We start from the raw sequence: 72,089 nt of genomic DNA on the forward strand, positions 1-72,089 counted from the left end.
CACATAGGGCACAGGCTTCCGTCTGATTTGGTGGAAGGAAACTCATTGGGAAAGGGGACATAGGATGCTATCGTATGGACATCAGATAGTCCAATTTCTTGGACAACATATTAACCTTAGCATTCATCTCTACAGTTGGATTGGTCTCATAGAGACCACCCTTCTTTGGTTGCCCTGTGTGTGGAATCTCAGTCCGAGAGGCCGAAGCGTGATGCTGGGAATTCTCACTAAGAGTTTCAAAAAGATCCCATGCTTTGGTCTCATTCTTGTGCATAAATGTTCCTCCACAAGAGGAGTCCACCATCTGCCTATATCGGTCATGGAGAGCATCATAAGAACACTGGGCTAATTGCCATTTCGAGATAGCGTGGTGGGGGCACTTCCAAAGTAATTCCTTAAGTCTTTCCCACACTTCATGAAATTGTTCGCCCTCTAATTGGGAGAAACTAGTAATGGCTCTCCTAAGCCTCTTAGTCTGGCCAATGGGGAAGAATTTTTTCAGAAATTCCTACTGCATTTCCGCCCATGTAGAAATCCTAACCGAATCTAGGGAATGAAGCCAGTGTTTGGCTTTGTCCTTTAAGGAAAATGGGAACAGAAGCAACTTTAAGGCATCTTCAGAGAAGTTTTGGATTTTGATGTAGAGCATACCTCTAAGAACTCATCAAGATGCTTGTAAGGCTCCTCATTAGCAAGTCCATAATAGGATGGTAGCATCTATATGATGCTGGACTTGATCTCATATTGAGCGGCTTGAATGGCAGGCAACTGAATACAAGACGCAGGGGTATAGGCAGTTGGAGTGAAGTGCTCACTCAGCGGCCTTCTTGGCTGGTTTTCGTCACCCATTTTATTATTATTATCCTCATCCTTAGGTCTAGCCACAGATCGCTCCATTTCTAGGTCAAGGGAAGTCATGTTGGGTTGCAAAGAACGCCGACCATGCATAAAACACAACACAGGTTGAACATGCTAATTAAAAAAAAATTAAAACTAGTAAATTAAAATGTGATAACTAATAAAAACACTTAATAAAAATAAAAATTAGAAGTAAAAAAAGTAAAAAAATTAAAAAAAAATAATAATTTAAAACTAACGAAAATACTTACCTGGTGTTGGTGGTTGTGCAATTCCATGTGCTGCCCTCGATGAACGGTTACACATATGATCTTATGGGGCTGGGGGAATTAAAATTAAACCTAAACACCCAATCTAATGCTGGAATTAAAAATAGTACATAAAATCACCCTAATTACATAAAGTCTAGGAATTAAAAGTAAACCAAACGGACAGCTTGTCCTTACTCGATCTACTTAACTTCCTGCACGAACAAAGAGAACGTTAGGTATACTAAAATTAACCTAATAAAGAGATTAAAAATAAAAATAAAAATTTTGAAATTATAAAATTAAAACTAAAACAAAGTACAAAACAACTCAATCAATCTTAGCAACCGTGCTTCAGTTCCCCGGCAACAGCGCCAAAATTTGATCGTGTCATAAACCTGTCAAAAATAAAACCCTAAATTAATCTAGCAAGTAGCAAGTAAGAGGTCGATCTACAAGGACTGGAAGGCTAAACTATTAAGATGATTAGATGAAAGTGATGAAAACTAAAATGCAATAAATATGATTTTAAACTACAAACGAAAGAAACGAATCTAAGCTAACAACGATATGCAAATACAGGAGAAGACTATCTTTAGGGTTCGAATCCCCAATGGGTTATTGTTCAATTCGGTTGCATGCTTCGGTTTATTATAATAGGACTAATAACACCACAGAATGTAGGGTTTTTCCAAGGTATGGACTATCTTGACGAGTACTATCGTCCTTTGCTATAGGGCTTGGTACGCTTAGTTCGTTCAGCTATAATCCATCATCGGTACAACCACATAAGAACAAAATACTATTGCTTGAATGACAAAAAAATATTGAATCACAGAAACAAAATTCCTCAACTAAATACATCAATTAAAATCATCTAAATAGGGATGGGGGGGTCTCAACATCAAGCAATTAAGAATGCAAACCAGAATTTTAAATAATAACTACCATTGGTTCATCTACACCTAAAGTTAGAGAATACTTAGCCGTTCATGGCGCTATGAGACAACGAGCTGCATAAATTCCTCATAGCATGGACAACGCAGGTGATGATGACGATTGAAGAGGAATGGTGATGGAGATCGAACTGCAACCAGCAGCCACTTCGAATTTGTTCAACAACCCAAAAGAAAAACAGCCAAGAACTAGAAGCCAAAAGAGAGAGAGAGAGAGAGAGAGAGAGAGAGAGACAACCAGTACCCCTTCTCACGTTTCTACCAACATATATAGAGGAGGAGTACCAATTCGGTGGAGAGGAGAGGGCGTATGTGGGTTTTGGAGATATTGGATAGAGATAATGTGGAAGAGTTTAAAAGGAATGAGAGAGAGGTATTAGGGGGGCAGATAGGAAAGAGAATTTTAATAGTTGGGGAAGCCGTGGGAGAGAGATATGGTGGGATTTTAGGGGATAATAGGATGTAGAGCCGTGGGGAGATGGGAGAGAGATGTGAGCAGCATGTGAGAGAAGAGGGATTTTAGGAAAGTGGGAAGAAATAGGAGAGAGAAAATAGAATTGAGAGAAGTAGGAGAGATGGGAATCGTAGAAGGGTGATAGGGAAGAGATTTGGGACAAACAAAATAAAATAAAAAAAGGCCAAATGTTCTCTGTGCAGCAGCGCAGTCTGCACCCAGACACATGAGGGTGGACGAAATGACCAACCTACCCCTTGATTGGGCAGCCCATGTGTCTGGGCGTAGCCTGCACTGCTGCATAGAGAACTTCCACCCATAAAATAAATAGAAAAATGAATTGAAAAGTGGATGGGAGAGTCATAAATCTCTTTTTGAAATATCTTTCCATAATGGATCCGGATGGACCCAATCCAAGAATTAAAGTTGCTCCAATTAATATTCCGGACAATATGAGCCCAATATCAAATATCTTCTGAAAATTTCCCAATTTTTTGAAATTATGGTTATGCCCTTGGGACCAACTTCAGTGGAGCTAGGTGGGGACCACCCCCGAACTCGAAAATACAAGAGGTTTTCATTGGGCCGGGCTTGTGTAGCATTGAACTCCTCCAACTTGATTTTCTCAATTTAGGCTCTGAAAGTGCACTTGTCGTCCAATATTTCTAATATGTCGAAAATACCTCTGTGCTTTGAAAATATAGAAAAGTACCCGAATAGCTCTATTCTAAGTAGATAAAAATGCAGAATTAAGTCAGATAATTTCACACATAAACTTACTCATCAGCCACCATGACATTAGAGATCAAGAAGTTGAGAATCTATGGGAATTAGTCGATCGTGATTTGTCAAACTCAAGGTAAGTGGAAGACAAATGATGAAAAGCTGAAACCTCACCAAGAACATTTGATTGAAGGACAGGAACCCCAGATCAGGCAACCAAGAACACTGTGGTGTATCACTCCAGTGATTTGGATTAATGAAGAAACCCTGTGTGGATCAGCCTACATGCCTGTCAGTAGGTGGATCACTGACCCTTGCGGCTGCACAGCTCATAGCATTATGTATGGCCTGGACTCCAGGTAATCTCTCTCCTCCCCATAACAATGGGACCCACTTCTGGAAAAAAGTGTAAAAACCTCTAAATGGCATGTGGGGACAATGCCCTGACCAAGGGTCAAACCCCTGTGCAAGCCCCACTGAGATTCAGTCTTGCTGGAATCTCTGGACGATGTAGACAAGGCCCAGAGACATCGCCCAATTTGCAAAACAATTGATTAAATTGATTTTAAATTATGGGGACCACCCATAATGGACATGGGCACCCTCCATAGATAGAGGGGAGTCTGAGGGACCACCTCATACCTTTGGTTCACTGTGGACCCCACCTGTGTGCCCAAAATCACTGAGAAACAGTCCAAAAACACATTTTAAAAAAGGGCCTTAACAACCAAATAGACCCTAATGGGGGTTGGGCCTATAAATAGATGAGCCTTAGGCTCATTTTGAGCTTTAGGCACTGCTCATTTGTGGGAGAGAAAAGAAGAGAAAGAAGAGAGAAAGAAGAGAGGAAGAAGAAGGAAGAATGGAAGGAAGGAAGGGGGGGAGCTGCTCTCACACCTGGGCCCTGATTTTCGTGGCACCCAAGCTCTGCTTAGGTATACATCTCCATGCCTATACCTATTGCCTCCTTTTATTCTTGTATTTTGTATGGATTCCTGCTCTTTGGCAGCCTAGAATAGCTGGGAAATGTTATGGATGGCTCCAGATCTGCCATGCAAGCATAGAGCATAGGAGATCTGAGATTTTTATTAAATTTCATGAGTCTGATATGCTGTTCTTGGAGCCGAAATCTGGCTGTGCATAGCTGCACTGCCAGATGCTCAGTTGCCTAGCTGTTTGGAACCCTGGATGCAAGCTGATGAGCACATTTATGTGTGAAATCTTAGGGCATAAAGCATACATTTTACCACATTGGACAGAGTTACTTTGGTGTTTTCTTGTGCTTTTCAGGTTTTAGATGAATTCTTGTGAAAATGAAGCAAAAGATGCTAAGAATAGTCGGAAGCGCCCAGGAGTCGAGAAAATCAAGTTTGGAATGAGCACTGAAAGAATCACGCCAATCAATCAAATTTGAATGTGATTACAGTGGGAACCTTAGCATAATTTTGAGGTGTTAATAGTATCAATGCGTAGCCCGTCAAGTCAGTTTCGCAACGGTTCAAACGACACTTGATTCCGAGTTGAAACGAAGAAGTTACGGCCGTTTCCATGGACAGGGGTTTATTTATAATTATTGAAAGTTGGCGGAGACAAAGTAAAGCGGAAGTTCGGATTCTAGGGGCCTTAGCAAAATTATCAAAAGTTATCTTTCTGTCAGCCGAAAGATTCCATTTGGAAGGCTCTGGAGCAGTCCAACTTCAACTTGAGATATCTTGTGCTCCCGAACTCCAAATTGGACGAAATTTGGGTCTATTTTGGGTGATTTTTCGTAAGGAATACAACAGTGAGACCCATATAAGCATCCAATGCTCCACGTTTTTTGAAGGACAGATTTGATATTTCATTAATTGTGAGTGGAATCCTAGTCATCACCCTTGCTCTCTCTCTCCAACTTTTCAAGGGCACTTTAGAATTCTACTTGGGATAGATTTCTTTTGAAAGATATTCTCTCATCTATGGAAGGTTGAAAAGTTAAAGATGCCTTGATCTCATTGCTTGGAGAAGATATCTACAAAGAAAAGGAAGCACAAGAATAGAATAAGAAAGTTACTTTTTAAAAAATAGAAGGTTTATGTAGCTAGGATTTTTATCTCTCTTAGTTTCTATTTTTCTCTTTTTTCTTGGGATTCAAGTAATGTAAAGGAGGAAGGAGAAGTGAATATTCTCTTTTCTTAGGGAATATTTCTCCTACCACTTCCCTCTTCTCTCTTCTCCCTTCCCCCTATAAATACCCCTTGCCCTTTGGGTTGTAACAAGTGAGTTCTAGTTCAGTTTTAGTTTAGTTTTAATTCAGTTTTTAGGTCAATTTTTTAGTGAAATTTCTTCTCTTCTTTTTGTTCTAAATTATGATTTTTGTCTTTCTCGTTTTTAGTTTTGATTTCATAAGATTAGTTCTTTCAAGTTTTTTGTTTTGATTTCATAAGATTAGTTCTTTCAAGTTCTTAGTTTTGATTTCATAAGTCTAGTTCTTTCAAGTTCTTAGTTTTGATTTCATAAGTCTAGTTTAATGGTTGTAATAGGTTTTGCTTAAATGTCTTCAATATGGTTGTAATAGTTTTAGTTTAAAGCTTCCTAGTCTAAGTTCCTATGTTGATGACAAGACTTGGAGATTTAGAAGAGGAAGCCATGGTAAGTTTATTCAAGTATTCATGCAAGCAAGTTCAATCCGGTTCAAGCACATCAAGGTATCTCATTCTCTAAACCCTTAATCTCATTCTCCCTCTCCGCTATCTCTTTCTATCTTCTTCTTCTCCCTCTATTTCTTTTATTTTTTTTATATGGTTGTGGTTTGTGGATGCACTTTTATTCCCTTATTCCTTTTTAAGTGGTTATTATGTATGGCTGCATTTTTATTCCTTTCAATTTGCGTTAGTTTGATAGGTTAGATGCTCATGTGTTAGGACGCCAATTTAATCCCTTAATTTTGTTAGATGCTTATGAGTTAGGATGCATTAATTTTCATTAGTTTAATTAGCTTAATTTAGCACTTTAATTTGGTTCATTTTGCATTATTTTTAAGTTAGTTAAATAGAGTGGCGTATATCTCCTCGTGTTCGACCCGTAGCTACTATTGACCCGTACGCTTACGGTATTATTTTAACTCAAACAAGTTTTTGGTGCCGTTGCCGAGGAGATTATTGTCCACTTTATTTTTTTGATTTTTAAGTAATTTGAAGTGCTTTATTTTATTTTACCTTTTCTTCTAAAAAAAAAAAAAAATTAGTTTTTGAAAACCTCATCTTGTGTCTCTTCTGTTTCAAAGACTGTACGCTCAATCTAAAGTCCTTATGCTCAAACCCAACCTCTTTTGGTGTCCCTCATAGGATTAAGTTACCTATGACGCTGCATCTTGACTTGGTTGGGTGGAATGGCATATGACTTATCTTTGGAGGTGACCAACTTTGATAACAGGAAAGCGACATAGTGAGTGCCTTGGAAACAGAAACGTATAGTAGTCCTCCACTCTACATTAGAATCCAATTGGAGTCACCCTTAGGTGGCTCTTGAAGACTATACGGGTTCCCTTGCTGTCAACCTATATGACAACCTTACAGCTTTGGAACCATTGTTTCAATTTTTGAGGGCAATGCACCAATTGCCAATTTATTCCCTCATGTTTTTAGTGAATTTTTTCTTGTCCTTTATTTTTCTTTAATTTTTCTAAGGGAGACCTCAATTTGGGATAGGTGGTTAGTTAGGAATAATGAGAGATATACTTCCACCTATGACTTTGGAGGAAAAGTGGAACCATGCTAAGGCACATATGACTTTGGGGAAAAGGTTTAAGCAGGCTAGGGCAGCCAAAAGTAGTGAGTTAGAGAACAACTTTGCACCACCCCAGTATAATTTTGTTCCCCAACCCAACTATGGGCTTTCAGAAAATTTTGATTGGTCTCATCCCCAGGCTATCCATGTTATGGACGGATGCCCTAATTTTTATGGGGGTCGCTATGGTGATGAGAATGTGAGTCCTCTATTTCAGTACAATTCTTTTTGCACTTATAATCAAGGGTAGAGTGATCATCCCAATTTCTCATGGGATCAATGGAATAACCAAGCTGAACCACCCAATTTCCAATACCATGATCAGTTTGGTCCTCCAATGCCCAACCTTCCATTGAATCTCAATGAGCCACCTCTCTTTACACCGTATCAACATCCCCCTGAGTTTCAAAACATGGGTGAGGAGGCCAGAAGGAGTGAGCTTAAGAGGAACGTTGCTCTTTTCGTAGAAAGTAGTAATAGAATGGAGAAGCAACTCTCTCAACTGATCACCATGTTACAGGAGGAGAAAATGGGTACATTACCTAGTCAGCCTGAACATAATCCATGTTATAAGATTCTAGTTTACAATGAACCGCCCCATCCCCAATTTAATGATATTGAAAGTCAACCACCCCATTTTGAAGTTAATGAGAGTCAACCCCAACATGATGATTTTCAAGATGACTTATTTGTTGAGATTGAGTCTCCTGAAGATGTTAGTGAAGCGAGGTTTGATGAGCTACCTGGGGAAGTCAACCTTCTGCCTGAAATTTTTGATTTTAGTGAGCCTAATGTTTTTATTGATTTAGAATCAGATGTTCATGATAGCATAGAAACCCTAGAAATTCGATCTCCCCCTCTCCCTTTGGAAAACCCAGATAATTGTTATTTTGAGGATTCCATTGTCTCACATGTTGATTTGTCCAAACCTCCTAGGTTTGGTGATTTTATTGAGGAGGACAATGTTAGTCATGATGCTTTTCAAGCATATTATCGTGATCCTTATTTGGCAAACCAAGTTATGCAAAGGGCGGATAGTTGTATTGCTAGGATTGATTTGAGTAAACCTCCAATTTTTTATGATTATTTTGATGAGGTTATTCATAATCTTTTTTATGTTTATTGTGATCCATTCTTGGTTGGTTTTTACGATAATGACATGTGTTCTACATTGCAAACGGGAGAGAATGGGAGGATTTATGGCCTGAGTTTTAATGCTTTCATTTTTCACTATCCTATGTGGACATATTTTACTGTTGGGTATTACTCATGTGTGCTTAACTTCCATCTTATTTCTCGCTTTACTAAAATTCATGGTCAAGTCTTTTGCTGGTTCTAAAGCTCTTTCTACATTTGCCGGCCATGGATTGAGATTTCTTTTGATGCCCCAAGTACTTGTTGTAGAGCTCATGACTCTTCATGATCCTCTTTGTTGATTATATCTGGTAAGCCCCCTCATCTCCTCCCTTGTCCTTATTCTTTCTTTTATGCATGCATTGAGGACATTGCATGAATTAAGTGTGGGGGGGTGTGTGAGCTTACTTATTTGGTAAATTTTGATTGTGGCAGTAGTTTGGTGTTGTGCATATATTTCTTTGAGTGCAAAGCGAGAGAGAGGGAATTAGGTGCCTTAGCATGCAAAATAATAATAAAAATCCCTTTTCAAGGATAGTAGTTGGTTTGTATTCGGTGAGAGGGATTGAGTTGAAAAATATGAGCGTTATTTCATTTGATGGCTAGATTCCTCTATGTATTTTATGGACCTTTTGATCTTTTGGCTAGTAGTTGAGACCAATTTGTTTGTGGCAAAGCAAGGCATGAAAGTGGAAGTGAATGAAAAAAAAAAAAAAAAAAAAAAAAAAACAAGGAACAAAAAAGATAGTGGAATTCCTTGGGATTAGACAGGGCACTATGCCTCATGAAGCAGGGTGACTTGATAGAAATTCCTTGGAAGGAAACTAAAAAAAAAAAACTCTTGCATCAATGTCTCAATGTTTTTATGGATATATGCAAAAAAGCGAAGCTACCAAGTATTTGGGTGTCTGGTGTATGCTCCACCATGTCATTCAGAGAATAGTAGTGGAGCAGAAATAGAGTTTGCTGTTGTAAAAGAAAAGCTTTTGCTTTAATGCCTGAAAAGAAAGTGTGGTAAAAAATACTCAAAGCCTAAGTCTTTGGTTCCATTGATATTATGAGTGGTTTACCTGAAGGTGACTAGTGTTCAGAAAATATGAGGAGATCCCTTAATCTTGATGCATGCTTGTTACTTGAATTGATGTGGGGTGATAAAATTCAAGTGTGGGGGAACCTTTGGCTCCTTGATCTTTAGTTGAGCACTTTTTGGGATTGTGTGCACCGTCCTACTTATGCCATGATTAAAATTTGCAGCATTCATTTACAATTGAATTTTGGGTGTATATTCACTGCAAACACCCACGAGACACAACTCGTCCACTAGGGGTAACCTAGGGGTTCAAAGGCTTGTTGCACTTGCTAAGTGCAACCGTGATTCCTACGAAAGTAAGTTAGGATTTTTTGGATTCTAGATTAGTTTTTCTTTTGTTTTACTTGAGGACAAGTAACGTTCAAGCGTGGGGGAATCTGATGAGCACATTTATGTGTGAAATCTTAGGGCATAAAGCATACATTTTACCACATTGAACAGAGTTACTTCGGTGCTTTCTTGTGCTTTTCAGGTTTTAGGTGAATTCTTGTGAAAATGGAGCAAAAGATGCTAAGAATAGTCGGAAGCGCCCAGGAGTCGAGAAAATCAAGTTTGGATTGAGCACTGAAAGAATCACGCCAATCAATCAAATTTGAATATGATTACAGTGGGCCCCTTAGCATAATTTGAGGTGTTAATAGTGTGGATATGTAGCCCATCAAGTCAGCTTCGCAACGGTTCAAATGGCACTTGATTCCGAGTTGAAACGAAGAAGTTACGGCCGTTTTCGTGGATAAGGGTTTATTTGTAATTATTGACAGTCGGCCGGAGACAAAGTAAAGCGGAAGTTCGGATTCCAGGGGCCTTAGCACCATTATCAGAAGTTATCTTTCTGTCAGCCGAAAGATTCCATTTGGAAGGCTCTGGAGCAGTCCAACTTCAACTTGAGATATCTTGGGCTCCCGAACTCCAAATTGGACGAAATTTGGGTCTATTTTGGGTGATTTTTCGTAAGGAATACAACAGTAAGGCCCATATAAGCATCCCATGCTCCAAGTTTTTTGAAAGACAGATTTGACATTTCATTAATTGTGAGTGAAATCTTAGTCATCACCTTTGCTCTCTCTCTCCTCCAACTTTTCAAGGGCACTTTTGGAATTCTACTTGGGATAGATTTCTTTTGAAAGATATTCTCTCATCTATGGAAGGTTGAAAAGTCAAAGATGCTTTGATCTCATTGCTTGGAGAAGATATCTACAAAGAAAAGGAAGCATAAGAATAGAATAGGAAAGTTACTTTTTAAAAAATAGAAGGTTTATGTAGCTAGGATTTTTATCTCTCTTAGTTTCTATTTTTCTCTTTTTTCTTGTTTTTTTAGTGAAATTTCTTCTCTTCTTTTCCTTCTAAATTGTGATTTTTGGCTTTCTAGTTTTTAGTTTTGATTTCATAAGATTAGATCTTTCAAATTTTTTGTTTTGATTTCATAAGATTAGTTCTTTCAAGTTCTTAGTTTTGATTTCATAAGTCTAGTTCTTTCAAGTTCTTAGTTTTGATTTCATAAGTCTAGTTTAATGGTTGTAATAGGTTTTGTTTAAATGTCTTCAATATGGTTGTAATAGTTTTAGTTTAAAGCTTCCTAGTTCCTATGTTGATGACAAGACTTGAAGATTTAGAAGAGGAAGTCATGGTAAGTTTATTCAAGTATTCATGCAAGCAAGTTCAATCCGGTTCAAGCACATCAAGGTATCTCATTCTCCCTCTCCTTTATCTCTCTCTATCTTCTTATTCTCCCTCTATTTCTTTTATTTTTTTTATATGGTTGTGGTTTGTGGATGCACTTTTATTCCCTTATTCCTTTTTATGTGGTTATTATGTATGGCTGGTTTTTTATTCCTTTCAATTTGCGTTAGTTTGATAGGTTAGATGCTCATGTGTTAGGACGCCAATTTAATCCCTTAATTTTATTAGATTCTTATGAGTTAGGATGCATTAATTTTTATTAGTTTAATTAGTTTAATTTAACACTTTAATTTTCATGTATATCTCCTCGTGTTCGACCCGTAGCTACGATTGACCCGTACGCGTGTGGTATTATTTTAACTCAAACACAAGCCCTGGCTACATAGGACCAAGCCCTAGGTGGTAGCAGCCTTGAAACACCATATTGCATCTGTTTACAGCCTTGCATGTGACCAAAATCCAGATCTGCAACTGGAGAAAACCCTGTGATACTATTTACTGGGCTGTCTGGGTAGCCCCTGGCAGCCAAGTGGTGGGCCCAGTGGAAAATCCACATGGACCATGATGAAGATCACCCCAGGGATCACCTTATGCCCTAACATGCATGGGGTGATGATTTGATCACTGCCCATGATCTGCAACCTAGGAATCTCAGTCCGTTGTCGATTTGAAGACTCTGGGAGATGCACCCAATGCCCAGAGACATCGCCCAGTGAATGGAAGTTGGCAGAATTGCTGATCTGGCTTAGGGAACCTCACCCAATGGCCATGATACTATGTGGGAAGGTGGAAAATGACCTAAATGCCCTTCCCCACATCTGTCCTTAAGAAGGTTTGGCTTAGGAACCCAAGTGGGCCCCGCAGGTGATGGAAACCCTGCCTGTGCTTGGTCCTACAGCACTATCAGGCTGAGGGCAGCACAGTAAGCCTATTATATCCTAGGGTCAGGTACAATCACTAAGAATGACCATTTTACCCCTAAGCCACCATCTCTGGATGATGTACCGGGACATAGGCCTAAGGCCTAGTGCAAGGCCCAGAGAATTCCAAGTGAGAACCAACTGAACACCGGGTCAACCCAGTGAGCTTAGGTTAACCCTAGGACTACTAGAGGCAGATTGGAAACTTAATATGACAATTTCTGATTTACATCTAGGATTTGATCCCGCGCTTAAGGTCTACAACCAGACTGCTGTTGGAACTGAAATTGCAACCGAGTTCCTAGAACCAGACCCAGGTGAGTGAAGTATTATCATATATGCATGTGTAACTGTATGCCGGAAAATAATTGTTAAATCTTGAATGCTGTGTTATTTAATTCTGCTCAATTACTCAAATTACTACACAATGATTGTCTGTTGTTCAACACTATGAATATAATCTGATGATTGTGAATGTTAGACTAGATGCCGTAGTCGGCTTGGAAATGAGGCTTGTGGTAGCCCGTAGAATGGGATGCCGTTGACACCACCCAACTCATATGATGCCATATAGATATGGGGTTAGAGTTTCATCACCCGTGCTACGCACCCTTGCCAACAAAGGTTAAGGTGTTGGATGTTATGAGGGTGACCATATGTGTATATGAGAAAAGAAAAGAAATGAAATGAAAAGGAAATGTGTTTGCACCAGAATGGTGATTATGGGCTATATGCTAGAAATAAAAGGAAAAGAGAAATGTGATGGATTGCCCTACAGGTTAATCACAGAGGGCTGGTCTGGTTGACCTTGGTGAACGAATGCGGGAGCTGACTGGTCCTCTCCAACAACTCAATGGGTGTATCGCGGGAAGGGGTAACCAAGCCCGCACCAGGGATACATGTATTGAGGATTGTAGTAGCACAGACCTGACTTAGCTATATTGTTAGGTGGCTAATAAATAATCTAGACTTGCATATCATGTAGGATCATGTGGATTGTGGTTGCATGTGCATGCATGATGATATGTTTTGCTCACGAGCTCAGTGGGACTCACACTCTGTTATATATGTTTTTCTTTAGATGATTTTGCAGATCGATGCCGTTGTGGCATGGAGGCTCATTACGAGGAGGAGAGCCCTGGTTGTTATGATGATATTGGTGTGGACCACGACGGAGGTCATGCCGATGATGCGTGCATTCTCGATGGTCATTGATGAAGACCGTTGAAGAGTGCACTTGATGCTTTTTATCTTGGGGACTCTTTTTTGTTTTTATTAGGAGTTTATCCCCGTTCTATTTGTGGTTCTGCTATAGTTTACCTTCTTTAGTTTTTGGGGTTGAGTTATCTCACCCTGTACATATATGTATGTATATCTTTCTTTCTTTTAGCTTTTGTCATCTTAGTTTCTCTTTGTGGGTTGTATCTGGGTGGGAATGTTTCAGAACACTATATATATATATGTATATATCACTATCATTCCCGTATTGCTACACTTTTTCTTTTATTATAATTATAGTTATCTGCAGCACTCTGATCTTACCAGTAGTAATGTGATGAATATGGAACCGTGAATGTAATAACTGCTTCTAGATCCATGGGATTTGGCGGATTATCGTTATGCAATTCGGGTCACCTACCTAATCCTCCCAGGGGTGGTTTGGGGTGTGACAATGGATCAACATATGAAGAGTTAGTAAATGCTCTGACAAATGATGGAAGGTTGTGGTCTGCATCCATCATTGACTTCATTAGAGAAAGGAAATATCCTCCTAATTCCATAGCCAGTGAGCAGAAGAGGTTGTGAAAGCACGCTACGCAGTTTGTACTTCAAGGCGACCTGCTATACAAGAGGTCCTATGATGGTATACAACTACTGTGCGTAGATGAGGAACAAGCCGAAGTCATCATGGAAGACATACATTAGGGAATCTGCGGGACACACATGAATGCCAGGATGCTCGCCAAGAAAATCCTCAGAATGGGATATTATTGGACAACCATGGAAGTTGACTGCGCGTCATTCGTGCAGAGATGTAACAAATGCCAGAAATTTACCAATATCATTCACATTCCTCCAATAGAGCTCCATTTGTTAAATGCTTCCTGGCCGTTCTCAACATGGGGCATTGATATAATTGGAAAAGTCATGCTAAAGGCATCCAATGGACATGAATTCATCCTTGTGGCTATAGATTATTTCACCAAATGGTTGGAGGCGCAGTCCTATGCTATCTTGACAGCTACAAAGGTAAGAACGTTCATCAAAGAGAACCTAATATGCAGATATGGAGTGCCACATGCCCTCATATCCGATTAAGGCGCACATTTCTGGGGAAAGGCGGATTAGTTTTGCACCAAGTTTGGTATCTAAAGGCATCGGTCTACGACTTATAGACCACAGATTAATGGGGTAGTGGTAGTAGCCAACAAGAATGTCAAAGTCATATTACAGAAAATGGCTGATACCCATAATGACTGGGCAGATAAGCTCCCGTACGTATTATGGGCCTATCAAACCTCAATTCGAACCTCTATTGGGGCAACCTCTTTTTCCTTTGTCTATGGAATGGAGGCGATATTACCCGTAGAAATCCATGTGTTGTCTCTCAAAGTATAGATGGAAAGAAAATTGTCTGAAGGAGAATGGATGCAAGCAAAACATGATGAGCTTAACCTCCTTGATGAAAAGAGGATGAAAGCTATGGATCACCTCAAGAAATACCAACTCAGGATGGCAAGGGCATTCAATAAAGGAGTTTGCCCACACAACATCAAAGAAGGAGATTAGGTACTTCAAGAACAAAGAGCACCAGTTCATGACCCAAGGGGCAAGTTCAGGCCTAATTGGAGCGAACCTTATTTTGTGAAGGAAATCTTGGCTGGGAAAGCAGTTCGTCTCACTGACTTGGATGGAGAGGATCTAAAGGGCCTTGTCAACATGGACCAACTTAAAAGATATTTCGTGTAGCCATTGGCCAATTTGGTCTACATAAACTATGGTTGACCTGATTCCTTCCCAAGGGATATGTAGGCAACGTGTCATGCTCAAGTGTGGTCATAACAGCCAGTCCCCGCTAGGGACATTCCTCTAATTCTGCCATCTGACAAAAACTGGCATTTCTATCATTCAAAAACCCTTTCTGCCAGTTTTGCCACTCGACACTTCTATCTGTTATATGGAAAAAAAATCCGCCATTTGACATCCTTCCAGGTCATTCAAATAGGAGCTGACTAATCCTTGAGTCTAAAAAAAGAAAAAAGAAAAAAAAAGACATGTTTCAGTTTATTAAGGAAGCTCTTTGATTGAGTGTAGCTAACATGCGTCATCCATAGAAGGTGGCCTCCTTCGATGAGATCTTGCGAAAGTGGACCCTTGACATGAATTTTGACCATCCAGCTCTTCTGGAAGACGTTCGATTGCCAATCTTAGGAAGGATCATGTGCCTAGAGATTCATCACGATATGCTCCAACAAACGCACCAATATTGGGATCCAAAACTCCAATAAAGTTTTCAGATTTGGAGAAGGACAACACCCACAATTAAAGAATTCCGAGCTTGCATGCTCTCACCACCACTAGGGAGACTCTTTGGCCCCCCTTGCGCAGCAACTATGAAGAAGTTTTACAAGATTTCTTTGGATCGACCAAGAGGGAAGTCAAAGAAATCAAGAATTACAGAAAGGTGGATATTTTGAAGGTAGCAAGGATTTTCTCTAGGCAAAAAGGAGCCAGAGGAACCTCACAAAAGAATAGAAGGAGAGCATATTTCTTTTGCATGATTGGAAGATAATTGTTACGAACTCCAGAAAGGGGTGTTTCGCCTATGGTTGCAGACCTCATTTGGCAGCTCCTAGATGGGTGCGACATCGTCCCCACCATACTAGCGGAGACTTTCAAGGGTCTGGATGAAATGAGTGCTTCCAGAAGATAGGGAACGGATTATTTCGCAGGTTCACCCACGATCTTGCAGATATGGTTGATGGAGAGACTACGATTGGTTAAACCTATAGCCGATGCTAGATTTCAGCCGAAGAATTTCCAAATTCGAAGAGAAACAGAGGAATTCAGTGCAATCAAGGACTGGAAGAAGTATTTGGAAGAAGAACCGAGTAGGTTCAATGGAACTGCCATTGGTAGGACATGAAAACCCCAGTTCTTGAGACTCCAGGCTACAATGTTGTGAGGTTAATGGGTTTGACTCACACTACTTTCTACTTGCCCCATCTAGTGCCAATGCAGTACCAGTCTCTGCTCAAGGTGGTAGAGGTGAAGGATCAGCCACGAAAAGAATTGACGTCGAAGATTGAGAATCTATTGGATAAACTATGGTGGAAATATGTAATTGCAAGGTGACATTATTGGTCTATGTGTCAATCCCCGACCCTTTTTGGTTTTCCTTACCCCTCTATCATTTCCATGCATGTAATGATCAGGGATTAAATAAAAATATCTAGAATTATGCATTGCAAAGGAAAACACAAGTGTCTTAAATAGATTAAAATATTATTTCCATTCCATAAAGCATAATAAATAATAAAAAAAAAAAGGCATCGTCCAATCATTCCACCAACATTTTGACATTTAAAAAAAACATAAAATCTAAGGAAAATGTATGTAACAAGAGGGGAAGGAGGCGAGACTAGTTCTCATCACTGAAGGATAAGGTCTCAACATCTGGCACCACCTCATCCTCATCATCATCAGCATAACCCTCATCATCACTGCTCTCATCACTATGCGGCACAAATGGGGCAGGGGTGATTCTCGCAATTGCCAACTGCCTCCTGAAATGTCTATTCTCCTCAACTTGATTACAGTTGCATTTCTCATGGTAATCCCGAGATTCCCTCATATCACCAAGCTGGCCACTCTGGATTGGTTTCAATTTGAAAAGATAAGGTCTCAAAGAAAAAAGAAAATAGAAAGGAAAAGAGAGAAAGCATTCACCAGTTGTTGGACATAACATGTTCGCTCGAAAAACACCGCATCCATGCTCGCCTGCATCCGGCACATATCAACGTACCACTTGACATTAATCTGTTATGACAAAGGAGGAGAGAGGGCCGAGCTCCAAGGAAAGAAACCCAAAAAAAGAGGAGAGAAAGTGAGGAAGGAGAGACCCCCCTCCCTTTATAGCCAAAGGCCAAGATGGGGCGCCTGGCAGCTCCGCGGGGCAGCGCTGCAGCCTGGCCGTGGCACCGCTTGCCTGTGGCCCTACACGGCGGCGGCTCACGTTGCCGGCGGTACCGCATAAGTTCGCGTGGAAAATAAAAATTGGGGACCTCCATACCATGTTCCTTGGGCCCTTGTCGCCATACCCTAAACTTTGTCTTTTAAAAAACATCCTAAATTTCAAAATAATCGTTTGTGATGCTATCTCATCATTATACTTTTCAAAAATCTGGTCGCGATGTCGTCTCTTCGTCACACTTTCAAAAATTTAGTCATGATGCCGTCTCATTGTTATACTTTTCAAAGATTCAGTCACAATGCCGTCTCATTGTTAGAATTTCAAAATTTTCAGTTGCGATGCCGTCTCATCGTTACAATTTCAAAAATTCAGCCGTGATGCCGTCTCACCGTTACAATTTAAAAAAAAAAATCTGGTGGTGATGCCATCTCATCGTTACACTTTAACAAATCCGGTTGTGATGTCGTCTCATCGTTACAACTTCAAAAATTCGATCACATTGTCGCCTCATCATTATAATTTCCAAAAATCCGATCGTGATGCTGTCTCAATGTTACTTTTTCAAAAAATCTGGTTGCGATGCCGTCTCATCGATACTTTTTCAAAAGTCTGGTTACGATGTTGTCTCATCGTTACAATTTCAAAAATTCGATCACAATGCCGTCTCATCGTTACTTTTCAAAAAGTCCGATCACGATGCCATCTTATTGTTACTTTTTCAAAAGTCCGATCGCGATACCATCTCATTGTTATACTTTTCAAAATTTGGGTTGCGATGTCGTCTCATCTTTACAATTTCAAAATTTTTTGATTGCGATGCCGTCTCATCATTACAATTTAAAAAATTTGGTCGCGATGCTGTCTCATCATTACTCTTTCAAAAATCCGATCACGGTGTTGTCTCATCTTTCCACCTTCAGAAATCCGATCTTGATGCCGTCTCATCGTTACATTTTTAAAAAATCCAGTCGCTATGCCGTCTCATCGTTACACTTCTAGAAATTTGATCGCGATGCCTTCTCATCATTACATTTTAAAAAATTCGACCGTCATGCCTTCTCATCATACACTATCATCACTCAGTCGCGATGCCATCTCACCGTCGCAATACTATCACATCACCAGGAGTATAGACAAGCAATGCTCGAACGCTAGGAGGAAATCCGGCCGAGCAATGCCCAAAGATCAGGTTCCTGCCAAGCAATGTTCAAACGCTAGGAGGAAATCCGGCCGAGTAATGCCCCAAGATTAGGTTCCCGCCAAGCAATGTTTGAATGCCAGGAGGAAATCCGGCCAAGCAATGCCCAAAGATCAAGTTCCCGCCAAGTAATGTTCAAATGCCAAGAGGGAATCCGGCCAAGCAATGTTCAAAGATAAGAATCCCTGTAGGAAAATGTTCGAATGCCAGGCAGAAACCTGGAGGAGCAATGTTGACCCATCAGGTAAGTACACGCTCAGGTAATGCCGTCTGAAAGCTCCAAACGGATTTACCAAATGGTTTGCTAAAGTGTTGTTTAAAAATCCGTCGCCCATGAGCAAAGTGACGACAGTTTTCGCTCATTAAATGGTTTTGCAGAAACGCGGTTTCATCACTCAACTCTGTCACCTATGAGCAAAGTGGCGGTGATGCATGCTCCTGGTGATAGAATCAAGCGATGCCTTCGCCCTTCAGCTGTTGGCACAAATCTTAGCTAAAGAGGGGCAAACTGTAGACGCTGAATTTTGTCACCCCCCAGTGATGACGACAATCAGACGCAGAAGACTGGCAATGTCCCCGAAAACCAAACACTGTATCAGAAAACTTCTCCACCCATCTTGTAAAGTGTACATCATGCGCGTGACCCCCCGGAACACCCGCGTAACCCCACGAGGCAGTGCCATGGTCGTAACCCTCCAAGGCAGTGCCCTACATTGTGCGGCCCTTCCTCGAGGGGCCGCGGCTTGCGTGGCCCTGTCGTGTTGTGCCACGCGTGTGCGCTGTTGTAACCCTACCATGCGGCACCGCGGCCTGCATGGCCCTGTCGTGCGGTACCGTGTGCGTGCACATTGTGGCCCCATGGGTGCCCAAAATCTGATTTTTTCTCCATTTTTGCTTTGCCACGGCCCCTCTATGCTGCCCCGTCTGTTTTCCACAGGACCGCCGAATCCAAAATTTACCTATAAAAAGTGGGTTACCCCCTCATTTGAAAGATCGAAGTTGGTGGGAGAGGGGGCACCCCCAGAGCTCCAATTTTCTAGTTTTTCTTTGTTTTCCTTGTTTCGGGGCTCTTCCTCAATCCGATTTCGAGCCTTCGAACCTTGTCCCTCTGTCCAAAGCCAAGCTATCCGAGCCCGGCTTCCTCGACCCTTTCTTGCCCAAATCTAGGAAACCTCCCGTGGCATAGCCACTTTGTCCGGCCTTTAAGCCCCTAGTTTCCAAAGCCTTGGAACACCATTATTCTGTTTGACATCATAAGATTTGACACTCGTAAGCCGTTACTCTGTCCGACAAAGTCAGTCTTTTGCCTCCACCTAAACTGGGGGACGACGTTCATTTTGTATAATTACATTTATTTAAAGCGTATAGGTATACATTTCTTCCGTTAACTTTTAATTTCAGTACAATGTACTCCTTTCAAATATTCTTGTGTAGTGTATAGTAATTAATGTAACATAGTTTAATTTAAATAAATAGTTTGTGCATCATTATTTAGCCATATATATGGGAATAGGACATTCATAAAGGGAGAATATTCGAAAACAAGCATCTAGTAGAAAATCCGGTTCATCTAGGTGAGCTGGGTGCCTAACACCATCCCACTCTCGTAACCTATCCACTTACCCCGAATCTCTTATCAGACCAACCAAAGTCTCGTATCCCTTCTAGGGCTATACCAATGGGTCCTAGGCCCTAACCCTAGGTAGCGACTCCATTTCATTTTATTGTATGACCCCCATCCCTTGATAAATTGAACCATACTCCTGTGAAGACACATTCCTTCTCCCTCCAACCATGGAGCACAATATAAAACCCGCTCCGTATGCCCACAAGCACCGGAGACGGGAACCGATCATCACAAATACCGAGTCCCGCCCCTCGGTGAATGGGATCCCATTCACCATGGGTGGAGGGAAAGTTGGTCCTTAAATTTATGCCATTGAAATAAAAGTTCATGTGTAAAATCGCGTAGAATACAAATCAAATATTTATGCTTTGCGTTATCTTGTAAATGTACATGTTAGACTAATACAAATAAGGTATTTTTTCTTCTACCTTCATCTAAATATACAATACAACTTAAGTTCGAATTCAAATCTTTTAAATACAAACACAAATCGTATTTGAGCTATAGGATTAAATTGAAATTCAAGACAAACTTAGAAGGGAGATTGAGATAGTTGTCAGGGAAGGAGATTGTAACCTAAGAAAAAACCAAATATCTTCTTCTTCTTCTTCTTCTCTCTCTCTCTCTCTCTCTCTTATTGGACATGTTGGCAGTGTTGCCGCCAAGAACTTCCTTCTCCAGTCTGGTTTGATCCTACACATAATAGAACCAAGAGGCCAAGTGCAAAAGTACTGTGGAATAGGTTCCAGGGAGACTCTCCGATGCCTAAGTCAGATCTCAGAGCAAAACAGTTAATGAGGCCGGGGATGGGAAGTTCCTTTCCAGAGCCCTAAGACTTCAATGACTCCAGAATGTTTAGTAGATGCTTCTCTTCTTCCGCCTCCTTATATATGGTGTTGTCCTCTTTCCTTAGGGTTGTGTATTCTTCAAGTTAGGCAGGAGATCCCAATGGGAACCGTTAACCGAATTTGCCAGTGATGTCAGTGATTATTCCTCTGGTCAGCCACGTGTAAAGTTCCTTGCACACTCTTTAGGCGTGAGGTTATAGTTTGGTTCGACCAAGTTATAGGTCCTTATTCCTTCGATCCCTGGTTCAACCTTCCCACACACGTTCTCATGGCATTGGCGAACATATTCCATATGTATTAGGCAGTGTGTAGAGGTATTGTACAGTGTTGAGTAGTTCTAGTGATGATGAGGTGTTGTCATTGCTGGCAACATTTTTTGGATGTTTATGGGTACCAATAAGCAAGTGTGACAGTGTATAGGTTCATGGCGTGGGAGATGATGTGGGGTCCTACATGTCAATGATGTTGATGATGTGGTAAGTCAATTGATACAAATAGTGATGAGGTGGACAATGGCAACATGGTGAGGTGTTGTGGCATGGTGGTATCACAGGTGGCATAGGAGCCAAATAGTTAGCTTACTTGGGGTCATGCACACTACAATCTAGGCTGCATGGCGCATACACAGCCAAGTTCGTGCACCCGCAGCAGGCCATGGGCAGTCTATGCTCATGGTTTGTGTGTCATGATCTATCAGATCGTCGAAGCACTATGGTGTTATGCAAGTGCATTAAGCACTACTCCGAAGATGCCAATCTGAGGCATCCTACTCACCCGTGCCATTGAAATTCTAATCTGAAGGCTTTTACAACTCGTGCTTTGTATTGATGCGATTAGCAAGATCGTGCGGCCGAAGAGCCACCCGAAAAGGGCTTGTAATTTGACTTTACTATTTTATATTGTATTTCCAATCAAGTTGGGGCTTGATTGGTTTGGGGTTGTTGCCCTAGACTATGAACGACACAGTCAGAAGCAGGTGTTGAAGCATCTTGATCGTTGTAGCGATCAAAATTGAGTTATGCATTGGGGAAGTACGAAACCCTTTATGGGTATTCCTTCGTGGACGTAAGAACTCTTTGGCCGAACCACGTATATCTAGTGTCATTATAGTGCTTTTATTTTTAGCATATAGTTGAAGTGATTGTTGTGCAAAGTGGTGGGACATTATCTTGTAGACCCAGCCACATTGTGGTGTGTGGTGGACTTGTCTGTGTGTGATTGGTAATTATGGGACTATCTCGGCCAATCTTGAATCGCATTTGAGAAAGCGTTGCCAATGCGATATTTGCTAGAGATTAGAAGAAAATTTTGAGATCCATTGATTCACACCCACCCTCTCAATGGCACCTAGGATTCACAAAATTAAAATGAAAAAAACTCGAATGAAAGTAGGTAGTGGGGGGTGTAGAATAAAAAATAAAAAAATGCTAATGAAATTATGAAAGTGGGTACTGGGGCCTGGGGGAGGATAAAAAATTATATACTCTAATAAAAACGCTAAATAGTAGGGATTGAAGGAAGAGAGAGAGGGAAGTTTGAAAAGGAGACGGGCGAAGTGGGAAGGGAAGCCACATGAAAAAGTTCTAACCAGGCTTCTTTGCTCCGATTTCTCCTTTCGCCGGCAAGCTGATCGTAGTTATGTTGCTTTCTTGTCATGTTTACTCTTATGATTATCGATTTTCTGATGAGTTACCTCTATTATTGGCTAGATCACTAGAGGGTGTTCTTTTGTTTTGGTCTATTGATGCATGGATTCATCATTTGTTAAACTTTAACTCGTAGCACATTCTTGGCCTTCTGCTTTTGAACCATGCATGGTAACTCTAACCTGTTGCATGGCTATTCTAGGGCTTCTCCTATTTTCTTCTCCCATGCATGATTATGGTAAAGGCTATTCTAGAGCTATATGGTTTAGCACAGTATTCTAAATCATTATGATCTTCTTGCATGGTATCTAAACCTGTTGTTCCATGACTCTATGAGTTTTGATCATTAGAATTGTCCTCTCAAGAGCATAGACTCCATGATTATAGTTTTTTGTTGATAAGGGAGTGGGGCGATGTTGCTCCCATCATTATGATGTGCATGGTTTATTTGTAATAACTTTGAATATGATTCCTTAATTTTGATTCCTCTCAATGGAGAATATATAAGCAATACAAGTGGTGAGATCCTAGTTGATCTAACCTAGGAAAGAAATACAAAAAAATATTGTGTTTACATGTACAAGAGATTGTATCAATACAAGGAAAGATTCTATTATCACATGTGATAAACTGAGAAAGAAAGGTATGTGACACGGTTTTGGTTCTTTCTCTCAATACACCCCCTCAAGATAGAGAGTCGGTAGGCCGAATCTTCAACTTGTCCCTCAAGAAAGAAAAGCACGTCGAAGCAAGTGGCTTAGTTAGAGTATCTGTAAGCTGATCGTGTGTGGAGATAAACTGAACCTACAATTGCCATTTAGGATTAACAGAGAGATAGGTGGCACCAGTATTGTCACACCATAAGATCGGTGGACCAGCTAAGGGGTAACCAAGCTCACGCATAAGGGACTCCAACCAGACTAGCTCGACCGATGCATCAGCCAGGGCTTTGTACTCGGCCTCGGTGGAGGAGCGTGCCATAGTTTGTTGTTTTCTAGAGGTCCAAGAAATCAAATTGGGACCAAGATTGATGGCAAATCCCCCTATGGAGTTGCGATCAGCAGTGTCACCAGCCCAATCAACATCAGAGAAGGCCTGAAGAGAGCGAATAGAAGAGCGCTCAATAAGAAGTCCATGTGACCAGGTACTACTGAGATAACGAAGAATATGTTTGACAAGTTGCTAGTGGTCCTTTGTTGGAGCATGCATAAATTGACATGCCCGATTGACTGAAAAACTAACATCCGATTGAGTGAGGGTGACATATTAAAGAGCACCAACAACAGACCGATATTTAGTGGGGTCAGACATGAGAGCACCCCCTATATCCGAAGGCTTAACTGATGTAGCCATAGGAGTTTTGACCGATTTGCAGTCAACCATACCTGTGCGCTTTAATCAATCAAAAATATATCGAGATTGGGTTAAGACCAGCCCACGGGAATGTGGAAAAACTTCAATACCCAAGAAAAAATGGAGCGTGCCAAGATCTTTGATAGAGAATTCCCCAGATAGTTGGTAAAGGAGAGATGTAATCATGTCAGTGTCACTGCCTGTTATAATAATATCATCAACGTAGATAAGAATATAGCAGACATGACTGCCCGTATGATGAATAAATAATGAAGTGTTCGTCTTGGAGCCATAAAAGCCAAGACGAGAGAGAAATTCAGACAAGCGGGCAAACTAGGCACGGGGCGCCTGTTTCAATCCATAAAGCGACTTATGCAATTTGCAAACAGACTAGGGATGAGATGCATCAATAAACCGTGCAGAAAAGCATTGCTAACATCAAGTTGTCTGATGGACCACCCTTGGGACACAACTATTGAGAGAACCAGATGAATGGTAGTGGGCTTAATAACAAGGCTAAAAGTTTCTCCATAATCAAGCCCGTGTTGTTGGGTGAAACCCCTTTGCTACTAGCCGTGCTTTATAGAGCTCAAGAGACCCATCGGCTTTCCTTTTAATACGGTACACCCATTTGTAGACAATAACATTCATATGGGGTGTCCTTGGAATGAGGGACCAAGTCTCGTTTCGAAGTAAAGCATTAAATTCTTCCGTCATTACAACCCGCCATTCCTGAATTTTATTTGCCTATGAAAAACAAGTCGGTTCAGTAGGAACAGTAATTGCGTTAAGAGCACTTGGCTTGGACCTTAGTTGCATGGGATGACGGATGGGAGGTTGGGACAGTTGGGGTGTAGCCGGGTTGGGGATGGTTAGTGGTGGGTAAAGCTCATGTAAGGGACGGGTTTTAAGGGGTGGGGAGTCAAGGGAAGGCCCATCTAAAGGGGATATGGGTGTAGGGCTAGGAACGGCCGGGGAAGGCCCATCTAAAGGGGATATGGGTGTAGGGTTGGTACCCCCACTGGGGATAAGGGTGCCTGGAGTTGCACCGCTGGTAATGGCGTGGGCATGGGAGTTGTAGGAACCCGAATGGGAGCAGAGGCCCAAGGAGAGGAGATAATGGGAGCAGAGGGTGGGGTTCCTAGAATGGAGACAGAAAAGGGGAAGGACCATTCATCAAATCTAACATGGCATGCAATGATAATGCGGTTAGTGGAGAAATTGAGACAGCGATACCCAAAATGAGAGGGGCTGTAGTCTAGGAACACACATGATGATGAGCGATAATCCATTTTATGTTTATTAAAAGGACGCAAGAACGAAAAATAGAGGCAGCCAAAAACTTTAAGACCAGAATAATCCAGACTGCGATGAAAAATAAGTTGAAAGGGACAGATCCCAAAAGAGACCAGAGTAGGCATGCGATTAATCAAGTAAACAACTATTTCAAACGTAAAGTACCAATAGATGTGAGGAATTGACCCATGAGCTAAAAGAGAGAGCCCTGTCTGAACGATGTGTCTATGACGTCGTTCAACAGAACCCTGCTGCTCATGAGTGTAGGGGGCAGAAATACAATGAGAAATTCCAAGTTTTGAAAAATAAGTAGGTAAAGTGCGGTATTCGCCACCCCAATAAGTTTGAATGGATACTATTTCACGACCAAACAGGTGTTCAACAAGAGCTTGAAAATTAATAAAGACATAAAAAACATCAGATTTATGAATAAGAGGTTAAAACCAAATAAATTTAGTGTTATTATCCACAAAAATTACATAAAAATGATGTCCATCAATAGAAACAGTAGGGGAGGGACCCCAAATATCACTAAAAATAAGTTCTAAGGGAAATAAACTCCTATGATGCGTTGTAGGTAAAGATAAACGACTGGCCTTGCACAATTGGCAAGCCTTACAAATAGCACTAAGACGAGAAGATTGAGAAGGTAAATTATTTATTTTTATCACATGGCGGAGAAGTTGCTCATGTGGGTGTCCTAGGCGATGATGCCAAATATCAAGAGAGGTGCGAACAGCATGATGGGCAGTTGGAGAACACAAGGGGTGAAGCTCGTAGTGTCCACTTTTACTCGGACCGGAAAGAAGGGTTGACTTGGTGACCTGATCCTTCACAAGAAAGTGAGAGGGGTGAAACTCAAAGAACACATTATTATCACGAGTAAATTGTTGAACAGAAAGAAGTGATTTAGACATGGAAAGAACATGTACGACATTATTTAAAGAAAATAAATGAGAAGAGTTAGAAGGCAGTGAAGTAGATCCAATGTGAGTGATGGGTAAGCCCTTACCATTACCAACATGCAATTGATCCTGACCATTATAGTCATTATAGTGTGAGAGAGACTGTATATCAGGAGTTACATGATGACTAGCACTAGTGTTAGGGTACCAAGGGAGTTAGGGAGACGGTGATGGGTTGGGCAAAAGTGGTGGATTAGGATGATGGTAGGAGGAAGGTTGGGTAGCATAAGACAGATATGTGTAGGTGTAGTGGACAGTCGGTAGGGTGTTAGGAGAAGGGTAAGGAAAATTATTTGGGGGGGGGCATAAGCAGGCTGTTGATGATAATAGCACCAATAGAACACCAAAAATGGCCAGGTTGCTAATTCAGGAAGCCATGACCACGACCACCATGACCCCTACCCCCTACCACCATGACCACCCCGATGAGGAAAGGGAGAGCCTTGAGGGCTAGGGGAGGAGGAACATTGAACAGTATTTGCAGATGGGGAAGATCCAGGTGAAGTAGTGTCAGCGACCGTAAGCTTGTTGAGAGATGTGCCATGGAGAAACTCATGGCTTAATAACATCGCATGAAGATCATCATAGGAGATGGGATCAGTCCTTGTCAATAGAGAGGAGACCATGGCCTGGAACTCAGTTTTGAGGCCTTTGTAGATATGTAGATTAAAGGTGTTGGGGCGGAGAGTGTGATCAACAGCATTTAATTCGGCAACAATGGATTTGGCATGCTGTAAAAATTATGACACAGGTTCATCGGGTTTCTGTTGAATCTCTTGTAAAGCCATGGTGAGAGACATAATATGACTTTCAGAAGGAGAAGAGAATGCAATAGAGAGAGTCTGCCATATTTCTCTACTAGTACACTTGCCAAGGATAAGTGGGAATACCTCCTCAGAGAGGGAGGCAACAAGGAAGCTTTGAATCAAAGAATCCTGGCGACTCTAGGTAGCAGTAGCAACAGGTTCATTTAGACAGGGATTGGTTCCATCTAAATAACCAAACAAATCCTGCCCATCTAGAAAGGGCTCAATTTGAGTTTGCCAGAAAAGAAAATTCTTGGACGTGAGCTTGAATGAAATATAGTGATGGGCATTATGAAAAAAGGGAGAGGAACTGGTAGGGAGAGGGGATGAAGGCTCAATCATGGAGAGAGGGCTAGATGATCCGTCCCCCATGGAGAAGAATAGAAAAAAAAATGAAAAAAGGGAAGGGAGAACTCGTTGGAGTTTAGGAGGCTCTTGATACCATAATGACTTTGAATATGATTCCTTAATTTTGATTTCTTTCAATGGAGAATATATAAGCAATACAAGTGGTGAGATCCTAGTTGATCTAAGCAAATATAGAAAAATAGTGTGTTTACATGTACAAGAGATTGTGCCAATACAAGGAAAGATTCTATTATCACATGTGAGGATTTATTATCACATGTGATAAACTGAGAAAGGAAGGTATGTGACACGATTTTGGTTCTTTCTCTCAATAATTTGATACACCTAGTTCCCTCATCTGGGCATTTACGTATTTTTAATGTGGAGCATTTAAGATCTGATGAGTTTCTTCTTGTTTCTCTCCAATTACGGCAGGTAACCTTCATTTTTTGTTGTTTTATTTTCTTTGGATTTTGCAAGTGTTGTTCCTGCAATAGACGTTTCTTGGTGTTCGGGCTTTACTTGTTTCCTATTGGCTAGTGCTCCATATTATTGGTGGTTATTGGCTTCTTTTCTTAGTGATGTTCTTCTTGAGTTGCGGACCTCGATCCCTTCTGAGGGCGAGGGTCTGCTTCTAGGTGGAGAGGATGATATTTATTGTATGGTTGGGTCCCTAGGGTTGCTCCATCACCCCTTATCGTGCATACGAGAGAGGTTTTATCCTTTTTGGTGTTTTCTCTTGCTCCCTTTGTTATACTAGGCTTTTGGTTCTTTATTTCCTTATGGATCCATCGCCTATTTCTTCTCCTGGTCCTACCGCGAAAGTAGACTCTTCTTCTTTTGCGTTGGCTGAAAGGTTGGCTTTGGAGTTCAACACCAAGCTGGAGCATCATGTTTATTAGATTGGAACGATTAATATTCTAGAGGCCAAACTTCAAGTTGTTAAGCGTCAACTTCGTTACTCCTTGGTCAGTTGGGTGAGCGATCACACAACTATGAATCTACATGAACTCTGGGAGATGTTCATTAAAGTGTGGTCAACTCAATCCATCAAAGTCGAAGAAATCTATCTGGTGGAGGAAGCACCAGATCACTTTGTCATTAAGTTTACTAATGCTTGCCACATCCACATTATTCTTTTCTCGCAGCCATGGATTTATCATGGTCACCTAGTCATCTTGAAGCCTTGGAACACAACTACTCCAGCAGATAAGATTCTGCTATGATTTGCTGTGATGTGGGTTCAAGTTCTCAATCTCCATCGGATGCTATATGAATATGATATTCTAGCTATTGTATTTTAAAAAACTGGCAAATGGTAGGACATTGTGTGAGGATCCGTTTCGACGGGATTTGCAGGGAGAAGTTTTTCCTCCCTTCCCTGGAGGTGTTGTCTACAGATGAGGGTCATCCACGCTCCTCGATGGAAAGAAGGGTCTATGTCAATTATCGAGGGACTGGGGTCATATAATCATATGAAGTCACCACCTAGGGTTAAGGCCTAGGACCCAATTGGTGTAGCCCTATGAAGGGCTACATGATTCCATTTGATCTGGTTAGAGATTCGGGGTAAGTGGGAAGGTGTTAGGCACTCGCCTCGCCTGGGAAAACCAATCTTTCTAGTAAATGCTTGTTTTTTAATATTATCCCTTTATAAATGTCCTATACCAATATGCATGGCTAAATGATGATGCACAAACTGTTTAAACAAAACTAAACTACATTATGCTAACTACTATGTACACTACACATGGACACTTAAGAGTGTACATTGTGCCAAAATCAAAGGTTAATGATAAAAACATATACCTGTACACTAATCCAATGCGATTATGATGATGCACAAACTATACGGTAAACCAATGTGATAATGAAAAATGCAAGATGGAAAGTGTCCCCCCGACTCTGGTGGAGACAAATGACTGACTTATCCTCTGTTGGATAGAGTAACGGCTTACAAGTATCAAATCTTGGAATCTTGGACGGAATAACGGCTTACAAGTTTTGAATCTTGGAACCTCGGGCAGAATAACACCGTCACAAGGTTTTGAGAGCCAAATGCTTAATCCTCGGACGGAGTAACTACGCCATAGAGAATTCCCAAGTCTTCAATGGAACATGGTGAAAGTGGATTGGAAAGTTGGATTTGGATAATCTAGACCTAGGGCAGGGTAACAAGGCTCAAGGACTCGAAACTGGAGGTGGGGCAAACCCCAAAATGGGTGAAACAAGGCTTTAGGAGGCAAAAAGGGCAAAAAATGGGCTATCGGGGTGCTCTTCTCAAGGGATCTCCTCTCCAAAAAGTGCTTGTTGCAAATGAGGGAGGGGAACCCTATTTGTAAGGGTCCAGGTGCCTCCACGGCACCGCAATGGCTCGAATGCGACTGGCTCAGGTTAGGTTCATTTTATCTCTTTCTGGGTGTTTCTGGGCTTGAAAATGGGGGAAGTGTCCATGAGGGGATGTCGTAATTCATCCATGTCCAGTTGTCATCATCACCAGGGTGGTGACAAAATTCAGTGTCTACAGTTTGTCCCTCTTTGGCGAGGCTTGGTCCAACAGTCAAAGGGTAAAGATAAAAGATCGCTTGATTTTGTCACCAAGAGCATGTACTGGCATCACTTTTCTCCTAGGTGATGGAGTTGAATGATAAAATTGATTGGTAAATCTTCATGGGTTGAACGATAAAATATTTCTCCCAGTAAAATCGTTTGGTTGAGCATGAATTGTTGTCACTTTGCTCATGGGTGACGGAGTTGAACGATAAAACCTTTCTCCCAGTAAAACCGTTTGATAAATCTTCATTGGTTGAACGATAAAACCTTTCTCCCAGTAAATTTGTTCGGTTGAGAATGAATTGCCGTCACTTTGCTCATGGGTGACAGAGTTGAACAATAAAACCTTTCTCCCAGTAAAATCTTTCAGTAAATCTTCATGGGTTGAATGATGAAACCTCTATCCCAGTAAAATCGTTCGGTTGAGCATGAATCATCGTCACTTTGCTCATGGGTAACGGAGTTGAACGATAAAACCTTTCTTCCAGTAAAATCATTCGGTTGAGCATGAATCGCCGTCACTTTGCTCATGGGTGACAGAGTTGAACGATAAAACCTTTCTCCCAATAAAATCATTCGGTAAATCTTCAGTGGAAGCTAATAATAGAATTTTGTTTGGCAAAAAACCGGAAACTTGTTATTTAACCATTATCAGTGAGGGTTATGAGCGCTATGGGGGGTGCTCGTGAGGGTTATGCAAAACCTGAGGGCTATGGGGGGCGCTCGTGAAGGTTATACAAAACCTCTCGATCACAGACTTTTTGGGGTTTGTATTGAAAAATCTTGAAAACAGTTTTTTCTTGATGGTTCTTTTTGGAAAACATTTTCTTCATGGTTCCTTTTGAAAACATTTTTTCTTCATGGTTCTTTTTTGAAAACATTTTTTGTCTTCATGGTTCTTTTTTGAAAACATTTTTTCTTCATGGTTCTTTTTTGAAAGCATTTTTTCTTTATAGAAACAAAAATAAAGAATTGCAAAAAGACCCTGAAAGAAAGAACATCCCAAAAGAAAAAAAAAAGAGAAGTGTTTTCAACATGAAAGGAGACAAAAAAAATGTTTTCCAAAAAGAACCATGAAAAAAAAATGTTTTCAAAAAAAGACCCATGAAGAAAAAATGTTTTCAAAAAAAAGAACCATAAAGAAGTGTTTTTAACCAAAAAGGAGAAAGAAAAAAATGTTTTCCAAAAAGAACCATGAAGAAAAAAATGTTTTCAAAAAAAGAACCATCAAGAAAAAATACTTTCCAATTATGTTTTTCCCCTCATTTTCTCTTGCTCCCTCTATCTCTTCCTTTGCTTTCTCTCTCTCCTGCTTGCTTTCTGCTTGCTCTCTCCTCCCTCTTACTTGCTTTGTCCCCCCTCTCTGTTTCCTCTTTGTTGACCATGTCTTCAAGAAAGAGGGACTGTGGAGGAGAGTCTTCCATGGGAATTGTGGGCGATCAACGGGCAAAGTGGTACACGGGTGCCATTCTGAAGGATACTGTCCGCCACAAGTGTTGTTGTGTATGGAGGGTAGGGTGTCAAGGAAACAGGAGGTAGGCTACTTTCCCTTCAACTTCTTCATAGTGATGTCTCTTGGGTTTGGTGAAAATTCTTACTTCTGGTCTTGCAAGACCTCTACTGTCCTCATTACAAGAAGTACTGCCGCACAAGTGGTGTGTGAGTGTGGTACTTACAGCTTTGCCCAGCAGTGAGGGAGAGAGTTGATGGGACAAGGCTTGGTCAAATCGCCCAGCTGATTGCTCTGAAGCTGGATACCTAGGTGGTGCGGGATCTTACGGAGTGCTGGCGGTCGGGCATGCATACTTTCAATCTTCTGGCGGGGGAAGTGACCATTACTCCTCTTGATTTTCATATGATTATGGGGTTGCCCTTTAATGGGATGCCCATCTGTTTTTTCGAGGAGGATCGCACGAGGCCATTGGAAGATATCAGCAAGCTCCTTGGATTCAAGTTGAAGGAGCGCTCCATCCGTCCAACTACTCTGAGGAGGCACTGGGATAGGCAAGATGCGACTAATGAGTCCTCTCTAGAGCTCTTAGATCAGGTCGCTAGGAGGTTCCTCCTATCCCTTATTGCCAAGGTACTCTTCTGTGGCAGTCGCAGGTTTACAGACACCTCCTTTTCCCATTTCTTCATGAATTTTGATGAGGTGCAGTCTTTTGACTGGGGAGGGTCGGTGTACCCCCATTTCTTGGGAATGTTAGATTGTCTTCCTTTGGGGGTCATTGCCACACAAGCTACGCCTACATTCTTTGGGTACGTCCCCACCCCTTTCTTTTTTTAGATTTTTCATTTATTATGGTAGTCCCTTATATTATCTTTCTCGATAGGTGTGGTGCTATGAGGTGTTGGGAATCCATACTCCCACTCCACCAAAAGCAGCCGCCCCCTATATTCCGATAGCGACACACTGGGGTTCGGGGAAGACCGTTGTCGTCACATAGGAGAAGCTGCGCCTCTAGCTCGACGCCCTGATCGTCTAGAAGGTAATATCTCATATTTCTTTCTTATTTTGTTGTCCATAAATGATACTATGAAATGCCTCGAAGAAAGTCCCATGCAAGCACTATGTTCTTCATACCCACTAAAGGTTGAAGATGTACTCTGCCTAAGGCTTCACAGTCATCCTTCAATATGGAATCCATCCAAGAACTCAAGGCTTTGTCTGTGAATTCACCTAGAGGGGGGGTGAATAGGTGAACATAGTGGAAAGTATAAACTTTTGTGAAAATAAAAATGTTATCAATATAAGATAAATAAATTGCAAAGATAACACCAAGATTTATAGTGGTTCGGTCAAACTTGCCTACATCCACTCCTCACCTTAGAGAGAATTCCACTAAAAATAATCTTAAGAGTGAGCAAGAGAACTCGTACAAAACTTGATTAAGAGCAAGAGGACTCAAACAACCAACTACTCTTGATTCCGAGCAAGAGGACTCAACCAATCTTGATTCCGAGTAAGAGGACTCAATTAAAACACATAGTAAAAATTACTAGGAAAAGGGTTACCTCAACCTTAGTAAGTGTGTATGCTACCTTTCACCCTTGGAGCTTGAAGCTAAATGAGGTAGAGGAGCTTGAGTGTGTGAGCTTGTGATGATTAGACGTTTGAATGCTCACTCGAGGCTATTGCAATTAGAGTTTGTAGTGAAGTCTCTTAATGATGGTGATTAGTATTAATTAGAGCTTAAACAAGTGCCTATTTATAGGCTAGGCAGCTCAAACTGATTAGGAATCTGTCTTAAGATCGGATTCATAAGACAGAGCTAATCCGGTATACCGTTTCCCAATCCGGTATGTAGGATCACCAAATTTCTTAAAATATAGCCTTTGACTCAATGGTGAAGTCCCAACGGTCATAAATGAATTCGGTATACTAGATCAAAGTCTATAAAGACATTTTTGATCCGGTATACCGGATTCAAATCCGGAGCATTCCATTTGTTCTTTGTGACTTATGTCTATGGGATTAATGGGATTTGGTAATGCCATTTTCATATCCGGTATACCAAATCAGTAGTTTTGTTGAAATACTGTAGGTCCTTTAAAGGACTGATATGGGGTGACTTCCAATTGGCATGGGCACATAGAGTTGGGTTATTTTTAACCTCCTAAGGTCTTTCTAAATGAATGCATGCTTGTGTGTGTGCATTATATCATTTGTGACTTTAATTATGATTTTACAACTTAGTACAATTCTAAGTCTTCAATCTTCTTCAAGTCTTGAACTTCACTTCTTTACATGTATGTCTTCAATGTGAGTTCCTCTAACTTGTCTTGATCTTTGTCTTCAAAACTTATTCTTCATTTTTCATGATTCTTTGATGTCTTGAAAGATTGGACAAAGTTCAATTTGTTTTGAGCATCAATCTCTTGAATTGAGTGCTCCCCCTCACTTGGTGTCATGCTCTTATCTATGTATCTTTAGACAAAAGTTAGTACAATTTGGTTTAATTGTTATCATCAAAACATTTATATCATCATGATAGATGATTGGAGTTTATGTATGAGGACTTTTCCTCAACAATCTCCTCCTTTTTTATGATGACAAATATTGACAAAAAATAATGCAATATTCAAGAAATGTATGACATTAATCGTATAATAAGTTCAAAAAGAAAAACTACATTGCATAATAAGTTCAAAGAGAAAAACTACATCCATTTTTGTTCTCATAACAATTTTTTCTCCCCATTTCTCTCCCCCTTTGGCATTATAAAAAAGCGGGGATAATAAAATTATAAATAACAGGGATAAAAATCCTTCAAAGGGGTTACAAATTCCAAGTTCTCTTCTCAGCATACAAAATCTCTCCTCACTCAGGGGTTTTGTAAAAATATCTGCGAGTTACTTCTTGGTTTCTATAAAGTCAAGTCTGATTTCACCTCTTTGAGCGGTATCACGTAAGAAGTGATGGCGGATATCAATGTGTTTTGCTCTTGAGTGTATCGGATTTTTGCTAAGATTTATAACACTCGTGTTATCGCATCGGATGGAAGAAGTTTCAAACTTTATTCCAAAGTCTTGGAGAGTTTGCCTCATCCATAACACTTGTGCACAACACCAATCGGCTGCGATGTATTCGGCCTCAGTGGTTGACAAAGCCACAGAATTTTGTTTCTTACTAAACCATGAAACTAAACACGATCCAAGGAAGTGACAAGTCCCACTTGTACTCTTCTGATCAACATGACATCCGAAAAAGTCGGCGTCGGAGAAGCTTACTAGGTCAAAGTCATGGTTTAAAGGGTACCAGAGGCCAATGCTTGGGGTTCCTTTCAAGTATTTGAAAGTTCTTTTGACAGCACTTAAATGGGATTGCATAGGTTTGGCTTGAAACTTAACACAAGCACAGACACTGAACATTATGTCAGGTCTACTGGCCGATAAGTAAAGCAAACTACCAATCATTCCTCTAAATTTAGTAGGGTCAACAGGAGTTCCATCTTCATCTTTGGACAATTTTATAGATGTACTCATTGGAGTACTAGATCATTTTTGTCCACTAATGTCAAACTTTTTCAAAAGTTCTTTAAGATACTTAGTTTGACTTATGAAGATACCATCTGGGGTTTGTTTTATTTGAAGTCCTAAAAAAAAATTTAATTCATCCATAAGACTCATTTCAAATTCATTTCTCATTTGTTTGACTGAATTCAAGACAAAGTGCATCATTAGTAGATCCAAAAATTATGTCATCTACATAGATTTGAACAATAATGAGATCATTCCTTTTATGCTTAACAAATAAAGTTGTGTCAATCTTTCCCATTAAATAACCATTGTCAAGAAGAAACTTACTCAATCAATCATACTAAGCTCTTGGAGCCAGACATGGTTTGGATACTTTGCATTCTCAAATCCGGAGGGTTGAATAACATGTACTTCTTCATTTATGAAACCATTCAAAAAAGTACTTTTAACATCCATTTGATACAACTTAAAGTTTTTATGACATGCTAAAGCAAGTAACATACGAATGGATTCAAGTCTAGCTATAGGAGCATAAGTTTTATCAAAGTCAATACCTTCTTGTTGGTTGTAGCCTTGAGCAACCAACCTAGCCTTATTTCATGTTATGTTTCCATCTTCATCAAGCTTGTTTTTAAATACCCATTTTGTTTCAATTATCTTGGTGTTCATGGGTTTTGGCACTAATTCCCAAACTTGATTTCTTTCAAATTGATTGAGCTCTTTTTGCATAGCAATTATCCAATTACTATCCAATAAGGTTTCTTTTACATTTTTAGGTTCAATGGTATAGATAAAGGCTACATTTGAATATATATTTTGAATTTTACTTCTAGTTTGTATGCCTTTCTCTAAGTTTCCAATAATAAGGTCAAGAGGGTGATCTTTGACAGTTCTTATTTCCTTTGGGAGTTGATGTTCATTAGGTTCTTCGACAGAGATGTTTTCAATTCTGTTTCTTATTTCAAGTACTTCGTCTTCATCTTCTTCTTCTAAGTCTTTATATTTTTCTTTGGCCATAGATTCATCAAATTTAACATTCATAAACTCTTCCACAACTAGAGTTCTCTTATTGAATACTCTATAAGTTCGACTATTTGTGGAATAGTCTAGGAATATACCATCATCGGCCTTTTCTTCAAATTTTTCTAAATTGTCTTTTGTATTTAAAATAAAACTAGCATAACTAAAACTTTAAAGTAATCAACTTTAGAAAGTTTATTATGAAAGAGTTCATAGGGAGTTTTCAAAAGAATAGGTCTTATTAAAACTCGGTTCAACATATAACATGCTGTATGAATGGTTTCGGCCCAAAGATATTTTGGCAAAGAGTTCTCATTGAGCATTGTCCTTGCGATTTTTTGGATTGTTCTATTTTTTCTTTCAACCACACCATTTGATTGTGGTGTTCTAGGAGCCGAAAAGTTATGAGTTATACTTTGTTTTCTACAGAAGTCTCTAAATTCATCTATATTGTCAAATTCACCACCATGGTCACTTTTGATAGAGGTGATCAAATAACCCTTCTGATTTTGTATTCTCTTACAAAGAGATACAAATTCTTCAAATGCATCATTTTTATGCGTGAGAAAGAGGGTCCAAGTGAATCTAGAGTAATCATCTACAATAACAAAAGTATATTCCTTACCTCCTAAACTTGTAGTTTGGATAGGTCCAAATAAGTCAAGGTGGAGTAGTTCCAAAGGGCTAAAAGTAACAACTGAATTTATGGCCTTGTGAAAAACTGTTATTAATTTACTCTTTTGACATGCACCACACTCATGATGTTTGTCAAAGCTTAACTTAGGGAGATTTCTCACCAAATTCTTTGTAGAGAGGGATTTAATTAACTTAGAGTTTATATGCCCTAACTTTCTATGCTATAAGATAGCATCATCAACTTTAGATATAAGGCATGCATTATGAGAATCTAAGTTAAATAAGCAAGTATAAATATTGTTTTTCCTACATCCTTCAGAGATCACATGATTTTCATGATCTTTAACCACACATTTAGAGGCATCAAAATTAACAGAATATCCAATGTTACATAATTGATTTACACAAAGTAGATTATACTTTAGGTTATCAACTAAGCTAACATTAGAGATTACTGTACCTCTAAATTTGATTGAGCCATTGTCAATGATTCTTCCTTTGCTATTGTCTCCAAAGGATACCCATCCTCCTTTTTGCTTCTTAAGCACGGAGAAAAGTTTTGGGTTGGATGTCATGTGCTTTGAGCATCCACTATCGATGTACCATTCTATGTTGCTCTTGTGAACCTACAAAATAATAATGCTTAATAAAATTTTGGTCCCCATTATGTGTTGGGTCCGTCATTGATAGTATCATACATTCCTCTTGGTCTCTAGACCATTTGGTTTCCATTTACTTTTGGTTGCCATAGCAATTGTTGTATGATTGAGAGTTCCAAGGTCTTTGGTTTTTGGATACTTTATATGATTCTTAGTTCTTAGATGGTTTTTGCACCTTTGGTGGAGTTCTAAATGGTCTTTACATCTTTGAAGAATTTCTCCTATTTTGACTATTATAAAGTCTTCTAGGGTAATAAAATGCTTGATTCATATGATAGCATTTTCAAATTGAATGTCCCTTTTTGTTGCAGTTATTGCATACAACAATTTGAGGGATTTTTAGACTTTGAATTTTTCCTTTGGGATTGGGGTTCTTAACTTGAGGACTTTTCTTCTTGGGATAGCATTCCTCAAGAGAATGTCCATTCTTTCTGTAATAATTACAATATTTGTTCTTCTTTATTCCCTTACTTGCTATTTTACTTGAAATTGGCTTTTGGTTTGATTTGAACTCTTGTTCACATCATAGCCTAGCCCTTCCTTGTTGAAAGGTACTTTGGATAAAGATCCAAGTAAAATGTCAAGGTTCTTCTTATCATTTATAAAGGATTCTAAGGCTTTACACAACTTTTCTTTTTCTTCCTCCAAGTCATTAACTTGAGAAATTAAAGTCATGTTTTGGTCTTTTAGGAAATTAATCTCTTTTAAAAGATTATTTTTTGTGGTTAACAATTCCATGCTACTTTGATAAAGATCCTCACATACTTCTTCTAATTCTAAGTAATCTTTATCCTTATGAGATGGAGATGTAGGGGTTACCTCATCTTCAAGAGCCATGAGTGCTAAGTTGGTTTGCTCTTCTTCTTGAGATTCTTCGTCTTCCTCTTTTTCATCGCTTAAGTCAAATGAGTGTTCGACTTTGTGTGTCTTTTTGTATTTCTTTATTTTTGGACAATCTCTCTTGTAGTATCCCGATTTTCTACACTCAAAACAAACAATGTCTTTAGAGGAGGAGTCAGTATTATCTTTGGAAACACTCTTACCTTTTTGGTCTTTAGAGAATCTTCTCTTGTTGAATGAGGTTCTACCCTTGTTCTTCAGGAACCTTAAAAACTTCTTTGAGAGATATGCAATCTCATCATTAGAGAGTTCTTCATCATCATCACTAATTTCGTAGCATGATTTGAAAGCCATGGCTTCTTCTTGGATTCTTTCAGTTCATCTTCCTTGGTGTCTTGCTTGAGTTCCATTTCGTGAGTTTGGAGTGATCCCAATAGCTCATCTTGACTCAACTTGTCGATATCTTTTGACTCCTTGATAGCCGTTGTTTTCGGTCTCCATTCCTTGGAAAGAGATCTCAAGATCTTTCTCTGGTTTTCACCATTTGTATAGATCTTATCTAAACCTTTCAACTTGTTCACAATGTTAATAAAACGAGTAAACATAGCATAGATATCTTCATTATTTTTCATTGTGAATAATTCATATTCATTTACTAACATGTCTATTTTGGATTGTTTGACCTCTGAGGTACCTTCATAGGTTACAACAAGTTTGTCAAACATCTCCTTAGCTGAGTCACACATGCAAGTTCTATTGTATTCTTTCTCTCCCAAAGCACATTGAATATGACTAATTGATACATAGTTAAGTTGGACTTTTACTTTTTCAACAATAGTCTATTCTTCTTTGGGTTTGTGTATGATATTTGATCCATTTTTAATGACCTCCCATGCATCAATATGATTAGGACACACAGTTTTTTAAGCGATTTTTTCAATAGGAAAATCCTTCTCCTTTAAAGAAAGGTGGTCTAGTAATGTTGTATCCTTCAACCTTTTGATTGACAAAGGATTCCATGGTCTTTTAACTCTTAATAAGATTAAAAAATTAAGGTCTTGAGCTCCCGCTCTGATACCAAATGTGAATTCACCTAGAGGAGGGGTGAACAGATGAACGCAGTGGAAAGTATAAACTTTTATGAAAATAAAAATATTATCAATATAAGATAAATAAATTGCAAAGATAACACCAAGATTTATAGTGGTTCGGCCAAAACTTGCCTACATCCACTCCTCTCACCTTAGAGAGAATTCCACTAAAAAATAATCTTGAGAGTGAGCAAAGAACTCGTACAAATCTTAATTAAGAGCAAGAGGACTCAAAAAACCTACTCTTGATTCCGAGCAAGAGGACTCAACCAATCTTGATTTCGACCAAGATGACTCAATTAAAACATATAGTAAAAATTACTAGGAAAAGGATTACCTCAACCTTAGTAAGTATGTATGTTATCTTCCACCCTTGGAGCTTGAAGCTAAATGAGGTAGAGGAGCTTGAGTGTGTGAGCTTGTGATGATTAGATGCTTGAATGCTCACTTGAGGCTATTACAATTAGAGCTTGTAGTGAAGTCTCGTAATAATGGTGATTAGTATTAATTAGAGCTTGAACAAGTGCCTATTTATAGGCTAGGCAGCTCAAATTGATTAGGAATCTGTCTTAAGATCGGATTCATAAGACAGAGCTAATCTGGTATACCTTTTCCCAATTCGGTATGCCGAATCACCAAATTTCTTAAAATATAGCCTTTGACTCAACAGTCAAGTCCCAATGATCATAAATGAATTCGGTATGCTGGATCAAGGTCTGTAAAGACATTTTTGATCCAGTATGCCAAATTCAAATCCGGAGCATTCCGTTTGCTCTCTGTGACTTACGTCTGTGGGATTAACGGGATTCGGTATGTCATTTTTAGATCTGGTATACCGAATCAGCAGTTTTGTTTGAATATTGCAAGTCCTTTAAAAGACTGATATGGGGTGACTTCCAATTGACATGGGCACATGGAATTGGGTTATTTTTAACCTCCTAAGATCTTTCTAAATGAATGCATGCTTGTGTGTGTGCATTACATTATCTGTGACTTTAATTATGATTTTACAACTTAGTACAATTCTAAGTCTTCAATCTTCTTCAAGTCTTGAACTTCACTTCTTTACATGTATGTCTTCAATGTGATTTCCTCTTACTTGTCTTGATCTTTGTCTTCAAAACTTGTTCTCCATTTTTCATGATTCTTTGATGTCTTGAAAGATTGGACAAAGTTCAATTTGATTTGAGCATCAATCTCTTGAATTGAGTGTTCTCCCTTACTTGGTGCCATGCTCTTATCTATGCATCTTTAGACAATAGTTAGTACAATTTGGTTTATTTGTTATCATCAAAACATTTCTATCATCATGATAGATGATTGGAGTTTATGTATGAGGACTTTTCCTTAGCATTGTCCATTGCCTGACAAAGAAAAATGCAAAATAGAGAAGAAAGGAGAAAAGAAATCCTAAGGAAACCCCCAGAGCAAGGGAAAGCAAGAACAAGGGATTCCACACTCCTCAAGCCTCTTAATATAGCCCCAAGGACGAGCAAGGGCTCAAGAAGGGAAGAAGAATAAAAAAAATCTCATAATTGGGCAATATAAAAAGGAAACAAATCAGAATTAGAAACATGGGGTCGACAGTGAAGCACCCCAATTCGACAATGAACCATGGCTCCCTCGACATCGACACACTGTTGGAGATTTCACCTCGATTTCAATCCAAAGTGGTTCACTGTCGAGCAATGCCTTTTTATTGTATATGTGAGACCCACCTCTAACTTGAACCTTTTTGAACTTGTATGATTTCAAGTTCTGGTTCAGTGTCTATGCTTGCCTCAATGTTGTGGGCTGCATCGATTGTGTATTCGGACCAATCTGTTGACTCACCTATGGAGGATTCCGAGGAGCCGACACAGTTAGCCATCATTGAATCCGAAGAACCTACCGGGTCCGAGCACATAAGCTTCATATATCAAACATGCTGGATTGAGCATATGCAGAACCTCACAATCTCATATGTTGGATTTTAGGTAAGAACTTATTTTTACATATAGGACTGATGTTTTAATAATGTAATGGGGGCTGAAACATAATTTTTCCTCTTGTGGGACCTACATCCCCGTGTGATCCGGGCTGCCCATGAGCCAACATGCCCGGGGCCTCAATTATGTCATGATACAACAAACCCATGACTTAAACATAAGACTTTAGGTAGTTAATTCTAGTTTAATTAGTTTACAAAAGCTATTCTAAAAAAACTGATTCTACTTCGGCCTAACCAAACAGCCTTTAGTAACCTTTCCTATATAAGCTTTACGTAGTTTAGAATCTCATTTCAACCCAAAGCAAAATCGATTTTGCTCTAAGGAAAAGAAGAAGAGAAAGAGAAGAAAGGTAAGGAGGACCTAGGGCTTAAGATTTCTTGACAATTGAAGTTGGGGAAGCTTGGGAGAGGACAATTGGTGGTGTACTACCACCTTCTCCACATCAAACTCAAGGTAGGTGATCCATCCAATTCTGAAATTCTAAAATTTCTCCTTTCTTTCTTGATTTCCAACTAAGTTTATGACTCAATCAACCCAAATTTCTTGAAGTTAGATAGATTGACCTATAAAGACCCTAAAACCTAACTCAATTGGGTTAATCTAACTCAATTGGGGATCATCTCCAACCTCTTGTGCTGTCCCATTTGCCCTCTTTCTCTGGTGGTTTGCCATATTCATAAGGTTTCAAGAATTGTTTTGTTATTTTCTATGATTGGAATCCTTCACTTGATCATACATGCAATTGGGTAAAAATGACCCCATGGCAGTACCCTTAGGTTCCCCTAAGTTAATTTAGGTTCCATGCATGGCAAGATCCATGAGTTAGACCTCAAAATCAGACACTGTATCACCCATCGGATTCAGGTCTGTGACCCCTACAGCCAACCAGATTCAGGGCTAGTCTGAATCCGGTTGACCCCTGTTGTCTTAGCTTGGATCCTAGATGATTTAGGCTTTATCCTAGACTTATGTAGTGTCTAATCCGTGTTATTACTACCTAATAGGGCTGTGATTTCCTATTGGGGGAGGTTTATTTGGGAGTTGTATCATTTACGGACTTATACAGTCATCCAACTCCATATAAGGGATTTTTTACTTAATTTGAGAGTGTTTCCTTACTTAATTTTTCTATTTATGCTGGTTGCCATTGACATGCATCATTATAAAAGTATTAATCATATAGTTTTGTAGCTTTTCTTTTGCATTAGATGAATGCATGCTATAAGTTGTCATTTCATATTACATATGCATATTTTTATTGTGATCTATATTAATGTGTTCACAAATTATGCTAGAACTGCTTACTATACTATCTACTAACTCATATGTCATCCATGTTAGAAATGCATATGGTTAGGCTATCATATACCCGTGCTACGACCCTTACCAACATGGGTGAGGTATTGGATAACCCATGGTAGGTCTGAAGGGTAATTCTAGAATGCCATTCACTATCCCAGGTCTGAAGAGTACTACCAGAATGGGAACAAATAGTAGAGTTAACATTGAGGGTCCGCTGGGGTCTGATGTATACATTCTAGAACTGGTGGGTCTTCACTGTAGTAGAATAGTATTCTCAGGTGATCGATGTTTGGTTGCATTTCGGGACTGAAAATATCATACCTACTACAGTAGCACTTAAACCTCATGAGACCTAGATCTGTTGTTAGTTTCATGCTTAGTTTTAAGATATGCATCATGAACTATTTGCATCTGCTTGAATGTTTTTCCTTGCTAGGCTCAGTAGAGCTCACCCCTGTGGATATCCCTCTTTTTCAGATGGTGTGGCTGGTTTTGAGAAACTAGGAGTTGGATTTGATGTTGCTTCGGACTTCCACACTGATGAGGGTCGTGTGGTGCAGGAGTTTGAAGTACACGATGTGTCTTGCATATACGGTGCATGCACGCTCCTGTGATCTGGCCTGACGGAGCAAGCTATGTTCTTTTGTGTTTATATATTGTTTTTGTATAGTAAAACTTATAGTAGCTGGTTACATTTCTAATTTGTGTTACTTTTGTAAGAACTGTATAGTTGTAAAACCAGTTTCAATCTATATAAATATCAAGTTTATCACTCAGATCTCCTTATTTATTACTGTTATCATTATTATTTATTCTCTTCTACTGCGTTTTGATTACTGTGTTATGTTAAACTATGAATGGGAGTACTGTACTTATGATCCTAGAGGTTGGTTGGGTGTCAGTTGGCATCCAGTCACACCATGCCCTTATTAACCGGGCCAGGGTGTGACAGTCAAGGTTCTAAAATTCGAGTTTCGACTAGGTTTCGATCAGCCAAAAAACGAGTTCGTCTAGGTTTTGATCATATCTTGGTTGAAACTTGGGATTTTCTCCAAGCTAACTCGAACCTTGATTTCTAGGCCAAAAAGTTGTTTTTTTGCCCTAATTCTTGTTGTGCTGCCTATTTTTGAAATTTTAAACTCAATCCATGCATTAGTTTCTCATAGAGAACACTAAAAATATTACTTGTGATTTTGATCCAAGTTTGATAATGTATATTGTTCTTGGACATGATATCAAATAAGGTTTGACCGGAACATAACTCCTTCAATATAAATGAGATTTAAGCAATCTTGGATTTGTTAGAAAGCTTTGTTTTGATAGCTTTCCAATAAGTCCAAGATTGCTTTAATCTGATTTATTTTGAAGGAGTTATGTACCGGTCAAACTTAATTTGGTGTGCGCGAATGTTGTCAAAATTGCTCTGAATGAAAATATTTTTTGGACATCAAAACAAATGAATATTTTACTGCACTTTTGGTTTTCAGCGATGTTTTACTATATTAAGATTTATGGAATTTTTTGATTTGAGAAAAACCCTAGCATTAGAAAGTTGAAAATTACACCTATCGTCGAAAATCCAGTTTTTGTTCTTGAACTGGGGGGTTGACTTTTTTTTCCTTTTGGAATTTGATTTTTTAATTATTTTTATTGGATTCAAATAGGGGGTATTTGCTTATTTATGAATAATATCTTAAGTAAATGATACAAAATCATTTACTTAAATAATATTAGACATAACTAAATGTCTGTCCTAGTTTCGAGCCAAGTTTCCCCTAGTTTCGATGGGCATATATGTCGAAAACACCGAAATATGGTCGAAACTAGTTAAAACCATCGAAACCCGATCGAATTTAGAGATTTTATAAAATCCCCCTTCAACTCATCTCGGAAACCTGGGAAACCGAGTTAACTCGGTGGTTTCGACAGGTTTCGGTCGAGTTTTTGTTCCATGGTGACAGTATAAGCTAGTTCGACAGACAGTTAATGGTACTCGTCACTCAAAATTTTCACTTCAATGTCGAGAAAAGACCCTTCACTGTTGGTTGACAGCATCTCGATGTCGATATTGTGTTATTCATAGCTTGGTTGATTCTACACATTATAGGGCAGTCCACACTACACTAGTGGGTCCCTGCCGTCCCAACACATCGTCCTATACCCTAGGGTCACAATGGACCATCCCAAGCCATATTAACATCCATACATCTCATTTTGACCTTTCAATCCACACAGTTGATCAAAAATCCCAAAAATGGATTAAAAATCATTGCAATCAAAATCATCCAAAAATATTTATAGGGCTCAAAGGCCCGAAACTATTTATCATCCTTCCATCATCCAACAAAAAAAATTTACTGTGCCCCCTCGTCCTCATTGGACCCATCTCCATCACCATCAACCTTGCCATCATCTTCCTCACCGTCCTCGTCATCATCATCCTCATCACTCTTTTCCTGCTCATCCTCGATCCGTGCATCATGACCGTCCATGGGATCATTTATCTGGATTGCAGGAGCCTCTGATGCCAGAACCTCTGTATCTGGGCCAGGTCGGGAAGTAGCTAAAGCCTCATCCATTTCCTTCTAAAACCGGTTGGCAGTCGCCTCGTACCCCAGAATGTCATCCTCCTGCATCACATGGCAAGCATTAGCATCATCGTATATATTTGTGTACTAACCATGCAGATAACAATGCAATGTAAAAAATAACTTACCAGCTAGAGGATCCTCTCCCTCTGCGAGGCAGGAAGCTCCTTCAGACCGGTGACCATCCCCAATAGATCATCATATCTATAACCATGGACCTACACCAAAACCTATGGTTAGCCTGTTACACAAGGAAGGAAATTCAAAGAGAAATCGAAGTACTTACGAAATTGAAGTTGCACAGAAAGCCGACGATTGATGAGGAAGGACGAGGAATAGGCACCTCCCTGCCTTGATAGATGAAGCACTACCTAGGCACCGGGAAGAAGGCATCCGACACCTTGTGCTAACATGAGGGCACTGATGACGATCTAACCCGAGTATCACCAATAGGGGAAGGTGCCACCCTAGGAGTAGACTCAAACGAGGTGGCCTCATGAGCCGAGGTACCGGCAACAGCAGCAGCAGCACCAATAGTCTCCCGAGCCTCATAAGGCTCGATACCAGTTGGGGCCTGAACATACAAAGAGATAGTTAGTAGCCAAAATAGAAATTGGAAAGAACGACAAGCAAAGGAACTCATTTGCAGACCTGAAGGAGTGAGTCAAACATACATCAACTCCTTCGCCCTATACCTGGGGTAATGTCCCCACGAGTTAGGCTCAACGAAGGGTCGTGCATCGATGTCCTTCATGAACCAATTCATCTCCTTCTTGGAGAGTCTCTCCGGTTCGAGCATGAAGCGAGGAGGCCTCATTGGAATATAAGGCCTCTCGATGCCATGCCGTTGCCTATAGACCTAATCCCCCAGATACCAGGCGTACCCAGACAGCTCGATAAAGACCATGTACCATGGCACAAGCCTCCTAGCAGCCTCCAGGTGAGCCTGCATGCCCAGCTCGAGAGACTCAAACGGCTGCCATACAACATGTCAACACAAATGCATCCAAGATAGAATCAAAGTCAAAATAAAGTCAAGTAACAGCATAGGAAAACAAGAATAGATCTTTACCTCCTGTAGGGACAGTCGGTCCAACATCGTCCTCACCACCGACACCGGAACCTTCCTCTCCTTGGGACAAGTATTATCAGACAACCACATCCTCGCCCTAGGAAAGTACGAGTCATCTTTAGATATCAACCTGGGAGCCCGCACCCCCAAGTGATCATAGCAATAAGACTATAATCAAATCAACAAACATCACTACAAGCAATGCATCAAATACAATTACAACTCAAGCCAAATACAAGAAGGGAATGATGGATTACCTCTGATATGAACCAAGTGCCATCGACGCACTGGGTGAGCCATATGGGCAAGAAATCCAACGTCCTCATCATGTGGGTATAGCCGGTCCCAGCCCAGTCGAAGGTCTTCACCTTCGACAGATCCTTGAGGTACCACACCATGGAGATGTGGATCCTCATACCGTTGGTGCTAAACAAAGTGTTCCAGAAAAGATAAAGGATGAAATACCTCGCCTACTAGTCCAGCTTCTTGCAACTGGACTAGTCGGTCACCATCTTCTTGTCCCACTCACAATGGAACCACTGCACCACCATGTGTGAATCTGGGGGAAGAGACCCAAGCTGCCACTTTAATTCCTCATCATTATACTCCCAACTGCAAGAGAGCCCTGTCACCACCTCGCTGCCAAAAGAAAGGCCCATGTACAAGAAATATCAGAGAGGCATGATCGCCATCTCACCCACAGGCAAGTGGAAGGTATGGGTAGTGGGCCACCATCTCTTAGCCAAGGCCTACGCCAAGGATGTATCAAAGTAACTAGTCTGGAGAAGAGCTAGATCCTAGAAATCGGCTGCCACATCCGTTACCAGACAGCACCGCATAGCTAGTTGTACCGACTCAGAACAGTGGTACGTGACCCATATTTATGGTAGGTCACAGGTTCCTGTGCCACAAAACAAGACAATAACTCAAAAAGCATTTTAAAAAATCCCAAGTGGATCAAATCAAGCAATGGTTTTTGGATCAACCCTATACAACACAGAAATCCATACAACAATCCTAAGACAAGGGTAACTTTCCAGCGGATCCTAAAGGTTCAAAAGTAGTCAATCACACCAGGCAAACATCAAGGCCCCCTCTCCCCAGTGGATCCTAAAAGCCCCAAACTAGGATCAACACATGATTCAGACATTGGAATAATCCAACAGGGGTTTCACAAGCAATCAAATAGACCCAACAACAGGTCACATGGCAATCAGAAACTAAATCAAAAGCAAGAACACCAAGAAGAAATTCAATTGCTTACCTTGGGTAGCTTCCATGCATTACCACATCTATTCAAAGGCGTATCTCTCAAAAGATGGCCCTCATACCATGGGGCTCTCAAGGTCTCCTCGCAATCACTTAATGCATCCTCATCCGAATCAATCTCTAGATGGCGAGCGGGATCACCTCCTTCCCGTATCACAATGCTCAAACTCCGTCGTCTCTTGGGAGGAGGAGTATCATTAGGTAACATTGGCCTCTTCCCCCTATCTTGATCGAAAATGGTGAAGAACATAAGAAGAAACGAGAAGAACAGAGAAATTTAAGGAAAACTTTGGTTTTTTCACAATTCCACACGGATGGAAACAGAGACAAAGAAGAGACGATCATTTTGAATCCAAGCATGCGAGATTTGGTATGCAATAGGTCTCACACAGCCTAAATTGGTGTAGAATCCCTCTTGGAGCCCTAAAAATCTGACATGGGAAGAGTTAGCAGTGGATTTGAAATGAGACTCTTCGTATTCATAAACAGGATTTTTTGCCCAGAATTGACATCAAACCACCCTTCTCTCGACATCGATGCACTGTCGAATAAAGCATTTCGATGTTGACATGGGCTCTCACTGTTGAATTGAACATTTTTCTGCCAAATTTCATATTTTGGGCAGGTGGGTACACCCCCATGGTGAGTTGGTATCCCTAGCAAACCAATAAGCACCTTACACATGGCCCGCACCCGTAATCAAGCAAGATTCTCAATCTACAATCACACCCGCACAATCGGTGATTACCAACTTGGGATCTCAATCAGCGTATCCCGCATGCCTTCGTATCAAAAAATTACCAGACTACCCTCATGCAGCCAAAACTACACAGCCACCTACGAAAATTATAAAACTACCCTTTACATCATGCCCTATCAACGGTGAGTCTATCCCTAGGAGTGCCCGTACTATCGAAAAACCCTTTTACAATGCACCACGCCCCATCAATGACGAATTACTCACCAAAGCGCATGTACTATTGGCGATCCTTTACAAGAACACCTCGCCCTATCAATGAAGAATTACTCCCAAGAAGCACATGGACTATTGGCGACCTTCACAAGCACCCTTGCCCTATCAACGACAAGTTTTCTAGTACGCCCACACTATCGGCCAGTCTCGTCATCCCAGCCAATGCAGCCAGTACTATTGGTAGCCCAAGCCTTACGACAAGTTCAACTAATGGAGCCACCTACGTAGGTACGCCTCTATCGCCCATACTCTAGTGTCCTTGAGCAAGGCACTGGTGAGTTTTCACTCAATCCGACGGGATGAAGTGTTCGCAAAATCACTTCTTTGACTTACAACTGCTGCACAGTCTCAGTTAAAGAGGGGCATTCTGTAGACTCCTCATTTTGTCTTTCCCCCCAGAGGTTTTTTGTAAGGATGATGAGCACCCTCCAAGGCCTAGAGCTGGTGTATCTATCGATGTAGCGTCAGGGTGTACTGCCCCAATCTGTATACCGACCTTCCATTCCCCTTACCAAGCCTTCCAAGAACCCCTAGAAAGGCTAGCCCTGACCTAGACCCCTTAGAACCAGTCTAGCCCATCCCAGAACCTGGCCAAAATAGTCCAAACCATCCCTATTGACACTAGAACCCAGATCGACACTCAAAGGCCGAGTCGACACTGAACCCACCTACCATCGACATCGAGCTATACCCTCTCACTGTCGAATAGTGCATTTCTACTGTCTATCTCACTTCGACATTCCAAATTCAATTTTTGACGCTCAAACACCAACCCTCGATGTCGAGTACTGATCATCGACAGCCACTTGATGTCGACGCCAACCCACTTCGATGTTGACTCGGGCAATTTCAATATCGAATATCTACAAATCCAAGAAGCCCAAACTTGCTTTGCTCTGATTACGATTCCTTTTGTATCCCAGCCTGATTTTGGCACCTTGGATCCCAATCTTAGCTCCCTTAGGCCCAAGAAAATACCTCCTAAGGCAATAAAACACTTGTCACTCACCCATTGGTCCTTACCTTAACTTTAAACTCACTATCATACAAAGACCCCCCATTCGGACGATCAGGATTAACTCCAGCAACCCTACACGAATTTGGGAGTGCACACACCCCTCTACATCTATAAATACACTCCCTCTCACATTGAGGAGGGTTATATCCACCTTCTATGAGCTTTTCCTAGTCCCCAGTTCAAAGACAGCTCTCCCCTACACCTATACTTAGTCTACAAGAGCTTTGAAGCATACCACTTCCTTCACCTCTTGAGCACTACAACCCCATTTGAGACTTCAAGATCAAGAGTTAGAGACACTAATCCAGTAATCTCGGCTTGACAATGAAGTGTTCGAGTGTAAGAGACAAGAGAAGCCACCACAAGCGACAAAACTTGCTCAACGTACGAATCTCCTGAGTTACAAAAGGGTAACCTCCACACCTCCATTTTGATTTCCTTCCATTAAGTAAGTCCACTTGCATTATCAAGTTCTCTTTAATTTACATTGTTCGCATTTTACATTATTTTACATCTCTAGAGGAAAGTGGTCCCATCTCTCTAGATGGTGATCACGTGCACTCCTTATCTCTCTCTTTCTTTTTTGTTTATGTTGTAACTTACAAACATGCATGCATATCCATGATCCCCATCTCTTGTAGTTTAAGACCCCCTCATGCAAATATTCATATTGATCTTTTCACATGTCACGCATATGTTTTCATACTCTATCTTTAATTAAGGCATTTCACCATGCGCATGCATCAACTTGCTATCTTTGGCTCTACATGTTCATCCCCTTATCATGCTTAGATTACTGTCATTCGTGCTTAGGCTTTGAGTCCTTTATTTTTACATTCCTTTATACTAACCCTTGCCTTGCAGCCGAACCTCTGGGTATGTGTCTCTCTACCTCTCCTATATTTTACTTTCTTAGAGTTTTGCTTGCATTTTACATTCTCCCAAAGCATGTTATCCATTCCATTATGCCTAGCAATAGAAAGACCGGCAAGTCCGGGTGGACTAGGGTGCCTAATACCTTTCCCAGACCTTAACTTGACTCGTACCCAGACCAATGGACCGATCAATCCCCAAGAGGGCATAACATGAGGGTCATTACATTACAATTTTTTGTCCAAGACCCTCCTCTAGGTGACGACTCCAACATTCAATTTACCTCTCTTCTCCCCAAAGAGGGATGAGGTGGAGGACACATGGCGATCCCCCGCCATGTCATTGTCCTCACAGTCTCATATCTAATGCTAAATCAAATATTTGGCATAGGAAACTTGGACATATAAATGTAAAGTTGATTAAATCAATTGCTTCCAAGAACTTGGTTAGAAATCTCCCAAGACTAAATTTTGACAAAGATCACTTTTGTGATGCATGTCAAAGGGGTAAACAAACCAACGTATCACACTAGGCCAAAAATATCGTCACCACAGGTAGACCTTTGGAACTTCTATATCTAGATCTGTTTGGACCAATTGCAACCCCTAGTCTAGGTGGAAAATACTATACTTTTGTAATAGTTGATGACTGCTCACGATTTACATTGACTTTATTTTTGAAACAGAAAAATAATGCATTTGATGAATTTGCATCATTATGCAAGAAAATTCAAAATTTATGATTACAATTATTCAAAATAACCATGGAGGAGAATTTGATCATCAGAATCAATTTGGAAAGTTTGTGATGATGTAGGAATCAGACATAGTTTTTCTGCTCCTAGAACTCCTCAATCGAATGGAGTTGTTGAAAGAGAGAATAGATCTCTTCAAGAGACTGCCAGAACCATGTTAAATGAGTATTCCTTACCCAAGTACTTCTAGGCTGAAGCGGTAAATACAGCTTGCTATGTATTAAATCGAGTTTCTATTAGAAAAATACTCTCTAAGATACCATATGAGTTGTATCATGGAAAGACACCCAAAGTCAACTATTTTTAAATTTTCCGATGCAAATGTAGTATATTAAATACTAAAGATAAGACTTGGGAAATTTGATGACATATCAGACGAAGAAATATTTCTTGGATACTCTTCAAATAGCCGTGTTTATAGGGTATTCAATAAAAGAAACTTAGTTGTGGAAGAATCCATAAATGTTAAATTTGATAATTCTCCATCAAAAGAGAAGTATAGACCACTAGTTGATGAAGATGAAGATGGAACAATTGTAAAAAACTAAAGCCAGATTAGTTGCCCAAGGATATAATCAGCAAGAGGGAATAGATTTGGATGAAACCTATGCTCCCGTTGCTAGACTAGAATCCATTAGAAGGTTATTAGTTTTTTCCTGTCACAATAATTTCAAACTCTTTCAAATGGATGTCAAAAGTGCATTCTTGAATGGATTTATAATGGAAGAAGTATACATGACAACCTCTTGGATTTGAAGATCCAAAATTTCCATCTCATTTTTTTAGATTAAAGAAAGTATTATATGGTCTTAAACAAGCTCCTAAAGCATGGTATGATAGATTAAGTAAATTTTTGCTTGAAAATAATTTCTCCATTGAAAAAGTAGACACTACATTGTTTGTAAAACACAAAAATAATGATTTGATTATTGTTCAAATTTATGTGGATGATATAATTTTCAATGCTACTAATGATTCATTATGTGTTGAATTTAGTACTTGCATGAGTAATGAGTTTGAAATAAGTTTGATGGGTGAATTAGACTTCTTTTTAGGACTTTAAATAAAACAAACTTCAAAAGGAATATTTTTTAATCAATCTAAATATATAAAAGAGCTTTTAAAGAAATTTGACATAAATTCTCAAAAGTCATCTAGCACTCCTATGAGCACATCTCTGAAACTGTCAAAAGATGAAAAGGGTATAACCACAGATGCCACTCGATATCGAGGAATGGTTGGAAGCCTATTATATCCAACCGCAAGCAGACCTGATATCATGTTTAGTGTTTGTGCTTGAGCCAGATTTAGGGTAATCCTATGAAATCCCATGTTAGTGTGGTAAAACGGATATTCAAATACCTAAAAGGCACAATCGATGTTGGCTTATGGTATTCTATGCACAATGACTTCGATCTTATCAGCTTCTTTGACGTGGATTTCTCCTGATGTCATGTGGATCGAAAAACGACTACCGGTACGTGTCATTTTCTTGGATCCTGTCTTGTTTCTTGGTTTAGCAAGAAACAAAACTCCATTGCACTCTCCACCACTGAAGCCAAATATATCGCAGCCGGTAGATGTTGTGCCCAAGTCCTCTACCTAATGGACTATGAGATCTCATTTCCACCCTCAACACTGTAATAACACCAGTGCTATTAATCTAAGCAAAAATCCTATCCTTCACTCTCGAGCAAAACATATAGATATCAGACATCATTTTTTGAGAGATACAATTTAGAGGGGTGAAGTAGTACTCAACTACATAGGAACCGAAAAACAATTGGCTGATATTCTTACCAAACCTTTACCTGAAGATCATTTTTGCAATCTAAGGAGAGAATTAGGGATTTGCATTCCATTTGAATAGCATAAACCATTACAAAAATCTCCCAAGAAGCTCCAATAATAAATCTTTAAGTCAAAATCCTGGAAATTAGAGTTTTTACTCTAGCATTCGACCTAATCATCATGTCGATCGACCGGTGCTCGAAAAATCTCTTTTTGAACACCATTCGTGGGCTCATTCTCTCATCTCAAACTTTCTATTTTTTGAGCTCTCCTCTCCCAAAACCCTAGTGTGGGTGATTTAGGGCAAACCTTTGCCAAAATCTCTTGTATCTTAGTCAATCTAAGATCAAAATCCCTTCTTTCATTCTTAGTTTCTTCAAATCCCAAGCCATGTCTCATCTTCAAATGGCTCCGTGAGAAGAAGCATCTCGCAAGAGGAAGAAAACTACCGCCAACAAAGGGAAAACCTCTTTCAATAGTGATCTCTTCACTTCTCTTGAAGCTTCGGTGTGTTGGCCCAACATCATTGAATATTTTACCTTCTTAGGTTGGGATTCCACTCTATATCATAACAACTTCTGTTACCCAAAATTAGTTAAGTACTTTTATTGCAATTTAGAGGTTGAAGGAATGGATGAGTCCCTGAAAATCAATTCTTTTGTGAAAGGAACCGCTATTTCTTTCACTATAGATGATCTTGAAGATATTCTCAATATTAGGGCTTTTGGTGAAAGAAAATATCTCAAGGCCAAGCAAAATCATGATGAGTTCATGAATGAAGCCGAAGTCTATGGCATGATTATGAAGGAATACCTAGGAACATCCCAACAGGTCAAAGCTATTCAACTATTCGACATTCCTAGGATTTTATGTTTGATTAACTCTTATAAAATCCTTCCTAAGGGCAGTCATCGAGATGTTGTTAACCCTTTCGAAGCATATAGTTTCTGGTGTCTCATCACTGGAAATCCGATAAGTCTGGAGCCATGGAAATAGCCTCTACAAGGACATGCAAGGATAGCTTGCCCTATGGGAGAATGCTTACAACTATTTTCAATCACTTACAAGTAGATTTTTTTGATGAAATCCCTGATGAGAAGCCTTGTGATATTGATGCCACCACCGCCAAGAAGATGGGAATCTCTATTGTGGCTCCTACTGTTGACTCCTCTCAAACTTGGAGAAAGCGTGCCACACAAGTCAATGCCTTCAAAACTAAAGAAGAAGACTGATGTGAGCGAAGATGGTGTGGACGAGGACTACAATCCTTAACTAGGAAAATGGTCATCCAACAATACTGCTGATCGTCAACTTCTTAAGGAGTGCATGGAGAAGACAGATGGACGACTGAACAACATGGACAAGAAGCTTGACTCCGTTCTCCTTCAACTCTCCCATCTCACTCAGCATTTCAACCTACCTCCTAGAACCAATCCTTAGTTTACTGACAATTTATGGCTATGTTTGTTAAATTTTCTTTGAACACCGGACTGCTTTACTTTCAAGTACCTTTTGAACACTACAAAACTTTAAATTTCCAATATTTCTGACTCTGTGCATTATATGGTTTAAATCTTAATTTCGTATTTCTTAGGATTTGTATTATGACATGGCATGAGTTGAGGGGGAGCCTAGTTAGCATTATTTCTTTTTGTTGTTGATAAAAGGGGAGAAAAGTGATATTATTTTTTAGATTCTTTTTATGATTTGTCATAGATTAATATAATTTTGTATTATATGATTGGTCATAGATTGTTGATTGATATATTTTAAAAGAATAATTTGTTTGTCATCATCAAAAAGGGGGAGATTGTTGAAAAATACATGAGCACATTTATGTGTGAATCTTAGGTACATAGTGCATACATTTTACATACTTGGCACATGCTACTTGGGTGTTTTCTGTTGTTTTTCGTGTTGTAGATGTATTTTGGAGAAGAAAGAGAGAATGGAGCTAAAGAGCCTAAAGAAGACCTTTTGACGAGCCTTATTTGAAAAGTCGATCAATCTTTCTGGAAGTCAAACCAAGGCCACATATGCATAAGCCACGAAATTTGGGCTCCTCTACCATCTCCTAGCCGATTCTTGTAGGTAAGGGTAGAGGTGGCATTTTTGTTTTATTGCATGGACTCTTTGGAAAGCCTCTTTTGAAGATCCAAATTAAAGTAAAAAAAAAAAAGTCAATGAAGAGAAGCCAATTTCATCTCCATCGAAATTTGAAGGGTAGCAATGGTATTTTGGTTTGAAGAGTTTTGGTGATGAAGACTTCTACTTCTACAAGGAAAGGCAAGGTGTCAAAGATTGTATTTGGTTCACACTCAAAGATTTCAAATTAAAGAGGAAACTTAGAGAAGAATTCTTGAAGAATAAGGAAACAAGAGTTGGTAGATATGAGGAGTAATAGTTTCTATATTTTGTAAGGGGATTGGGAGGAGGATTTTAGGATTTTTCCATCTTTCTATTCTCTCTCTCTCCACCGAATTCTCTCTTTCTCCACTACCCTATTTTCTCTCTCCCCTTTCATGTCTTATTTTCTCTCCCATCTTTTTCTCCTATTTTTCTCTGTCCACCCCTACCACCGAATTTCTTGGAGGGAGGGCTATTAAGCCACCAAAAAAATCGTGAGTGAGGGATAGAGCGAGTTAGCAATTAATTGGGAGTTTTTAGTTCTTCTCTGAATGTCTTTGATTCTTCAAGTTTGTATAATTCAAGTTTATGTAATTTTCAATTCCCAGATCTAGATTTGTCTTTCAATTGTCAATTTTAATTCAAGTGTTATAATAAGTTCTTCGTTAAAACATTCAAATCAAGCTCAAGTTTGGAAGCCAAAAGTGTGGATTGCATCTTCTTCTTTGTTGTTCAAGCCTCTCTCATCTTGAGAGAGAAAATTCAGATTTCTTCCTTCATTGTGAGTATCTCTTCTTTGTAATTTCAAAGTGCATCATGATTTCATATTCATCAATCTCTTTTCTTCCTTCCTTGTTCATGGCCAACTAAATTTCCTTCTTGGGAATAGGATGAAGCCATGAAAGAGGGAAGGGTTGGTGATCATTGATTCGGGTTTTATTGTGCTTGATCTAAGAAGGCTTTACATTAGTTGTCCTAGCATATTGCATGTCATCTCTATAGACTATATGCATTATAGCTTTTCAAACCATTGTGACACCATTATTAGTCAAGGACTTTTCAGATTTTCATTGCATGATCGTGAGCACTATTTTCATAGGAAATCTCATCTATGCTTAGACTTAGACTATATCTCCTATAGACCTAGGCCATGTGCAATGCATTGATATTTCATGTCATCATCTCCCCAGCCCATTTTCATAGTGGATTCTTATTCCCAAGTCTTTCTTTCCTCACATTAATTCATCTTATACCATTCTCTTAAATTAACTTTCATCACTTGCACATTTCACTTTGTCATTCTAGCATAGGTTTAATTCAGCATTTCACTCAGTAGTTCATTCATAGCATATAGTCGTGTTAAGGTAGGCTGTTTTACTTCATTATTTTAATTGCTTTATTTTTGCTTATTTCCTTTAATTGCTTTATTTTGCGATTGCTAGATGTTGTGGAGTTAGGACCGTGCAAATTAGATGTTGGGTAAGGTCCCTAGATGTGTTGAGGTAGGATTAATTAATTTGAATCGTTCCACTTTGCCTATTTCGTGAGAGCGAGATCGTTTAAATCTTTTTGGCCTCCTTGTGACCGACCCGTTTGCTACACGATACCGTGCACTTGTGGTTATTTTAATTTCTTTTACCAAGTTTTTGGCACCGTTGTCGGGGAGGCGAATTAGGTTAGACATCGTTCTTCGATTGATTCAAAGTGTTTAGGAATAGCTTTTATAAAAAATAAAAAAATTCAAAGGGAGGCCTCAATTCGGATTAGGTGGCTAGTGCATGCGTGTTTGGACCCGTGATTCTTCGAATCGACTCATGAGAGTACCGACCTTAACCATGGGAGATCAACCTCAAACTAAGACGTTGAAGGATAGATTCTACCCTGCTAGGGCAGCACAACCTTCATCATATGCTTACCTGCCGCCCAGCGAAACAATTACGAGCTCAAGTCATACCCCATTTCCATGGGCTACCCTTAGAGGACGCCTACTTGTTCCTGAGGGAATTTGAGGTATGCATCCTTATCAAAATACAGCAGCTCAGTGATGACGCTGTAAAACTTAGATGCATTACCTTCTCGCTCAAAGAAGGAGCAAACTATATGAACTGCCAACTAACTCTATTACTACATGGGATCAGTTCACAGTGGCATTCCTGAAGAAGTTCTTCTCGTTGCATAAAATGAACAAACTCAGGAGCGACATCATGCAGTTCAAGCAAAGGCCACAAGAATCATTTTCCAAACTCATGGAGAGGTTCCAAGGCCTTCTCCAAGAGTGTCCCCATCACAGAATTGAAAAATGGCATCTCTGCCAAATTATTTATGAGGGGATTTACTATCAGAGTTCACCGCTTATGAGGAGGATGATGTTGCATGGAACTTTTTGGTCTACCTGGCCGAAAAAACAAGAGAGTGGGAGTCCACTCAGGAAAATAAAAGGGCCATAGGGGGTAAAGGCTATTATGTTGATGGGGTAGTAGCGAAAGAAGCTCATTTGGATAGCCTCATTAAGAGGTTAGAAGCCATTGTCCCCAAGGAACCTGTCCCAGTCCATCGAGTCAACCACCAAGTCTCTATGTGCAATTGGTGCCACTCACCTGGACACATCATGGAGGAATGCCCTCACACCTCTGGGGGTAATTCCACCAATGAAAATTTAAGTGCAATTTACCAAAATAATCCCTACAGTAACACTTACAATCCAGGATGGAGAAATCATGGAGAAATCACCCAAATTTCTCCTGGAATCAAGGGAACCAAGCAGGCCCATCAAACCTCCAGCAACAAGGGCAGCCCGGCTCCCAAAGGCCCAACTATGCACCACCCCGTCCCAACTTCGTCCCTCAAACCACTTTTGGGCCTCAAGCCAATTTTGTTAGGCCACTCCCTAGTCCCTATATCAGCAACCTCCTAGGTTTACCAACATGGGTGAGGCGGCCAAAATCAGTAAGCTTGAGAAAAGCATGTCTCTTCTCATGACAAGTCACAATAATGTGGAGAGGCAACTCTCCCAGCTTGTTACAATCTTGCATGAGAAGGAGAAGGGCACACTGCCTAGCCAGCCTGAGCCAAACCCTAGGCACCAGACTCAGACTCAGCAAGGACCCCCTCCTCAGATGCAAGCCACACAGAATCAGCAACATCCAGGGCCCTCAAACCAATGTAATGCGGTATATGCCCTACGAAGTGGCCGAGAGTATCAACAAGGTAGTATCCCTCTGTCTCCATCTTCAGACAATCCAGTTGACTCTCCTACTGTTGAGGCAATTTTTGAGCCTCTTGTTCTAGGTTCGTCTGATGAGCCTAAAGAAGTCAAAGATGATATCCCTGACCAAGTCTATACCTGCCCCATACCCTAATAGACTAATTGGTAACAAGAAGAATGCTTCCATAGAGAAAATCATTGCAACCTTCAAGCAGGTTTAGGTAAACATCCCCCTGTTGGATGCTATAACCCAAGTCCCTGCTTTTGCCAAAGTCCTCAAGGGCTTGTACACCCAGAAGCGGACCACTAATGTGCCTAAAAAGGCATTCTTGGCTACTCACATCAGTTCCCTTATCGCACAGCCCGTAGCAGCCAAGGTCAAGAACCCTGGGAATCCCACTATCTCTTGTGTCATAGGTAACACCAAGATTGATCATGCTTTATTAGACCTTGGTGCAAGTGTGAACCTATTACCATTCCATGTCTACCAATAGTTAGGATTGGGAGAGCTGAAGCCTACTAGGATTTGCCTTCAACTAGCTGACCGTTCTGTGAAGACTCCAAAGGGGGTGGTTGAGGATGTCCTACTTAAAGTGGGGGAGCTCATCTTCTTTGTTGATTTCATTGTTCTATAAACCTAGCCTGTTTCTTTTACTAGGGACCAGATCCCTATCATCTTGGGTAGACCATTCCTAGCTACCAGTAATGCTCTTATCAATTATAAGAACGGTCTCATGAAGTTATCTTTTGGCAACCACTCTATTGACATTAGTGTGTTTAGGTTAGGCAAGCAGCCCAATATAGATGAAGAGATGCTTATGCTTCTGGGATTCCTCGATGACGTTGAGACTACCTTTGTTACACCCACACCCGAAATATATCTTAATACCCTGGGCTAAATTAGACTTTTTACCAACGGGTAATGCCACGGTGGCAATGGTCAACACCTATGACCTTGAACTCAAATTACTATTATAAGTGTCTCCTCGGAGTCCTAGAAGTACAGGTCAAAGCCCCCAACTTTCCTCGAGGATTGGGCCCTGACAGCAGCAACGGAGTCATGAATGGACTCACTCGACTGGTTCCACTCATGGATCCATCTGTACTGTTACTTGCCCTTTCGATGTATTTTCCTGTGGGACCCACATCCCCATGTCCCGGACACCCTAACTAGATCCCCGGACTAGATGGACTCCCACCCTTACCTTTAATTGGCTAGTTGGGCCATAAAAGTGGGCCCACAAGACTTAACTAAAATAAATAATGAGTTCTTCTATTTTAGCATGAACCAAACAAACCCTAAAGACTAATGTGCCCTTATAGGACTCAGGGTAAACCCAAACATGTCCTAACTACATAGACTTCATTGGTTATGACCTGGGCCAAACAGACCTTAAAGCCCATTTAAACCCAAAAGACTACTTAGTGTTTTAAGGACACTTAGGCAAACAGGCCCTAAGGCCTCTTCTTGTCTTTAAGAGATAAGGCATAAGCCTCATATCCTCTTATCCCCCCCCCAAGCAAACCATGGAGGAGAAGAGACAAGAAAGAAGAAGAAGGAGAAGTAGGAAGAGGAATTAGAGGCAAACGGAAGAAGATGGAAGGCATGCCAAGGAGGTTGCTGCCCCACCTTCCCTCCTACTGCCTGATCAAGGCTTGAAGAAAAGAAGAAAAGGGGAAGAAGGAGAAGAAGAGAAGGAAGCAAAGGAAGAGAAGGAGGAAGAGGAGGTGGATCTTCAAGGCTGGCTAGGGCTAGAATTGGAGCTCCACTCACCAAGGTAAGCTCTAACTCTTGGTATATCTCTCTTTTCCATTCCCATTCTTGATTGAAGTAGATCCCTTGAGCTTGAGCTAACCTAGGGTTCCATTTGGGACTCATGGTGAAGCTCAGCCCTTAAATGGAGCTCTAATGGTGATGACCAAACCCTAGAAGAGGCTTCAATAAGTTGCTTTACAGCCATTATTGCTGAATCCTTGGTTTTAAATCATCAAACCCTTGGACCCAATGGAGCTAAACCCTTATAAGATCTTGGATCCATGAGGTAAGCCTAGGTTCTAGTGACCCTAGGGAGATCTAGAATGCCCCTCCATGACCCTGAGTGCCATGTCAACTCCAGGTTCCAAGCTGGAGGAAAAACCCTTTGAAATCTCAAAAAAGAATTCTGACGGATGCACGAACGGAGTCACCGTTGTGGTTCCGTCCGTCAGTCCATCCAGTGCAATCCTAGTGACTAGAGTCGAACGGATGAAGGAACGAATTTACTCTGTTGCCTCCATCCATGGGTCCGCTCTCTCTCGAAAATGTCTCAGGGATCGAACGGATGCAAGGATGGATCCAAATGGCGCTTCCGTCCGTGGTTTCGCTCGCTCTCGGGTGTGTCTCAAAATTCAAATGGATGCAGGAACGGATCCAAGTAGAAGTTTCGTCAGTGGATCCGTTCCTCGTGTTTTGACCTTTTGGCCTGAACGGAGTTAGGGACGGACTCACCCAATTGCTTCCGTCCATGAGTCCGTCTGTGCTGTCTTGGTTGAAACTCATTTTTAACTTTGGGGGCATGACATAGGACCCCTCTATACGTCTTTTGACGATTGCTTTTGTATTCTTAGGCTACCCAACTCGATGGATAGCTGGTGCACCGATGAGATTCATGTCAACCACGTCGGGTGACACCCGAATTCGGTGAGTGGGTTTTGGGTGATTTTATTGGGCGTGAATATATATATATATATATATATATATATATATATATATATATATATATATATATTAAGTAATCTTGATCATGCTATTATATAAAATATAAGCATTATGTGCATTGCATTGTTTATCTCAAATGTGAACTGCTATAGTTGTGACGTGATATTGTTCTCACCGCCGGGTGTACTGGTACTAGAACCCCAATTTTAACTATAAAACTTGCTAATTGTCATCCTAATCTGTATGCGCCGTGCCGTGTTGGTACCCGTGTACTAGATGGAATGGGACGTTGATGCATTTGGAATACCTCTCGGGACGATAAAACTTGCATATAGTATATCTGTGGCTAGGATTCTTACTCCCTTATGCTACGACCCTTGCCAACAGAGGTTTATGTGTTGGATAGTCTGAGCAACTGTTGCCTGTGGGGGAGAGAGGCTAGGTCAGGGGTAGTGATGGCTATCGGGGTCTGCCACTGGGTGGTCTGATGGCTTCTACCAGCATAGGCTCTCTCGTGATAACTGAGGTTTCATTGGGGCGATAAGTTAAGTGACCCTTAGTGTCTCCCGAGTTATCACAATAGCATACACTTAACTTAGAATTTGTGTGCTAGGTGGAAAATGAATCTAACATTAGCATGCATCATAAATTGCTTGAAATTGCATGTTTGTATGTATGTGCATTCCCCTTTGCTCTCTCACTAGCTTGTGGAGCTAACCCCATTGTGCAATCCCTTTTTGGTTGATATGCAGGTAATCTCTTGATGTGTACCTATGGATGCGAATCAAACAAAGCCGGTGGATGGGACTTGGATGTCGATGTACACCCAAGGATGGTGCCCTAGTGGCGTGATTTATTTATTTATTTATTTCTGTATTCATTTTCATACATGTATAAACTTTATGTTTAAATATACGAAGAGAAATGGATGGTTACGAATATTGCAACTGTACTATGTGTTATTATTAGAGAACCGATGCTCTATAGTCACATGATTTAAATAAATTCTGCTTTCGGTAACTCCGTAATTGGAACGATTTATTCCATTGGATACGTTCCCTGTTGTTATCATGACTCGATTACAGAGTGGACTGTGGTTCGAGACACTATATCTGTGATCATGGTAGGTATTAGGTTGACACTTATTGTCCCAGTCACCCCTTTATTATAAAATATCTTTCATCCGGATGGGGGCGTGACAGAGTGGTATCAGAGCAATGATGCTCTGCACCGACCACAGTCTGGCATAACCTCTTGATTTGCTCTCCATAATTAGGTTCTAAATTAAAAATCTCAAGAGCATAAATAATTGTATGCAGACATAGGAAAGGACTGATTGTGGTGAAATGAGAACCTAGAAGATAATAGGCAAACATGAAATTTAAGACTTGAAATATAGGTTGTTAAGTGATAACCATGTTAATGTTTTGTTGGGTCCTGAGTAAGTAATAGAGGGGCATTCACTTATGATAATTCACAATAATCAATGATAAATCAAATATGATAACCCACAATTTTCCAAAGATAATCCAAATGAGGGAAATAGGTAAATATATATATATATATATATATATATAAAACCAAGTCCAACTACTAAACTATTCCAAATTCTTCCTTGAAGGCAATTGTGTCCTTCCCAACCAAAAAGATACAATTCCACTACCAAAAGTTCCCAAACTAACTGATAAAAAAAAAAAAGAGAGAGAAACAAGAAAACAAAGAAAAGTTAAAAGAAAAATAGTTCTGACAACATCCATCCAAAGACAAGTAGAGAAAGGTCTGATCAATACAACATCAAATTTTTTTGAGAGAGAAGTGGGCTAATCCTCCGCGCCATCGCCACCACCACGGCCGAGAAAGGTGTTGATGTCGTTCAAATCCTTCTCCATTCTCTCGAGGCATGGACCTTGAGAGGAGAACTGCTTCTTGACATCTTCAAAGCCTTCCATCATCCTCAGGTTCATCCGCCTGATGGCCAATAGAATATCACTCCCACCTCCCTCATGAGCACCAGAAGTCCTTGCAGCAAATGGACCGGATCCCATGAACTCAATGTCATCATCCTTCTCATCGATCTCTCTGGGTCCTCCACCCTCCCCATACTTGACCTGTTCCCTAAAACTGTCGTAGTCACAGTACAACCCCATGCTATGTATGGCATTAAATCCAATAGGCCCCTCAGAGCTTGTTTCCTTGGGTTTATGATCGAGGTCTATCCCAAAATACAGAAAGATTCGAGTGAGCAGTCTACCATATGGCAAGGTGCTCTTGCGGGAAGGATTTGCTACCTCATGGGCCATATGCTGAATGATAACATATGAGAGACATATATGCTGGCCAGTATAAAAGGAGTAGGCCAGTGCTACTGCCATCAGAGGTTGAGTGCTATGTCCTTTGGAGGGAGCCAAGTTGGTCTTGGCTATGAATGTGAGAACCCACTGAGAAGGAGGAAACCTTGAGAGATCTTCATTTTCAGCAGACTTATTGTTGGTGAGTGCTCTAAATAATTTCTGATTATCTGCTGGGGATAAACACCTGTTGGGATCACTGCCTAGGGCATGATAGACCCTGTCACTCTCTGCACAAATATCTAAAAGAATCCCCAACTCCACCTCATTGAATGCAATTGTGGCCCCCTTCACAAAAGAGGTTAGCTTGACGCCCCCCTCATCCTCTTTGACCAACACCAAATTCGAATAGAACTCCTTGACTAAGGTGGGATAATAGAAATTAGGGTGAGTCAACATGCTACTCCAGTTCAACTTGCTGAGCCTGGTTCCCACCTTGAAGGCAAACAATTCCTCCACCACCATGTCCCTCTCCACCAAGATTTTCTTGTTATGCAGGTGCTCTCGGAAGATTCCCTTGGTCCTTGCCTATATGAACCTCCCCACATTGTAGTTGTAGGAGGGGCTGACACTATGGCTAATTCCCTTTTCCTTTTAGGAGCCATGGGTATTTTCATACACACAAGACACCATCCAAAAGATAACAAAAGTGAGCCAAATTGGAATAAATGAGATATGATTGGCAAATAAAATTATAGAAGCAAAATGCCTATATGGTATGGAAATTGTTGGATGAGAAGATTACACAATGAGAAAATAAGACATGATTACTATTGGGAATATGATTTACTTGGGGAAAAGAGACAAGAGTTATATATGTATACAAAATCCATATGAAATCCCTAGGGCATAAGCATGAGGGGATGAGACTAATATGAACAACCTATGCTTTTGGCTACTATACATTCTCAATCAATACCAAACAATCAAGTGATGGGATGAAAGACCCCAACTAGAGACAAAGATGGATTATGATAGAGAAAAAGGGGATGAATTTTATTGATTTCACTAACAACCCCATGAACAAGGGAATATGCTTGAGGATATGTCAATGGAATGATTTCTATGAAATTTTAGGGCATATAATGGGTTAGACATGCCTTCGAAGAGTTTTTCCAAAGTATTGAAAATTTGAGGATTTTATCCCAAAAAATACCTAAAAACAATAGATGTAATTCAACTAGACATGGCAAACATGACAAATAAACTCTAAAATCCTTGGAAAGACACAATATGCATACAAAAATTCACTAGCATAGTGTCATTGATCGATTAGGGCTTGATTCAACCGAAAAACCCTAGTCTCAATCGATTTTGGCATGGTTTTGATGTTCACATAGTTAAGAGGATGCAATCCAAAGTAAAATACAATCACAAACTTGAAATGATTGTCCCTAATCAATGGGAAGGAAAAGAAGATGAAAAGACACCATCAAAAACCCTAGAAATGGAAAGGAAGAGAGAAAGGAAGGGAAAAATGGGGAGAAGACCTTACCTTAAGTGGGGAAGAGATCGATCCTAGGGCTTGGGCTTGCCAAAAACCACCAAGGAGGGGCAAGGATGCTTGAACGGAAGTTCCTTGGAGAGCCTTTTTTCCTACGGTTGTCCTTCTCTTTTGGAGCCAAAATGAGTTTGAAAAACTCGTGGGTCTATTTTTATAAAATTCTGCGAACAGACATACGAGCCGATCCACTATCGTGATTCCGATCGTGAATCCACCCAGTATAAAATTGTAGATTTTCGTTCTTAGAGCTGCATGAAACATCGAACGGATCCACCCTTGTGAGTCCATCCGAAGATCCATTTGCCTCGGTATTTTTGTCAAACCTAGTCTTCTGAGAACGAACGAACGAACGGATTCACATTCCACATCCGTCCGTTAGTCCGTCCTGCCTATTTTGCGATGGAGCCATGAACAGACTCACCGCAATGATTCCGTCCGTGAGTCCGTCCATTTTCTTTTAGGATTTTGAGCCCAAAACTTTGAGACCTTTTGGCTACACCTAAATATGATGATTATATGCCTGTACCCTAATTTTACACCCACGTTATTTGGCCCATTTGTGGTTATTACTTTATCTAATTGTAAACTATGGCGGCTAAATATTAGTTTGATTCCCTTATGGCTATAGTCTTGGGTCTTCATTCTTTTGAGAGGGATCTTAAGATCTTTCGAACATTCTCACCATTGGAGTAACTTTACCTAATCCTTTCAACTTGTTCACAATGTTAGTAAATTGAGTAAACATAGCATATATATCTTCATCATTTTTCATTTTAAATAACTCATACTCATTTACTAACATGTCAATCTTAGACTGCTTAACTTCAGAGGTACCTTCATAGGTCACTACAAGCTTATCAAACATTTCCTTAGCGGAGTCATAAATGCATGTCCTATTGTACTCCTTTTCTCCTAAGGCATATTGAAGATAGCTTATAGCTACATAATTGAGTTGCATCCTAACTTTTTCAACCGGAGTCCATTCTTCTTTGGGCTTGTCTATGGTATTTGGTCCATTTTCAATAACTTCCCATGCGTCAATGTTATTGGCACACACAAAGTTCTTGAAGCGATTCTTCCAATAGGAGAATCCTTCACCTTCAAAGAAGGGAGGTCGGGTAATGTTACAACCTTCAAACTTACAATTAGCAGAGATTCCCATAGTCTTAAACTCTTAATTAGATTATAAAAATCACGGTCTTGAGCTCTCGCTCTGATATCAAATGTGAATTTACCTAGAGGGGGGGTGAATAGGTGAAGGTTTGAGAAATAAAAAGACTATGCAGAAATTAACACAAAATATAAAGGCAAGCAATAATTAGAGTAAGAAGAAAGACACAAAGATTTATAGTGGTTTGGCCAACACGTGCCTAGAATTTCACTAATAGAATCTTGAGTAAGAGCGAGAGGACTCGTACAACTACTCTTCAAAAATGAGTAAGAGGACTCAAAAGCTACTCTTGAAATAATGAGCAAGAGGACTCCTTCTCTTGATTTCGAGCAAGAGGACTCAACCAACTAATGTAAAGTGAAAATAATCACTAAGGGGTTTAGTAGTACCTCAGACCTTAGTGAAAATGAATGCTACCTTTGACACAATGCAGCTTGAGTGCTAATGCAAATGAAGGGAGCAAGAGTGAGATTGATCTTCCTTGAATTCGAGTATGTAATCTCACTTGGGAGTGTTTAGATCTTGAGAGCTCTTAATTATGAATAATTGTTGTATTTAGAGCACTAATCAAGATGGTATTTATAGGCTAAGAGCCTAGAATTAATTAGGAATCCAATTAAGGATCGGATTCCACAATCTATAAATAATCCGGTATGCTGGATGGGAATCCGGTATGCCGGATCATCTAATTTCCTTATGAAACAGGGGAATAACGGTCATATTATAACAGACCAATACTGATCCGGTATGCGGGATTGGGATCCGGTATGCCGGATCAGGGCTATCCTCAGCTAAAATTGGATCCAGTATGCTGGATCCTTATCCAGTATGCTGGATCCTTATCTAGCATGCTTAACTGAGTTACTGGAGCAGTTTTCCTGAGACTCCCATTAATCCAGTATGCCGGATCAGGAACCGGTATGCCGGATTGGGCAATATCAGTATGAATAGGTCCAATTCCAATAAGGCTTAGATTTGGGGTTTCCAAACTCAAATGGGCATATGTCTTAGGGGTCAAATTGCCTCCTAGGGACAATCTATATGAATGCATGCGTGCGTGTGTGCATTACATCAAATGTGACTTAAGAAAAAAAATACAAAAGTATTTGTTACAAAGTCTTCAAATCTTCCAAAGCTTGCACAAAGTCTTTGGTCTTCCAAGGATTAACTTCCAAGTCTTTAAATGTCTCTTCTTGTGTATACTCTTTGTATTTGTATACGCTCCCCCTCACTTGGTGCTATGCTTTGACTCTAAAACACTTAGAACACAAGCATTAGTCCAAGGATGGTCTTATTTGTTATCATCAATATATCTTTGTATATTTGGAGGGTATAGGGCCATGTGTACTTCCCTAACAGCCTCTTCTTGTCTTTAAGAGATAAGGCATAAGCCTTATATCCTCTTATCTCCCCCCTTCAAGCAAACAGTGGAGGAGAAGAGACAAGAAAGAAGAAGAAGGAGAAGTAGGAAGAGGAATCAGAGGGGAAGGGAAGAAGATTGAAGGCATGCCAAAGAGGTTAGCTGCCCTACCTTCCCTCCTACTACCTGATCAAGGCTTGAAGAAAAGAAGAAAAAAGGAAGAAGGAGAAGAAGAGAAGGAAGGAAAGGAAAAGGAGGAAGAGGAGGTGGATCTTCAAGGCTGGTTAGGGCTGGAATTGGAGCTCCACTCACCAAGGTAAGGTCTAACTCTTGGTACATCCCTTTTTCCATTCCCATTCTTGATTGAATTAGATCCCTTGAGCTTGATCTAACCTAGGTTTCCATTTGGGACTCAAGGTGAAGCTCAACCCTTAAATGGAGCTCTAGTGGTGATGACCAAACCCTAGAAGAGCCTTCTATAAGCTGCTTTGCAGCCATTGTTGCTGAATCCTTGGTTTAAACCATCAAACCTTACCCTTGGACCTAATGGAGCTAAACCCTTTTGAGATCTTGGATCCATGAGGTAAGCCTAGGTTCTAGTGGTCCTAGGGAGACCTAGAATGCCCCTCCATGACCCTGAGTGCCATGTGAACTCCAGGTTCCAAGCTGGAGGAAAAATCCTTTGAAATCTCGAAAAAGAATTCCGACAAATGCACGAATGGAGTCACCGTCGTGGTTTCGTCTGTCAGTCCGTCCAGTGCAATCCCAGTGACTGGAGCCTAACGGATGATGGAACGGATTTACTCTGTTGCCTCTGGTCACGAGTCCGCTCGCTCTCGGGAATGTCTTAGGGATCGAATGGATGCAAGGACGGATTCAGATGGCGCTTCCGTCCGTGGTTGTGCTGGCTCTCGGGTGTGTCTCAAAATTCGAACAGATGCAGGAACGGATCCAAGTAGAAGTTCCATCTGTGGATCCGTTCCTCGTGTTTTAACCTTTTGGCCTGAATGGAGTCAGGGACGGACTCACCCTGTTGCTTCCGTCCATGAGTCTGTCCATGCTGTCTTGGTTGAAACTTAGTTTTAATTTTAGGGGCATGACATAGGACCCCTCTATACATCTTTTGATGATTGCTTTTGTATTCTTAGGTTGCCCAACTCGATGGATAGCTGGTGCACCAGTGAGATTCATGTCAACCATGCCGGGTTACACCCGAGTTCAGTGAGTGGGTTTTGGGTGATTTTGTTTGGTGTGAATATATATATATGTTAAGCAATCTTGATCATGCTATTATAAAAATATAAGCATTGTGTGCATTGCATTGTTTATCTCAAATGTGAACTGCTATGGTTGTGACGCAATATTATTCTCAGCGCCGGGTGTACCGGTATCGGAACCCCAATTTTAAGTATGAAACTTGCTAATTGTCATCCTGATCTGAATGCGCCGTGCCGTACTGGTAATCGGGTACTGTAAGTACCATGGTCCTCGCATTGGACGAGGTTTCCGCAGACTCGTTGGCGACGAATGATTAATATGGATAACATTGTCAATGTTCGAGAATGGTGTCAGGGGGATTGGGGTCATACATTAGAACATATTAAAAGAAGTGTGAAGTCGCCACCTAGGGTTAGGGCCCAGGACCCGTTAAGTGTAGCCCTATCCGCTGTGAACGGAATTGGGCTACATGACTCCATATGGTCTGACCAGGGATTTGAGTAAAGGGTCAGGTTACGAGTGGTGGAAGGTGTTAGGCACCCCCCTCGCCCGGTCGAAACCGGTCTCTCTATTATAGATGCTGCCACATAACCGATGTTCTCTCTCTATTTATGGCAATAATATCACATTATATGCTACATTTGTATCTACAATAGTAAAATGTTAAATGCCTACATTGAACTAAATAAAAAATGCAGCAATTATACCTGTAGAAATGTGTTCCCTCGGCTCAGGGGAGACGGACAACGGAGTGACGGTCTTCCTTGGGCAGAGTAACGACTCTTATGGATGGCTTGTTTATGAATAATCTGACAGAATAACGGCTGTACTAAAAGGGTTTTGCTTGTTATCCGTACACTGATGGGATAACAAGCACGAAGGGAACCGAATCGCCTTTGCTTAGGAAGCTAATCGAAGGATCTACCCTCACAGGGAAACCCTACTTAGACACACACTTACAGCGGAAAATCAGGGCAAAAGGAGAAGAAATGGGGTGAAAATCACCTCTAGAGGGTCTCCCTACCCGAAAACTCTGTGTTTTGGGGGTGGGGGACCCTCCTATTTATAGTGGGGGTAACCCCCAGCCTGGGCTAGGCACCACCTCCACGGTACCATGGACGACGTCATTGGACTGACGTCAAAAGTTGTCCCGGTGCCGTGGTTTTGTACTATAATGCCGTGGACAGTGTTACCCTCTTTTTTTTCTCATTTTTGGGCTAAAATGGGCTTTGTTTGGTGTTGGGGTGTGTCTAGGCCCATGGGCTTGGTGTTTCAAGTCTTAGGAAAGAGGAAAATGCATCGCCCGATTCCCATTGCCATCCTCACCAAAGGTGGTGACAAAAATTGGTGTCTACAGTTTGCCCCTCTTTGGGCGAGGCCTGTGCCAACAGCAGAAGAGTTAAGACAACAGACCAACTAATTTTGTCACCAGGAGCATGTACTGCTGACGCTTTGCTCACAGGTGGCAGAGTTGTAAAACCATTCGATCAACCACGGTGAAATCTTTTTAGTGATAAAAGAAAACTTGAGAACACTAAAAATGGTATATATCTGTCCATCCCTACTGAAAGGGACCCAGAGAGCGAGCAAGAGAGCTCAAAAATTCTCATTTGACTGATCTTGATTAAGAGCAAGAGGACTCGATTGATCTTGATTAGGAGCAAGAGGACTCAATTGATCTTGATGAGGAGCAGGAGTACTCGACTGATCTTGATTAGGAGCAAGAGTACTCGACTGATCTTGATTAGGAGCAAGAGGACTCAATTGATCTTGATGAGGAGCAAGAGTACTCGATTGATCTTGATTAGGAGCAAGAGGATTCGATTGATCTTGATTAGGAGCAAGAGTACTCGATTATTATTTTATGTTTTTTTTTTTTTTATTGTTTGTTTCTTCTCTTTTTTATTACTTATATATTTTTTTTTATTACTTCCTGTTTCTTTTCTTTTTCCTTATTGGCTATTCTCTTTCTTTGTAAGGCCTTTTCCCCTTTCTCTTTTTTTTTTTTTTTTGAGAGCTTTCCCTTTTCCAAGGGTTTCGTTTGAAATTTTCCTTTTTTAGGGGCCTTTTTTTTTTTTAATTTACCCTTTTCCAGGGGCTTTTTTTTTTTTTAAGATTTCCCTTTTTTAGGGTCTTGCTTGAAAATTTTTCCTTTTCCAGGAGCTTTTTGAAAATTTTCCTTTTTCCAGGGACTTTTTTGAAAATTTCTCTATTTCTAGATTCTTGTTTGAATTTTTTTTTTTTAGGCCACGGTGGCGTGGGACCTCCATGGCACTGTGGAGGGCTCCCCACAGTGCCGTGGTTATTTCCATGGCGCCATGGAGGGGGTAGCTCTCCTCTATATATAGGAGGCCTCCCACCTCGCATCTCTCCCCCCTGTTTTGTTCCGAAACTGTGCCGATTTTTTGCGTTTTTGCACGTTTCGAGAGACATGGCTTACCGTAAGCGACCACGAAAGAGTCCCAACGGCCTGCTACTAGGGACCTCTACGATCGATGATCGGGCGGATTGGTACCAGACCGGGGCGACTCTACGGGACACTGCTCGCCACATATGTTGTGCCATTTGGGGAGGACTTCCCGAGGTAAGCATTTCTTCTTATCTTTGTACTCATTTATTTATTTAATATTAGTCGCCTAAACCTAGGCGGTGCCATATTGGCAGCCTTTTGGCTCGTAAACACCAAATTAGGCAATTTTAGGCCCACAAATGGGTACAAGGTCACTAGATACCTTATCGGTAATCTTTCGACCCAGAAAAATAAGGCGATGCCATCGGGCGCCACATCGGTAGCCTTTTGGCACGTAAATTGAGGCAAAACCCACAAACACCAAATTAGGCATTTCAAGACCCGCAAATGGGTATAGGGTCGTTAGATACCTTATCGGTAATCTTTCAACCTAGAAAATAAGGCGATGCCATCAGGCGCCACATCGGCAGCCTTTTGGCACGTAAATCGAGGCAAACCTCGCAAACACCAAATTAGGCATTTTTAGGCCCGTAAATGGGTACAAGGTTGAAAGATACCTTATCGATAATCTTTCGACCCAGAAAATAAGGCGATGCCATCGGGTGCCACATTGGCAGCCTTTTGGCACGCAAATTGAGGCAAAACCTACAAACACCAAATTAGGCATTTTTAGGCCCGCAAATGGGTACAAGGTCGTTAGATACCTTATCGATAATCTTTCGACCCAGAAAATAAGGCGATGCCATCGGGCGCCACATCGGCAGCCTTTTGGCATGCAAATCGAGGCAAAACCCACAAACACCAAATTAGGCATTTTTAGGCCCGCAAATGGGTACAAGGTCGTTAGATACCTTATCGGTAATCCTTCGACCCAAAAAATAAGGCGATGCCATCAGGCGTCACATCGACAACCTTTTGGCACGTAAATCAAGGTGAAACCCACAAACACCAAATTAGGCCTTTTAAGGCCCGCAAATGGGTACAAGGTCATTAGATACCTTATCGGTAATCTTTCAACCCAAAAAATAAGGCGATGTCATCAGGCGCCACATCGGCTGCCTTTTGGCATGCAAATCGAGGCGAAACCCGCAAACACCAAATTAGGCATTTTTAGGCCCGCAAATGGATACAAGGTCGTTAGATACCTTATCGGTAATCTTTCGACCCAAAAAATAAGCGATGCCATTGGTCGCCACATCGATAACCTTTTGGCATGCAAATCGAGGCAAAACCCGCAAACACCAAATTAGGCATTTTTAGGCCCACAAATGGGTACAAGGTTGTTAGATACCTTATCGGTAATCCTTTGACCCAAAAAATAAGGCAATTCCAACGGGCGTCACATCGACAACCTTTTGGCACGCAAATCAAGGCAAAACCCACAAACACCAAATTAGGCATTTTTAGGCCCGCAAATGGGTACAAGGTTGTTAGAAACCTTATTGGTAATCCTTCGACACAGAAAATAA

At 40.5% G+C, this 72,089-nt stretch overlaps 1 protein-coding gene across 1 annotated transcript; it reads right to left on the reverse strand.

Annotated features, from left to right (window-relative positions):
- Positions 1–16,470: 16,470 nt before the first annotated feature.
- On the reverse strand, positions 16,471–38,151 carry LOC122659364. The gene is made up of 2 exons (XM_043854477.1): positions 37,777–38,151; positions 16,471–16,701 (listed from the first exon to the last, which is right to left on the reverse strand). The coding sequence occupies exons 1-2, from the start codon at positions 38,149–38,151 to the stop codon at positions 16,471–16,473; spliced, it is 606 nt and encodes a 201-aa protein (XP_043710412.1).
- Between the last annotated feature and the right edge of the window lie 33,938 nt (positions 38,152–72,089).

The sequence above is a fragment of the Telopea speciosissima genome, chromosome 4, assembly GCF_018873765.1.
Source record: "Telopea speciosissima isolate NSW1024214 ecotype Mountain lineage chromosome 4, Tspe_v1, whole genome shotgun sequence".
Taxonomy (NCBI): domain Eukaryota; kingdom Viridiplantae; phylum Streptophyta; class Magnoliopsida; order Proteales; family Proteaceae; genus Telopea; species Telopea speciosissima.

Excerpts from the sequence above, each read along its gene's own strand:
- LOC122659364 (XM_043854477.1), bottom strand. The coding sequence starts at position 38,151 with ATGGCTTTCAAATCATGCTACGAAATTAGTGATGATGATGAAGAACTC. Across the intron at positions 16,702-37,776 it reads TCATGGCTCTTGAAGATGAG|AGTGGCCAGCTTGGTGATAT; the intron begins GTAACCCCTACA and ends AAACCAATCCAG.